Source organism: Galendromus occidentalis, unplaced genomic scaffold (genome assembly GCF_000255335.2).
Source record: "Galendromus occidentalis unplaced genomic scaffold, Mocc_1.1 scf7180000077213, whole genome shotgun sequence".
In the NCBI taxonomy this organism is placed as follows: domain Eukaryota; kingdom Metazoa; phylum Arthropoda; class Arachnida; order Mesostigmata; family Phytoseiidae; genus Galendromus; species Galendromus occidentalis.
The window spans coordinates 186348-257447 of record NW_003805201.1 but is presented as its reverse complement, the minus strand read 5'-3'; the positions used below and the strand labels follow the sequence as shown (position 1 = coordinate 257447).

Here is a 71100-nt window from a genome sequence, read left to right as displayed (position 1 = left end):
ACGCGCGACCAGCGCTCGGTGAGTTGCCCCATCCGCGAGCCATGGCTCGTTCCTGGATTTACCCTGGATCATCCACTGATATCCGATCCGGGGGGATTATCTCCGAGAATGGCTCAATTCGCCAGTTTTTCGCGCTCAACGCCCGCGGAAATTCATTTTTCGACGTCTGGGCCGAGGTTCCGCGCACGAAAACCGGCTTGGTGGCTCATTTTCGAGTTCGAAAGTCGGAAAAACACGGCGACCCATGTGGCAGCCTAAGCAGTCGTCTGTCAAGCAGCGATCTGCTGGAGGATGGGTCGCGAGGCTCTTACGTCCGAAACTGGGGAATTCTCTCCGTCGGATTCGATTCCTGCCGATGGTTAGGTATTAGGGATGATCTCTAGGCTCGGGGGTACTAGTTGGACCGCGCGAAACTTCTTCTGTTATCGAAGCGAGGGCTTCGGAGTGGAGCTGCTCCGGCAGATGTAAACAAACACACGTTCGGAGCGGATTCGGACCTTCTGCCATTCACTCATTCATTTGGACTGAATTTCAAGAAGTTCTAGTACGAGGCAGGACCAATGAGCTCCCCGACGGATTGACCGGTTGGGAAGATTCCTCCATCAGGCGAGATGCAGTCGGAAATCGCGTCTTCGCTTGGGAGTCCCTAGACTCGATCGTGGGGTCTCATGGAAGGCTCCGGATCGCTTGAGGATTTCGGGTTTGGAGCTTCACGTCGGATATCAGCTGATGTCTCGCTCGTCCTCCGCAGATGGGGAATTCCGTCAACTCCCTCCAAGTACTCACGGAAATGAATTGAGAAATTGATCCACGAGTTGTTCCTCTGCGAGAATCTTAACTCGTTTCCATCTGAGGAAACTACTCCGGAGTTCGCCTTACACCTTCCGTTTCGGAGAGAACCCCATTCTCGACCCGGGAACCTCTTCGGAAGCGTGCAGGAGTCGCAATCTTTGGCTTCTCCTGAAGCTTATCGTTCGTGAGCACGCCGAGATCATTCACTAGAGGAGGCAAATGCCGTGCGCGCAGGCGGCTCCGACTCCATCGCTAGCTCGTCAACAGTCATCGTGGACGTCGGATGGTGCTCAACGTCGAGTCAATTCTCTGAAAAATCTGGGTTTGCCGGCTCTCGTGAATACCGTGAACGGATGTACGCTCAGTGAGCCGGGCAATCGGGGCCCAACGAGCGATGGCCGGCGAGCGGGCAGTCAGTCAGTCAGTCGAGCAGTCCTAAAGTCAACTTGACACACGGATAGATTCTCACAAAGGAGTTTTCTCCGTTCGATAGTACAAAGCCATTGTGCGCGGTCTCTCTTCACAATTAGGATCGTTCGTAGCCGCCGCCGCCACCGCCGTCGTCGTCGTCATCGTTGTCGGTGGTGTTGTTGTTGGCGTTGCTGCGGGTTCTCAGAAAAGACGAAAACGTTCGACTCATCCATACTGACAGCGAGGACCTTAGTCGGTCGGTCGATCATTCATTCAGTCAGTCAGTGAGTTTTTCTGGTTTTGAGCGCCGCGCCACATCGTAGTGGATTAGCCGTCTCCACGATTCCGCTCCCGTTGCACCCTCGTCGCGAGCTTCCCGAGCAATTATATCTCGTCTGGAGTCGACCACGGTGGACTTTCGGCCCGGGTCCGGACGAGCCTCCGTAACGCTTTGAATTTCTGGTGTCGGATGTATTTTCTGAAAATTCATAGGAGAACTTCCGAGCGTGACTTTGCGACACGATAGCCCACATGGGGATCGGGACGACTACGCTCCTCGTGGTCGAGTCCTCGTCAGTCCGGAGGTTCTTGGTACTTTTCTTTCGGACGACTGCGAGTTCTCATGGATGGCGAGCTTTGACAGCTAACCTCGAAATCGTACTTGTCAGTGATTGGATCGCGCCGGAGCGGTAGAGAGTCGCGCCAATGAGCGCCGCTGTGTTCGACGTGTACGGATTCTTCGGACTCCTTCTTGGTTTTCTTGTTGGTGTGGTGCCATTGGGAAGATTCATGCGATGTAGCGTAATGTCTGCCAAGTTTCAGATGAGCGCCCGGTATCCCTCATCGAAATGAGCATAGAGACACGCATATAAACACACAGTAGACAATTTTTTCGGCTCCTTCTTCTTCATTATCATCATTCTCCCAATCGATGTAATTTATCGAAAATTTATCGCTGCCGGTGCACTCCATCGTCAGCCAGGGATAATACGAAGGCAAATTTCGCCAGTGGTCTCCTAGGCATGACAGGTACCGAATAGATGGTCGCCGAACATTCTCTCGATAAAGGGGTGACCACCGAATGGATGAATGGATGCCGGCCTGCCTGCCGGCTTGTTGGCTGATCTTTCCCTCTAGATATCGGTGCTTATCGACAAGGATGGGAGATAGCGAATTCGGATCATTCATGTGTTGACTGCGCGAATTTCCGCCGGAACGAGCGGGAGGGATGAGGTCTTTCTCCAGAACTTGGCGCCCCCGGAACTTGGCGGGAAAAAGTTCCGACTGTTCGCCTCTGGGAAGCGGCGCTCAATAACCATAGGAAGTATCACTTTCTTCTGGCGAGGCTGAAACAGCGGCAACGTCAGATCTCCGGTGGCGTTTTTGTCTTGTGTTGTTTTTTCTGGACGTCGATATTTCATCGTTTTTCCTACTGTTGAAAGGTGGCCTACCGAAATTCAGTCACGACCTGGCCAATTATCTGCTCGTTTCTTTCTACGGGGTCGGTAGCAGCAAAAACAACAACAACAATGCTGAAGACGAAGAGCATCGAGGGTGGTTCTTACCGTCTCTGTTCGCTTGAAGACCGAATAACGCGGCGATCGTCGCAGTCGGGCGCAGTCGAGCCACGAACCGGTCGTGCGCATGGGTGACGCCGGTGAGCGGAGTGTACGATACATGATCGACACATCACCGGTATTTTTTGCCGCGGATTCGATTTCTCCCGGCGGCGGAGACGATCCGATCGCCCTGGAGGCGGACCGGAGCGCAGCTCGGATGTCGTCCTTCCATGGCCGGCCCGGTGTCTTTCTCCGTCCTCCGTATTCCGGAAAACGGTCCAGTCCGCTCTGAGCTTCGTGGATACGTGCGAGACGACCTCTGAATGCTCTGAGTTTATCCGTATCAGACACAAAAATGCTCCAACTCGGCCAAATTCGTGTCTTCGAGGAGTAGACTTTGGATGACGGCGCTGCGGTGCCGCGTCGCCGGCCGCGCGAGCCGCAACCGACTACGTCTCTAATCATAATGACTTTCTTTCACGGACTGCGTTATGTCGAATTTACATGACAAAGCTCAGATCAGGCCGAATCAGCCAACAATCCGACCGGTCGGACAGCTACCAGCGAGCGAGCGAGCCGGCGAGCGGCGTGCCTCTCTTCGTAAACTTCTGAATCCAAGGACAGAACTTCAATTCACTTGAAAATGGCTCTGTGTGCAACTCGTTCTTTCTTACTCACTCCATCGCTCGCTAGCTCGCCGGCTGGCTCGCTCGCATGGATCCATGGTGCCGATGGATGGATGGAAGAGATGCTCCAGTGGAACGTCGGATGATGGCTAGATTGCTTTCTTTTTTCATCCCTTCGCCATCGACACTGAAGACCAGAAGCATTTGATTAGTCGAAGAAGGAACGAGTTCCGAGAACGATGAGCTTCTCCAGCTCTATGCCCACTTGTCACATAGATACGACAACCATTTTAGATATAGCGATAGACACGACTGCGAGCGGGAACGGTGATGGTTCATGACGTCGGGAATTCCGTACGATCCGGGGAACTCTGGGGTTAGCTTGTCCCCTCAGTGACTGAGGAGCTCCAGAGACTCTCCTTGACGACCTGATCTGGAAAACCGGAATACGGAACTCCTAAGAGCATATAGTTCATCCGGCGATCGGTTCGAGTGCGACTTTCTGTATCTAACCTCTCCGCACGAGTGTGTCATCGCAAGAGCCGAGACGGGATTCCATTCCAACACTTTCTCATTGTTCCCCATGAGTCGATGCTTCGCGTAAGAGATTAGCAGTCCGCGAGAAGTGCTCCGTGCCGCCGACGACGAAACTCGGGTTCCCCCGATGAACCGCGCGGATAGCCGAGTGGTTCTAGCAGTAGGTACTTTGTTGAGTCGTCTCGTCTATCTCGTCTATACCTTCCTACTCCTAATCGCTGCGAGGGAATCCACAGCTCTTCTATCCCAATGCTTCGCCACACGTCAACACGACGGATCATCGTGGCATGAAAACTCCCGGAAAAGATGCTTCATGAATACCGAGAGGGAAAATCATGCATGAGATCAAAGACCGTATGGAAAACCCTGGAGAGATCGCAATGACTGAACTTTTTTTTATTAATTTCCAGTCGTGCCCCGACGAAGGGCCAGACATGAAGCGCTCAGCGAGCCCCGAGTCGCTGAGCCCTCCAGGATTCGCGAGCTCTGCCGGAGGGTCTTCACCCCCGTCATCATCGGCTTCGGTTCCGACGTCGGCGACCGCAGTGAGAACTTCGGCGAGTGCCGGCACAGGACTCAGCGCCGCCTCAGGTGCTCTCGTTGTCGCCGTTCCGCTGCAGCACGAATCGGCAACAGGTTGGTAGCTTCGTTTGCCTCTTTACCTAGAACACTGGATTCTTGAGAGCCATTGTGTGATCGGATCTTCTTCGAGGACCGTTGATCGCTGGCTCGATCGATTGATCGCTCGCTGGATCTGTAAAAAGGTTGAGCTCATTCGTGAATCGCTTCGGCTTTCGTCGTCGTCGTCGCCGGCGACGTCGCAGCCGTCAACGTTGCCGTTCACGATATTTGCATGGGTGCCGCCGTCGCCGATTAGGAGGAGCACGGCTGAAATTCTTATCGACCCCGACACAATAACACTTAGACCCTTCTCGAAATGCTTAGAGAAATGAGAAAGGAAAACCTGGCACTGGCTTAGTAGGAACGGAAATCGGGTCTCTTGTCAGAGATCCCCATAAGGGATCTCCGTGGAAGATCTCCCTCGGGAGACCCCGTACGCAAAAACGTGGAACACTCGAGAAATCAGCGCCTTGTGGTACCCAGTGTTCCATTCACTCCTTGAAGCGCCTGTCGGCTCGCCACCATGAAGATAAACAAACGGATCTCGATTCCGGCTAATCTTTATCGTCGCTCTTCGTTCAGCCTTGGTTACGTGTTTATCCGCCCGACGTGCCCCCGTCTCCTCAGCCGACGAGTTTTTCAATGGCTGGATTCTCACGTCGTGATAGCGAGCTTATTCCCTTCGGATTTTCGTACACTCCGAATCGGCCGTCTCCGCGCGTTCTCTTTGCTCGTGAACGATTTCACGCTTGAACGCCGGCGCCACGCCGTAGAGTCGATCGTGCTTGCGACTTGGGTCGCGGTCGAGTTCTGAATGGTGTGGAGGGCACGAAAATCTTCATGAGCAGCGAAGATTGAAATCAACACCGTCCTGTTGTTTCGGGAAGGATTCCGGTCCGTCATCGAGCTGCCCGTGTTGGTGATTGGGATCACGACGATGACGATTAGCTGAGCGATCTAAGCGAGGCGCACCTTAGAACTCGCGTTTTTTCCCCTCTCTCTCTTTCCTCTCTATCTCTCGCTCTACTCCTGCCTGCTTGCCCGCCCGCCTGCCAAGACAGTCCGTCTGTCCGTGTGTGCTTTCCATGGATAAACCACTTGAACGCACAGGGCATGAGACAATAGCTCTTCAGTTTTAAATGAATAATAGTCCTCCTCGAAGGAGAAGAAGATAATCTCGGCGCCGATACGACTACTCGATGGATCGTTCGCTGCCTCGACAGCTCGTCGATCGGTCGATTGGTTTACCTGCTCGTCGGCCTGTCAACTACTTTACCGCTTTAATCGGTCCGTGAACTATCGAGTCGTCCATTGTGAGTTATCGATTTCGACTCCATCCCGTGGGCGACACATCCGACGATTTCGCCTCAATCCAGTCGATTAGAGCGTCTGAGGAGACGGGAATCCATATGAATCCCATCAGCAGGGGGTACCCTAGCCTCGGAGTTCGCAGGACATGTCGGTCTCCCAGCTTCCAGCCGATACCGAGAAGAAAGGAAATTCGAGCGGTGCCGATACCAATGCTCAAGATGATGATTCCATCGAAGCGTCGAAATCCAGCTGTAGGAGCCGCCCGCCGCACCACACCTTGTATTTACACTCTCGTGGGATCTCTTCCGTTGACGGCTAGGTCACTGCTTGACTAGCCGATCGAATGTATCTAGTCCATGAGACGGCGATATTCAAGGGAAGACGACGCCGAATAATTAACTGTAACACCGCTCCGCTGTCTGTCGGAGCCGTTTAGGTGCAGGAGCTTGACCATGCATGGTTGTCCGAAGCTCTCGCTGGAATCCCCATGTGGGACTCCGGAATTCGATCCCAATGAGGCCCCAGCGAATCAAGCTAAAGGTCATAAATGTCATCAAGCTCGCCAGGGGAACTCAAGCTTCTCGATTGAAGCTCCCCGAGGAAAAATCGCGCTGACAATGAATAGAATTTTTTTACCGGACGGGAAGTCGTGTGCCAAAAAAAAACAGAGGATTCATCGTCGATTATCGACGACTGTCGGACTTTCCCGCGAAGGATTGCGTACGTGTTAATGGATTGATTGGTGTGAGGATAGAATTTCAGAAGAAATCTCGAGGATTCGAAGCCGGCTCGTATTAGCTAGAAGAGCCGCGGCCCTTGAGAGCGGAAGCAGACACAGCAGAAGTCAGATGACTTTGAAGAACTCACGGAGGGGCAAACGAGAGAACTGTCCGGCTAGCGTTTGACTGTTTGCTTGTTCTAAGATCGCGCCATGAGTTCGCTGAACGAAAGCACCGCAAACTTCTGTGAATCAAAGCCGAGAAATCCCCGTACTCGGGACTCGGGATTTCGACAGAAAAACACGCTTTCGACGCTTAGGCTTTCGAGGACGCGTTGTCCCTCGCTCGGGCTCAACGAACGCCTTTCCGTCCCGGACTCTTCCTTTTCCGTTGAAAATATCCATTTGTGTATCAACGCCGGCCCAATTGGGCGAGCACGGGCAGGACTTCGCGGCTTCCTCTAAGCCGTCGGAAATGACACGGACCATTTGGTATCGAAGTGCCGAGCCGATACTAATCAGGTGTCATCGCCGATTTCATCAACGCCGAGCTCGCACGGTAATCGAATTGCGACACGGATTGCGAGCGGCTAGATTCCGTCCGTGAACGCTGGACTATCGCGCGGAAATTGCGGAGGAATCGTTCACCAATTGAATTCAAGAATGACTCGAGCTCGAGTATCACAATGGGGGTGCGTGAGTACCGCACGAGTACTGGGACCTGTTGTGATAATCTCCCTAATCTCCTCGATGCGATATTTATCCGGAGTGTTACAGCGGAGGCGAGGTGAACGACGAGGAGTCTGCTCCTCTAAGTCTGTCTGAAGGCATTGTTCGATTGAATGATCCGCTCGATCGGGAGAAGGTCGTTCGTCAGTGCTAAGCGCCCGTGTTGTCATGTGTACGAAAGCGGCGGTTAAATTATTCGACTTTGAATGCTGCTCCGAGACTGCTCGCTCCAGATATATAGTGTATGAAGCCGGTTAGAGGAATGGAGCTCAGTGACTGACGGACGGACAGGGAAGGGAGGGAGGACCGCCGCTCTGGCTAAAACATCAAATGCTTTAGACTCGAAAGCTGTTCAAGCGTTCCGCTAGTGGATGATCTGGTCGTGGTCGAGTCGATTCGAGCACACCGATGTGGGGTTGAAACCCCCGTCGAAGAACCATATGGCTAGAGGCCCTTCAGTGCCTGCCGCTGCCACGGAGACCACCACCACCACCACCAGTACTAAGACCATCGGCAAGCAGCTCGGAGAGGGTATCGGACGATGCGACCGAATGCATTTTTTCGTCGACTCTAATCCACTGTTTGCTCAATTGACTCAATCGGTGAACGGCCACATCGAGGTCCTGGGGAAGAAACAAACTACGTCCGCTCGACTGGGCGACTCGTCGTTTCGCTCACCGACCGACGGAAAATTTCTGAAGCGAGCTCATCTCCCGCGGGTTTAATTCGAGCAGGAAGATGAATTAAGACGATAATCTTGCTTGCGCAACTATCATCGATCTCAGCAAGACTGGAACAATCGCTATCCGAGGTCCGGGCAGATAAGAATACATTAAAATGAGAAAACGAAACGTAGAAAACCACCGAGCCTCTCCGAAACGCAGGCGAAAGATGATCCGATCAGCGATCCGCTCGCTTAGCTGGTTCGGTAGCTGCTCACTGGGTTTCTTCAGCAGCTTCAAGTTTATGTTTCATGAAATTCGGTTCAGGCGAAAATTTCCATCAACTTCCTCCGGCAGCTAGCGCCGGATCTCTGATTCCTCCTTTCACTCCACATTGCGCGCATTTCGATCAGATACCGGGCATTGATTGATCGCGGGGATCGCATCGAGTTTCGAGTTCGCGCCGGAGATTCGGATGGAGGGTGGAGAGGTCAGCCGCCGAATCGGACCCGAATCTTAATCAGACCGGTATAAAATTGCTTCCAGAGTCGGGAAAGGTCTATGGATTCCTTCCCGACTCCTCAATCAACCCGTGGAAAGCTTTTGAGACCGGACGCACCGGGGAGATTCATCCCACATCCACGTCCGGCTACGAGGGAGGACCGAAGTTATTAGAAACTCACAATCAATCGATTGCGGGATTCATTCTCCCGAAAGAAATTTCATGGTCAAGTTATCGATATCCGACGTGACTACTGTCGAAGCGTTCGGGGCACGCACCGCGACACGTACCGTCACCTTCTCGTCGAAACTTCACCAACGGAGCAACTCCCAACCACGTCTAGGATTCGGACTCCACACCTGTCATCGAGAGCGTACGACTTGTCGCTCTCCTCCTCTCGAATTATCGAGCATGAATGTACCAATTCCCCCATGATCGAGCGGGGATCTCCGTGCGTCTCGAGTGCAAGCCACTTAGAGGGGATTTCAGAGCGAAAAACAACTTTTCATCGGATTAGGTTTTGTGGTTGTTTGTAACCAAACCGGGTCTTCATTTAGCGGACGAAGCCGCGTTGCGAGCGACCGACCTGCTCTGTACTAAGCCGGTCGCCTTAGTACTGCTCCCCTTCTCGAAAAAGCTATTCTTCTATCCACAGCTCGCATTTCTCCTCGTCTCTCTATTCCTTTCGCGATCCAGCTAGTCCTGGTCGTCGTCGTTGCCGCCGCCGCCGCCGCGATTAGAATCACCCCGAAACCCTGGTCGTGGGTTGTGTGTCCGCGAGCGAGAGCCGCTGACTTTCGAACTGACTTTTGTATTGTGGATTGGCTCTCTCTGTTCGCGGCATTGTATCCATTTGCTCAGCGTCCGAGGGTTAGCGATAGTCAGAAGGGATGCTTTTCACTGTCGTCCAACCCACGAGATCTCGAGTCCACCTTGATCTGCTTCTAGTCTCTCTAACTCCAGCTGAGAAGATAACCAGAACTTCAGCTGAGCGAGCGTTCGGAGGACCTACTAGATTCGAGGAGGAAGGAAAGCGTCCAGCCAGGAAGTCTGACGACGACAGCCTGCTCGGCTGCCCCTTCATTTGTCGACGGATTCGTGAGAGCGTCGCGCTTCACTGGAAACGCTCAATGAGTTCGAGAGCAGGCGCGAGATTTTCCGAAAGCAGCATGTTCCGGTGAAACCGAGCATCGCCGACGACGGCGAACATGGCTCGATGGCGAAAAAAAAAATACCGCTTCTTCGAGCGGAGGAAGTCTCTCTCGAGATCGTCGTTGACGCCGCGCCGCTGTCTTAGTCGTCACTTCACTCGCTTTATGACCGACTAACTGACTGAGAGTTAATCCAGGTAATCCATTTATGGCGCCGCTTATAGTCGTCTGATGCGATGATGACACGCTTATCGGGCAGGCATGTTGACCATTGTAGCACGGCAACCACCACGATCGTATTCGGTCCGCCGGCCGGCCGACCGGGCGGGCGGTCTTTCTCGCTTTCGTTGCCTAAACGGCTTTCCACTCACCGTGCCTTTGTATCCGTTTGTCCGACCTTAAGTCGCCCGGCCGCTTGCCCGAGTTAGCGCGATGAAGAGAAACCGAGAAGAATCACTGGCGCAAACACTCACTTATGGACTCTCAAAGTCCAACTGCTAGCTGGCTCGTTCAATCGAGATAATCAAGTCGTTTCAGGATTAGGCGTTCGAGTCCATGAATGGCTGTCAGAATACACAATGCTGCACTCGATGCCTCGATGTTTTGCTGGTGCTCTTACGCTGAGCGCTGTCGTCGTCGTCGTCGTCACCGTCTCCTTGAGTGACGAACTGACAGTTGATAGCGTTCTGTCTATTGTGGAATCCGGCTGGAGTTGAAGGAGTTTCGCTGAAAAACGCGAGAACCGAGAACTCTTGCCTCTCGCCTGGACGCGCTGTACCCCAGCTGTCGGAAGCTGGAAAACCCACCGGTATGACGATTTATGGATTGCTCGTTGTCAGCGTTCCCATGCGTCGTCAGGGAATGCCGGCTCTGTTTCAGGACCCTCCTCTTCCTCCTCTTACGGACGTCGTCCGGTGATAATTAAACTTATCTGCTCGTCCAGATCCGGAGAACAAGTGCAGGCTTGCAAGGTCCACGCTGCAATCAAGCTCGAGCATCAGAAAGCAGCTCGAAGCGGTTTTTCGAAAAGTCACGATCGTTCATCGCCCATCGCTTGCCATCATCGAACCGGGTTGAGAATCGAGACAAAAAAATATTAGTGGTTCGGTTGACGGAAGAACCAGCCGTGGGAGATATTTTTTGACTCATTGAGTGCTGCTTTGTCAGTTTCTCCCCTTCCGAGAGAAGAGAAAAAGTGCGACGAAGTTCCTGACGATCAGTTTGGCGGTCTTGATCGCGCTAAGCATGTTGATGACGGAACTCAACTTGATAAACCCCCAGAAATCGACGCTCAGCGAAAGCATTGTAATCAAGGGGGAGAAGTATTATCCAACTTCATCCGATGACGATCTCACAGAAAAAAAACCAAGTACAATTGAATCTATTGCGGGCGGCGGCGGCAATGCTTGAGTGAAGTTAGATTTGAGCTGCCGCCGCCGCGCCGTCACAATGAGCCAAAGCGAGTCGGGGGAAATCTGGAATCACGCCAAACTATTTCCTTGTAGCTGCAAACTAACTCGAACTGCGAATGAAGCGACGCGTTCCGGCGGTAGGTATATCAAGCTGCGAACAAGGAGACACTTCCCGATTTGTAAGTGAGAACTTGCGCCCAGCTTTCTCAAAACAAATCAGAGACGTCTGGCCATCAGTACAGAGTGGCCATCCCGCGCCATCCCGTCGTCTCCCGTGCTTTTGGCACGACTCCGCATTGAGTTGGGACGGACGGTGGGCAGTCGGGAATGTTGCAATCCCCAACAATTAGGCGCGACCTTCTCTCTTGTGCACAACGATCTTCGGGGAGCATCGGGATCATGCGCGGGATCATCCCTGGGGCTTGCGATTGAAACGGCATGAGGGCAGTTGGGAATCGGTCATAGGGTCTCAATGGGATCAGAGCTCTCCCGAGACCTTTGCGACTCTTCCCTCCCCCCTGCAGAGCTGGCGGCCATCGCACGACGAAGCGCGGTCGCCGAGAGCCTTCGGGAAATTTTCGATTCCGGGGGAATCATCGGAACTCGGAGACGACTTCATCTTCAGCACCGACCGCAGTCATGACGCTGTCCGACAGGTTCGCAACGTATTGTGACGCCGGAGATCAAGACGCTCGTCAAAGTTCTTTTCGCTACTCCGTCATCATCCTCTCCCCTCGGTTGAGCACAAGGTCAACTCCGAAGTTTTATTCGGCTGCCGAGTGAAGAAGACATCTGTGGTCTTCGGTTTGCCAGGCCGGTCGACAATCGAATTCCTGCCTCATCATCAAAGTATTCGCATCTCGAGATCGCGGCGAGACAGTCCCCGATTTCTCCAGACCGGGGGATAACCGGAGAAGACTTAGATCGGGACCGCGGCTTTCGGAAATGCGTAATCGACGTTTACGCGAACTGGGCGCTCAGGGGTATCCATCTCGGAGTGTGACTTATCCCATGAAGGACATTTTTCGCGACGGTGCAAGATGACGAGGAATCGGGGAATCACGGTCGAGTTCAGCGTGAATCCATTTGGGGAGTGCGTAAGGCTGTCTTGGTGACGCTCTGTGTGAGAGCGAGCTCTTCTTTCCGACTCACAGTGAGTCGATCCGATCGATTGCGGCGAGTGAGCTACGATGGGCTGCAATTTGTCTGAGGGATGAGATTTTTCGTGAGATTCAAATCTCGTGCAGCTCCAATTATCGTTGTAGCTCTCGTCAGAGCTCTTTCGAACGCTCAAGCATCGGAACTCATGAATGACAACTGCTGCGGGTCCCATCGTATCGTGAACACACACGAACCTCGTTCGCAGAGGAGCCCAAACAAGTTCGAGGAAGCGGATTTCTCATTGAGTGCGTAAAGGATACGGATGGAGCTGAGACTCGCGGGCGTGATTCCCCTGAGGAAATGGAAAAATTCTTGCTTTCCGTATCAAAAGAGGGTCTACGGGATGGACAAGAGGCCGGAGTCTCGGTCTTTGAGACTTGAGCGTTCGTGATGAACAAGAAGAATTCAGAACGCGCCGAGTCAAAGTTGTGAATAAGTTGTGAGTCGAGCTGTTTATTACGTTTATCCTCCTAAACCAAATCTCCCGCTCGCTACACGACCGGATCGATGATTCGAATCGATTCCCTGAAAGACTTTTTGATGCTCATCCGCCACACCGGATGGCTTCACGGGTGTTTGACTCCGTGCGAATCCAGATGGTGCTCCTCTCTCGAGATATCGCGTCGTAATCGAGGCTCAAAACGGGATACTGGACGGCGACTCGCTCGGAGTGAGAGAGCGGGGAGAGAGGACGAGAGGACAGATACAGATCTGATTTGACTGAGTCAGGAATCACATTGAAAGCCGAGTTTCGGAGGGAATACGTGGACTTGGCCTCGCGAAAATACCTCCGTTTTCCGGTAGGCATAAGTCGATCGTCCGACTTCACGACACGGTGCGTGCATCTGCGGTTGTTGCTCTCGTTCGTTGTCGCAACGACATTGGCGCTCGTCCTTAAGCTCGTCGCATCCTTCGTCAGGGCCATCATATTCCCCGTGGTCTTCTTCGTTGAGGTATTCGAAACGCAATAGGTCTAAATAATCACCGAGACTCGAGCAAATGGCCCACTCCTTTCGGTGACGGACTTAGTCGGAATCCCATCCGTCGCTTTCTGACTTTTCCATCTAATCATCTGCGGCACGAAGCACCGCAACCACCACCGACAACAACAGCAGCAGTAATAACAACGACAACATTAAAAAAAACAACAGCGAGGGAATCGGTGAAGCCAGTTCCAGGCGACTTCCATACTTTTCCATGGCTGGACTGAGAAAAAAATATGGGGACGAGAGGTACGTTGGGCCGGTCGGTCGAGGTGTATCCGACGGGGCTTTCTTCACTTGATTCTGTGTTTCAACTTGAACTTGACCATCGCTGGCCGCCGACGCCGCCGTGCCGTCGCGGCGGCGGCCGACACCAGAACCGGCATTACCGCTGCGACTAGCAGAGCACTGCCACCATAAGTTCTTCTGGGAAAGTTGAAGTTGTTTCGACCGGTGGTGGCCTTAGACGGAGCCGTAGTTTTGGACAATTACCATCGTCGGTTTTTCGGAATTCAGCGGGTACGCGCGAGCACTAGCGAGCGAACGAACGACCGAACGAACGAGCAAGAAGAGCCGCTGTTTCCGGCGCCCGGCTGAATTCCGACCTTGGACTGAATTCGAAACTTCGCTCTTCCCCTCCTGCTAGCTTTCTGGCTCAGCCGGGAAGGCGGTCGAGCAGGAGGACTGCGGGCGTTTGAAACTTTCGAAGGTGCTGCCGTTGATCTGATCGGAATCTGCGCTGAAACGACAGCAACGTCGTCGACGACGCTCGAAAATGAAAAGCGACGGCTCAAAACGATGCAGGAAGAGGAGATGAGCAGCCATGCACCAACGACATCAGACATTGACGAATGCGTGCTGGTGGAATTGGCTTCAATGCGCTTCGATGTAACGTCGAGCTAGTGAAGCGTTCAGGGCGAGGTGACGAGCGACAAGCGAAGATTTCGCTGTTGCTTGATCTTGAACGCCGATCTTCGCCATCGTCTACCGGCTCTTCTTCATACATTCTTCGGTACTCGGAGGAAGATTTCGAGTCGGGAGAAATTACCGCGAGAGAACAACCCTCAGGACGGTCAGGAAGTCAGAGCGACGAAGTCAGAGTCACGAGCTCCACACGCAGCTGATGATGATCTCGAAACAGCTGATCTCTGGCGATCATCCGGTGTCGTGCTGTCGCTCGACCCAATACCATCCAGTTTTTCATTTTGGGTTCCGCATTCCCTAACGCAGGCGGATTAACCCCCTCCCCCAACCTCCACTCGGAGAATCAGGATCTTCGCATTCGGGGCTGCGAAAAAAGCAGAAGCTTGCTGAAGAACGGAGGAACTTGGATGAAACCGAAGAAATGGACTCTGAAACGATCATCGGCTATGCCTTCCGTGAAAACCGAGAGGTATCTCGAGAGAAAGCCAAGAATAAGTGTTGGAGCCGACGACAACGACGACGAAGTGAGCATTCTTCTGGAGGCCGTCGCGTCGACGGCGACAACGATATCAAATAGCGCGGAAGTCCGATGACAATACGTCGTCAGTAGTGCACGGCTCACGGCCACGGCCAATACCATGACGGCCCCCTAACGTTGCCGGTGCCGTCATCAGCAACATCGCCGATGCCGCCGCCGCCACCACCATCGCCTTTTACCACAACTGCCAGATCCAGCCTGCGCCAACCAGATCGCTCCTTCGGAGCTAATCCGGGGTGTGGTCCCAAGTTCCTCTCTGAAAACCCACAGACCACCGAACGACGTTCTTTTTCTCTCCTTTCCTCGATCTATTCATTGATTCCCTCATCAGAAAGCGTTCGAACAAAATCTCGATCGAAGGATTCTGAGACCGCCATTCCCTTGATGATTTTGGAAATGATGAATGAGTTGTTCTCTTTTCGTATCGCGTCCGACGCAACGAAGATAATCAGCTCAAGACCCGATGTTAGGGCCAAGGTCGCTCTGCCACGCGATCCGAGTGGGACGTCTCAACCCTTCCTTTGAATCTCGTCCCAGACTCGTGGAATCTCAAAAGAAAAAAAAAAAAGACGACAGGCTGCTGGAGCTTCCCCGCGCCGGCGCCGGGACCCACTGCTGGATCCTAGTTGTGCATCGAGCACTTTCTTTCGGTCTCGTCCATCCACCCGTACGTCCGCTTGCTCGGTCGATTGGACGCCCGGTCGGTGCTGGAGATCTGAGTCTCCTGATGACGAAGGTAATAGATCGGGACACTCCCGCCGCCGTGGCCGTCATCGCCGCCGCTGCTGCAGTCGTTCTCGACTTCTCTGTTGTTGTGGATGTGGCGTTTGCGTGGGACCAGGTGATCGGAATTGCTGTTAAACCGCTGCTGAGGCCTTGGACGCTTGGTCAGATCGCTTCCCAAATCAAACTTCTCAGGCGGAGGTTCCACCGGCGCGTCGTCTTCTGTTCGGCTTTCGTCGTCCATCCGTTCGCTCCGCCGGTCCGGAGTAGTCTTTCTGCTTACCGTCGGACAATTCTCAGTGCGTGCGAACAACGTCGTACGGACGGACACAACTTGGTCGAAACAGCCTCGTCAACTTCAAGTATTGTGTCCATCCCTTTCTGCGTCAGAGTCCGTCCGCGTGGAAGAACGTCAACGGCTGAAGAGAGCTGAAGACGAAGACGCGGACGCCAGGGTACACGAGGAGCGGTGGAGTTGCATAAGAGCAGACGGCAACTTAAGTCGTCACCTTCAAGTTCCGAGTTCCGCTCTCCCGCGACGGCAGTGCTCGTGTCGCCGCGGGACTGGAGGAACAACACGACGGAGGGAATAAATAGAGAGAGAGTCAAATAGACCACAGAAAGCTGATCCTTCAGCTCGAGTGTTGGGTGCTGGCCAAGCGGCCGCAACTTCGGCTACAAGTTAGCTCCGGCGGGCGCCAAAAAAAATCGCGGGATTCATTAAACGTTGATTCTTCTGACGTGTCGATTTTCTCTCGTTTCTATTTTTGTGGTGATTTGCTGGTTTATCGATTGTCTCTTTTTGCTTCGTTTCATCGATTAGCTGGCTGAGTTGGCATCGACCTTTTCCGCATCGAAATCGGCAATGACCGAGAGCACGGCGCGGCGTCGTCTCCAATAAAAAAAAATCTATTCGATTCTTGGATGATTATTCGTGAGAAGCCTCGACAGAAGATGCTCTCAAAAAGTCTTGCAAGGGGTGCGCAAACGAGAATCTGCTCTTGGCGATCGGTTCGCGGAAATCCATCCAATACCGGGCATTGGATCGGGATGCGGATCGCCAGCTCTTCGGTGCAGTCCAATCTTGCACCACGATGACTTTGCGTGGTGGATCTCGAACGCGTACGTATTATCAGCTCAAGCTGATCATCGGACCTCTACCAAACTTCGATCTTTCCATTTCCTAGTTGTGAGCGGCTCTTCCTCTTCGCTAAGTAGAAGGTTCGGTCTTTCGTCGACTACCACGGTTCGGCCGTCGCGTAAACCGACAGACAAGCGCTCGCGCGAGTGGATGAACGTGCGAGCAAACGGGAGGGCGTCGAAGACTAGCTCTCAATTTTCCCTATATCCTCGACAACTCTTCATGCTCCATGACGCCGAATGACAGCAGCTGCGATTGTTGACGGTACAATGAAGTCCACTCTGGACAGATGATCGCTCAGTCAGTCGCTTGGAATTCCAGTCCGTCCCGCCTTCACTTCGTCAGAGAGGGTAGTCGATCGCTTCCAATTCGAAATTTGGTGCCGACCTCACGCAATCAGTGAGTCTGACTGGCGACTTTCAATGCATTCCTGATCAGCGGTTTTCCAGAGAGCCCGAGATTTCTCGTTTTTCACAACGATAGCGAGATTCACCAGTTCGAGTAAACCGCGAAACGAACATCCGAGGCGGGGGGAAGCCCACAGTGGCAAGGAGGGTTCGAAGATGCCCGGGGTCTCGCCAAAATCACGACGTAGAAATTCCAGAGTCTCGAGATTGTGGTAATCAGTTCCCCCCACTGACCACAGCGAGTGATCGATGAGGATCTGCTCAAAGCCGAAGTGAGACGTAGCTGCATACGAGCATGATAAATTGACCGAGATCAGAAAATAAAGAGACTAGCTGTCAACTCTCGAGTCCGGTCTCTGATTCCGGATTTGAATGCGGTCGAAATAAATCTGATGAAGATTTGTCGACGTCGACCAAAGTGGATACGCAGCGAGGTAAATGAGCGGGCCATCGAGCGATACAAGTCGAATAATTTGTCAATTACGATTATTATTGATGCCAGTCCGTACTTATTCGTTGGCCGCCGCCGTTGGTGCTCTTACAAATGCCAGTTTATAAAGAGGATCTCGTTCGCTTTGCCATCATGCATCATTATCATCGACGGCATCGACTACGACAACAACATCAACATCATGGGCGTAGCAAGAGGAGGGCTAGAAGTGAATCCAACGCTCAGGAGCGGCTGCGTCAATCGCTCTCCCGAGGGGACGCGGGGTGAGGTGCTGACGATCTTGTCAAGGATTTTTTCGGGACGGCTTCAAGTAAACTTGACGCCTTGACGCCACGATCACGCTGCAACGCAAAACCTGGCGTAATAGCGGAAGGAAGTGAGCGGGAAATTTCGGCGAAAAAAAAAACTCAATATCAGAACTATTCTGGTTCGGAGCAGAAAATGAATGATTCTTTGCTACGTTCATTCATTTACGGAACGAGCGCGATCGTTCTCCACGTGCGCGTTCCCGCAGCCGAGGCCACGCCGAGTGCAGAGAGATCCCGGTCCGCGGAGACTCGTCCCGCTCGGATTCATGAGGGTCAGGCAGCGCAAGCTCGATGAAGCGAGCGTCAGCGGATCGGCGGAATTTCCTTCACATTTTGATGAAGCGTACGCGGGCGCGGGACATCAAACTTCTGTACCACGATGATGAAGATTACGATGATGACGACGGCGACTTTCTGTTGATTCTCATCCATTGTGTTTGAATTCTGTCTGAATCGACCGATCGTGATATGGCACTCGATCCGGAGTACGGGCGAGCATATTTCGCTAAGCGATCGGGCTCTTGGACTTTGTCGAACACGTGGCGGCGGGCCGCGATCATTCCTCGTTATCGCGGATCTCTTCCCGACGTATCGAAGCCATCTTCGTTTTTGGATCTCACGGTATTGGTGACGACATTTCCAGTGAGCATGATCCCGAAGGTGGGAGGAGAAGTCCAAAGTACGGGGCTGAAGAAGAGGAGGAGAACGAATCCATCCCGAAGTTCTTTCTGACGCCTTAATCTGGAAGAATGCGACGGTTGTTCTTCAGCAGTAGCAGCAGAAGAAGCAAACCCTCACGCGGAAGGATCGCACGATGGACAGGCAGCGCAAGTTGAATAAGTTGCAGAAAATTTTCCGAGACGCGCCTTCTGCGCGCCGGGTGACTGATCCAGCGATTGATCGATTGATCGATTGGATGACAGATGAATAGAACCGGATCAAGTGATTGATGCAGAAGTGGGAAGATCTGTGTATAGATAAATTGAAGCGACGGAATGGCCGGGATCATTCGGCTCGCGGAGCCGTCTGGGGAACCCAAAACCGCTGATCACGGCAGAAAGACAGCAGACGGTCAGAAGAGCAGTGGACGACGGATTTGAAGATGCTGAAAATGTTGAAATACGAGAAAAGAGGAACTCCATTCTGACGATGTCTACTAGCCCCGCTAGTACTTCGCTCGCGGTGATCAAACTCTTCGAGCGGGCAAGACGACGAGATCGACTGGAGACGAACATCAATCCCCAGCGAAAGAAAATAGATGGAAAGATTCTGAATCGAGCCGGAGGAAATGAAGAGCAAGCGAACGAGATGATGAAGGAATATGAAAGCGAACGAGACGAGGGGAAGAGAACGAAGGATTCAGTCCTCGAACAGCACCAAATCACCGCTGCACTTTTATAATACGAGCGAGCAACGAAGATTATCTTTGATGGTACCGGATGAAAACGAGTATCAGACGGAGTCGACGCTGTAACTTCTGAAAGAAGTTGACGCACAAGTATTTCGAGCAGAATGACGAGGACGAGAAAGAGCAGACGATGGGAATAAGCCGCGTCGTCCGGAGCTTCGGAAGAATCGCTTGCACCAGAGACTCGATCGGAAGATATCGTCCGTCAGTCCATTCATCCGATCACCTCTCGGTCGCACTCGATCCCGGACGGAGAGGAACCTCTTTGACACCGAGACTCTTCGGTGGACCTCGTGTCCGCAACGATGCATTCCGGGAATCGAAATGGAGAATCTTCGGTGAGCTTCCGAGTTCACGGCGTTCGAAAGTTTCCGGAAAGCTCGGGAACAGAGTCTTCGCTCAGGCATCGTGCTCGCCTCCGTCCTAATACGCGAGGGCACTTCTGCACTGTTCCCACAGCACTGTCTTTGTTTGCACTTTCTCCAGAAGTGAGCGTGCCCCACCCATCGACTTACGCACTTCATTTCCGGCTTCGGTGGCGCGTGGCTGAAAGACGCCAACGGATCAATGGATTACGGTTCTGTTCGTTCTCGTCTCTTTTTTCTGCTCTTTCTGTAGCGATTTCCTCTGCCGCAGTGAGTGCTACTCGCCTCATTTTTTCTGGAAGACATTTCTCTTCTCGATCAGAGACTTCCCCTTCTGTTCCGCTGATGGCGCTGCACCTACTATGCTCGAGCCAAGATCGCCGAATGCTCGTCATCAAATGTTCATCGAACGGCGTATGCCAGCTCACCACCCCGATCATCGTTTCGTACGATCAATGATCTTCAAATTGGCCAGGACCGGATTATTAATAGAAAACAGACGAGAGCTCGGAGAGCTCGCACCGTGCGCGCGACGTGGCTTCAGGCTAAAGGCGGTCAAGGGATGTCTCCGTGGCATCATGCGACGGCCATCGGCCAGTCCGGAGTCCGACGGAGTTTCCTTTCCTTCCCAAGCTTTCGATGCAGTTTTCTCGCTCGAGAGAAAATGAATTTCCGAATTTCTGTACCGTTTGCCCTGATGGGGGGAGGCCGAGGAAGGAGCGGACGACGAGCTCGGGTTCCAGCTCGGGATCTCGGAGTCGGTGTCGGGCTCGTCCCGACCGCGCCGACTCTTGTCTGTCAATCGTAGCGGAATGAAGTTCAACGGATTCTCTTGCTTTGTGATGGTTCCGATGACAACGACACTACATACTAGAGGATCATTGGGTAATTCTCGATGTGGTTGCTGCGTGTGAGAGAGCGAACGATATTAGTCGTATGAAGTGTGTGAGGATCATCCAGAGCGAATCAGCCAGCCAGTGAGCGAGCGAGCAGATGGCCGCGCGGAGTCGTGCTGATCTCATCTGTCATGACGCTGCTGCTGCTGCTGTTGGTGCTCCGTAGTCGTCATCGCCTTGTTTGAACTCTTCTCACACGCTTTCTGTCGGCCTTTCTGTACATTGGCACGTTGCTATCACAGTCATCATCAGCGACATCGTCTTAATCATCAACGCGTAGCTCATCAAGATCATCGAACGAGATGACATGAAAATCCAGCGGCCGGAATTCGGCGACGCGCACGCGAAGGGTGGTGGACCTTTCGGGCGATTATCCCGTTCTGCCGTCGGACGCGTTCGGACCGCGACGGCGCTTAATCTGCCGTGAGGACATTTCGTCCGGCGAGAAATTCTTCCAACGAAGGGAGGAACAAGACAACAGAGCCGATAGATATACATGGACGATAAGCGGCGAAGTTTCCGGAGAGGGCGCTCAACAAGTTGTTCTTCGTCTACCGAACGTAATCTGGGCGTGCCGGAGCTGCTGCCGTTCTCGCCGCCTCTGATGTCGATGTTGGGGCTGCTCGTCATCGACGACTTCGGTAGTTACTCGCGGAGCGCCAGCACTCGGAAAGATGGATCGGATGAAGGGTTGGTAGGCTGGCTGGCTGGCTGACTTGCTCGCTCGCGATGTGCAGAAGAAACTTCAGCAACTTCTGCATCCGAAAGCCTGCCAGCCGGACAGGCGAGCAGGTAGCAATGAAAACGACGGAATCCATGTTCATGGCTTCGTTCTTCTGTCTTCAGAAAAGCAAGCTGACTGACTGACTGCCTGGCAGCCAGGCACCTTTCGGCTCGTATGCAATTATTACGAGCCCCGATGGAATATCGATTAAGTTGGGCCGGTCGGATCTATAAACCAGGCAGGCAGGCGAGCAAGCAAGCAAACAGGTAGGCAGACAGGCAGGGTCTGACGATCGAAGGGACCACGTATCGATAAACTTCTGCAGATCGGCCAGCATCCAACGAATCAGCCTGGCTGACCGGCTCGGCTGCCCGTCGTTGACGACGTCGACGACGGATAGCCTTCCGTTCGCCATTCAAGTTCAACTTGCTCCGGCCTGCTGTAGTTCATTCCGGTTGTGTGGCTTTCGTGGCTCAAGTGCATGGATCTGATTCAGACTGGCTCGCTGGCTGTGGCCGTCTCTGTCTTTTCAACTTCCTGGGCCAGAAAAAAGATTTCGAACAACAACGCATGCTACTTAAGCGCAAGCCCTCACTTGCGTCAAATGTCTGACATACGGGCGGGCAAACGCAACACTTGGCAACAACGGAATACAATTAAGTCAACCGCAACTCAAATCTGAAGTGGGAGACTTCGTACTTCGGGTGGTTACGAACGTACTTCCACGATCGCCGTAGCGTCGAGGTGGCGATTAAAGTCCAAGTGGATGGGGTGGCGAAGTGTCACGTGCTGTCGTTGCAGTCAGAACACGAACCTGCGTTCGACCGACCGACCGTCCGTCCACCTACCTTCGGTTCGAAGATGACCGAAAGTACCTCTCCGTGTTATGTCAGTATCCTGTCTCGTGAATAATGGTGATGACAGCGATTTCTTTGACTTGGAACTAGTTGTTCAAAGAGCGGCCGACTCGACAGGCTCCTCATAACATTATTTTCATTGGAAGGTCACTCCGGACGTGAAACATCCCCAGAACGTGCTGCCCACAATCGCCAGAACGGATACGTTCTGCGCTCGTACTTCCTATCGCAATCTTTCACCCACTAATGATAGACTTGCATACTTCAGTTCCTTAAGTCTAACTAATTTAAAGCAGCGGACAGCTGTGACTCAACGAGTCTTCAAAGGGCTTTATAACAATCACTTTTCCGTGGAAACTCTGCCAAGATCGGGATGGAGTCGACGAGGAAAAAAGTAACGAACAGAATAATTAACTGGAGTAAATCTGAGCGAGAATTTGACGAGGAAAAAATATCAGGAACGAGCGGATTTGGCAAAGGAAATCAAAACTAGACCACTCGCTGCTCGACGAAGACATGACGGTATTTCGGTTCCGCATGGAGTTGGTCAGAGATCGTCGGGGGAGAACGGAGAGCAGAATTGAGTTTTCACCCTCTTGTTCGGCTCCCAGCTGGAGAATTCCGAAGCTGGATTGGCTTCCGTCGATTGCGCGAGCCCCTCAAAGTGGTCGATAATAATTCATCGAGGTCCGATGCCATGGAAGCAGGGCCGAGAAATCTGCCAGGTAAATAAACAAGAAAGGAGAGAAAAAAGAAAAAACAAGAGCGAGCAAATCAAGCGAAGCAAAACCGAGCCAACAGAAAATTTGTAACAAACTGTCCGCCACGGACGATCGCGCCATGGAGGTGGAACTTATAGTTGTCAACTTTTTTCCCCGCAAGCCCGCCGCCGCCGATGCTGACGGTGGCGGTGGTCGCGCTCGTCGTCATTGTCGCCGAGTCCGACGCCGTATCAGTTTTCGACTTGTTGTTGAATCGCTTCTCAATTGCCGCCTTCCGACTGATTCGCAGATGTCAAACAAAAGCAGCAGTAGCCGCAGATTTCCCCAGCAGCGTCTTCTGCTCGTGATTGTGCACCTTCGGCCGACCGCCTTCGGAAGCGAAGTGAGGATTTTGATTGTTGCCACTGAGTAGCCAGCCGGGTGAGGCTCCACAGACTTTTACTCCGTGGCCCTCGTTGTTGTTGTTGTTGTTGTTGTAGCCACCGCTGTATTTATTGCTTTGCGCTGAGTCGTAGCGAGAATCGCGCCGAATCAAGCAAAATTGATAATCGGTGCCTTACCTTAGATTCGGCAAAGACACTCCCATAGTCAACCGCAGCAACAAGAACAACAACAACAACGACGACGACGAGCACTTCCACTTTAGCGACGACGACAACGACAACATCAACATTGAAGACTACAACAGTGAACAAGATCAAGACCATGAGCTCTTTCGAATTCTCGTCGTTGTCGGTATCACCGTCGATCGGCTCGCAGGATCCTCGACTGGCCACATCAACACCATTAACTTCCAACGGCGACAACAAAACCAATTTCAACGACAATGTGACGTGAACAAGAGACCATCAGCCCGGGAAAAGCTGTTGATGAGCAACATTGATGATGATGACGTTGATGATGGATTCTGTGGCGAAGATGATCGCGGTGATGATAGAGAACGTTCCCGTTCCGATTCGGCTGTGACCCCGTGGGTTTTCGGATTCCACTGGGAGACAGCCTAGGGCCTAGGCCTTTGGACTAATTATTATCGAGGGGACAATCCCCGGCACGGGATTCTACAACTCTCTCCCCGAGGTGCACGAGGTCTCTCGATCGCTCGAGGAGCCGAAGTTCTCAGTACAATCGCGAATCGCGGGTTGACCGAAACGATCCGGGACCCGAAAAATTCGGCGGAGAAAACTTCGACTTGACCAGAAGCTCCGGTAGCGGCTGCCGCATCGACGGTAGAAGCCGCAGCTGAAGAAGAAAAGTTGTTTGGAACTTGATGCTGCTCTTGACGGTGAAGGTGGTGACTCATCTCTTGGCCGCTATAATTCTACGCATATCGATGTCATTATTGGTGATTGCTCCCGCTCGAGCCATTCGTACCTCTTCTCCTCGTTTTCTTCTTCTTCTGCTTCATCTTCTGCTCATCGCCGCGGCCGCCTTCATCATCATCACCATGGTCTCCGTAGTTGCCATCATCATCATCTCCGTCGTCGTCTGATCGAAGTACGGATAACAGAAAGCTGGCGGTCGAGCAAAATGGCGTTCAGGGTGTGGTCAACCTTCCAGCCAATGAGCCGAACGAAGCACATCCAATGAGCCGTACGCATGTGTGATCCGAGCGCGCGTTCCCATTCCGAGTTCCGTCGTGGATTCCGGTACTCCGAGTGCAGTCTTCATTGAGCTGGAGTCGAGGGACGACTTTATCCGGGACCAGAGGGGAATCAACCCTGACAGTCGATTCTGCCAGGAGGGTCCTCCCGATTCAACGCGGGACCCCCTCGGAGACCGGAGCGCCCGTCAAGTCCAATGGTGCCGGTCCGCATCGCAGATTCGAAACACAGTTTCGAACGCTGAGACGTTGCTCGGAGTTCTCGTTGAATTCTAACGGTGCTCCCGCTGCGCGATTTCCTCCTCAAGCGAACGCTGTGTGAAAATCACTTGACAGGCGAAGACATTACACTTTGTGTGGGAAATAATCATCTGAGCCAACTCATCTTCATAGACAACCGCTCGTCAGTCAATCAAGAACGGAGCGAACAGCATTATTTTCCCCCTCGGGAATGATATCCAGATGATGCGCTACTCAGTTGGAACTATTGTTTTCTTTTACGGTTCTCTTCCCGTAAAACTCCAGAACAGATCAACGACAATCGTTCTCCTCGCGGAATATTCCGACCGAAATCCAAGAAGCCACTAGCGCCAGAAGAAAGCATCCCGGTCCACACTGAGCAAGCCCACGAAAAACCAGGTTCTTGAGCGTCCCTTCCGGAGTCGTGATTCTCTGGACGAAGAATCTTTGGATGAGTTCGAGTTGGCCTCTCGAGCTTGGAGGTTCCGCGAACGGAGGAGTTGGAATTAGATGTGTGAAATTTCCGTCTTGGTGAGGGCACGCCGTGCACGCGGATTTGAGTGAATGCAGAAAATTCGCGCCGATATTCCGCGACGAAAATTTATGAAGACATCGTTCTTCGGGAATTCGCAAATCCTCAGAGGCGACAATCGCTGGAACCCGATGAAAACGGAGACGAAATCTCGCTCGTAAGAAACGGAAACGATGATTGAACGCACGCGTCCGACGAATTCGGCTCGGCACCGTTCGGCTCACGAATCAGCCATCACAGAAGTTGTCTTGTCTTGCTGGCTTGTCGCTCGTTCCGTCGTAGTGGAGGTGCTCGTCGTCGCCGTCACCGTCGTTTCGCGCCCTTGAAAAAATCGCCCTGACAAACTGTAAAGAAAGAGCTGGCTGCTACCCTGCTAATGACAACTGGGAGTGGTTGACTGAGTAGCTGGGTCTGCCGCAGCTCGAGTTGTTTTTTTATATTCTCATTTTGTTTTCTGTTATCCCATACTTTCGCAAACCATCGGAATCCCTCGGAGAGAGAGCGACAGCGAGAAAGCAAACACATAGAATGTGGGAGACTTAGAAGACGTGGATGTTCGAAGACTTTTTCCGTCATCCCGGATCAGAGACGGCACTTCTTATAGGAGATTAGCCGAAGTCAAATTTGATGTGGGATTAAGAGACGGCGAGCTTTCCAACAGATCGGCTTCGGAGTCAGCCTTGATAGGGAGTTCGGCATTCGTGAATGCGACCAGAGTCGAGCCAGAAAATTTGAGCGTGTAATCCGAAGAAAAGCTTGATGAGCGACCCTTGTAGGTTTGGTTCCGTTTTGGCGAGGTGGGACAAGACTCACGCACCGACCGAACGGAATCTTGGACAGCAGTCTGGAACGTAGGCGAAAACCGAGGAAAGCCCACCGGAGGAGTCTCGAGTTTCCTTTCCTCTTTGTTGAGTTTCATCAGCGCGTGCCAGAGAGGCGATCAGAGCAGAGGACTGACAGACAAAACGAGCGGGCGAACGAACACTTACACAGAATATACGCGAGTGAAGGAGTGAATCGCGCGGAGACAAAACTTCACTCAGTTCATCATGGGCTTCCTGTTTCTGGTGGCAATGGATGAATATGCCCCAGCGAAAAGGCCCTGCCACCGCCGAAGAAGTTGGCTCCTGTTAGCCTAACCGAGCCAAATCACTTCGGTTAGAAACAGTTCCTGGATATGACGCGTGTATCTTCCAGGCCAGGTGAAGAAAAGGAAGGAAGAAAAAACAAATGAGAGAAGTCAATCGGCAGATCGCCGGCCAAATGCGAAGCCATCGGAAACGGGAACGAAAACGATAAAAAGATATGCACGGCCGCTCAATTGATTCAACAGCTGTCGGAGACAAATCGAAAGCCATCGATTCCGAGCCAAGTGGTTCGAGTGTGACCACGATCTGGTATCTTGTCGTGTGCCACCACTGGGAGGTGGTCCGACGGCACCGAATTCTGGCGATGAGAGTCACCCGCGGTACATCTCGGATCTTGGTGCGGTTTCTGAAGACGCTCGAATTTCGTAGATGACGATGCTTTCTACATAATTCTAACGAAAAAATAAATCATGAACGACATTTATTGAAGCAATACGCGAAGCGGAGTGCTTTACTCGCGAACGATTTGCTCGAGGCGACCGACCTGAATTGGAGGAGGAACAGACGTTGGAGCTCTAGAAGTTTTCATCCGGCCGCCCGCCCGCCTGCCTGCCCGTCGGTCCGTCCGACCCCCGACAGGCGGAGCGACCGACCGACCGACCATCCTTCCACCAATCCATCTATCCGTCCGCGTTTGACTCTGAAGCGATTTCATTGAGTCGTCGACGTCGACATTCGGCGGTAGCGCCGGTAGGTAGATTGGCTACATATCGCTCTATTGCTCACCGGCTGAGCTGTTCGGTTGACGGTCTCGCTCGCTTCGCATTCTCGCGGGTTTCATCTTGCTCTCCTTATTCCGCATCTGCAGTTGAGGAGAAAAACGTTTTATTGAAACGCCGGTAACTACATGTAATGAAGCGTCGGAAGATCCGAGCATCGGCGAGCATCACCGGCACTTGAAGAGGTTGCGGTGATTTTTGAGCAGACGACGACGAGAAAGACATCACATCACCCATTCATTCGTTTATTCCCGGCTGACTGGTTCATTCAAGATGATCGGTAACCGCCAGAGGTTTTCATCCCGCCAGAGGCATCAAGCTGACTGACTGACTGGCTGAAAGCTCTTCTCATCATCGCTGCTGCTGCTGCTGCTGCTGCTGCTGCTGCTGCTGCCATGAGACGGGAGATATCAAAAAGACGCAGATCAACACACTTGCCGAAAGACGGACAGACGAGCAATAGCTTTTCCCCTCCTGGTCGTCGTCGTCGTCGTCGTTGTTGTCGTCGTCGTCGTCGAAGTGCTAGTAGTTTTTCTTCTTGAGAAGAACAACTCAAATTGCGCCAATTTTCAAGCGCACTCTCGTCGCTCGGAGTCGTCGTCTTCGGCGGCAACATCTTCGGATTCGGCACCAGTAGCGGCGGGCGACATCAACGGTAGCAGCAACAACGACCACGTCGTCGACAACAACAAAAGCAGTAGCAATCACATGATGGTCGACACATCGTGGCGGCTTTTGGTGAAGTAGTTTTCTCCCATTTTATTTTTTCGCCATTCGTAAAAACACATTGTCAGCAAGTGTCGTGCCGCTGCTGCTGCTCATGCCGGCCCATCGCTGCTCCTGCATCGCCGTAACTGATACGTCAAGCGATGTCTTCCGATGGCCGACGAATTCGCCATCGGTCAAATCGTGCGAACAGTCAGTCAGCCAGCCAGCTAGCCAGCCGAACCACCTACCTATCGAGCGGCTGATCTCTGACAGCCGCAGCCAAGGGCCGACTTCCAGAGCCGTGTGGATGGCACGCTCGCGGGACGACACGGATTTCGCGCCGTGGAGCCGGAATCCGAAGCTCTCTCTCGAGTTTCGGGTCGGCGGTAGTCGGGAGGTCCCGCTCATGGAGTTTGATGGCAGCGTCCCCTCACAAGATTCTCAAATCTCTTGATCGACGCGCCTTACGCTCGCCGAGAAGTCTGACTAGGGTCCGGTTAGGATACCGAGGCAAACTCTCGCCGCGCCGTTGCTTGAGACTCCAATGGAGGCGAATTTTCCTCCGGATCAGAATCGGGACGAGCTCGCCCATCAGACTGGCTCGCTGCAAGATGACATCGGGCGGCGTTGAACGGACAACTCGTCCGCTCACGTCTCGGTTTGCCCATGCTTCCGTCGTCGGACTATCTGAAGCTCTCCTCAGATCTCCTCTGACGTCTGTAGACTGGCATCGCCTCGCGTTTTGCCGGAGATCTGGGTATCATTACACGGTTTTCATTCCGTACGCCTGTTCGGAAGTCATCGATTCGTTCAACCTCACGCAACGGCGGCGCGGCTCATGCGATCTGCGCTCCGGTAGATCTGACAACTTTCTAAAGGAAGGCGGTTGATCGAAATGTCGAGAGATTATCTCGACCCGGGTCGAGAACCGCATGTCACGGATGCATGCGTCTCCATGGGTCGATAGAGGGCTCTGTTCTCTCAGTTCAGCTCGGTAAACGCAAGTTCTCAGAGGAGACCGCGTGAGAAGAAAGAACAAACGCTCACGACACCCTCGACAGGAGAGTTCGGCGGCGTGACTTCTTTGGCAGATGTCCTCTCGAAACAGACGGACACAGATTCGAGTTCAACTCCGCGAAACGGAACAGACATAATACGTACTTTACGTCCGCGGCGTTTGCGAGCGGACCGTCCAGTTCCGGACGGTTCCAGACACTCGCCGAGCAAGTTTTGAATGAGGAGACGAAGTCAGCTGCTCGCCAGCCATATTTTCAAAGTTGAAAAGTTGAATGTGGCAAAAGTCAAAAGTCGTATTGTCATATCGCTGCCGCCACCGCCGCCTTTAGAGCCGCTCTCGTGATGAGTACGATCTCCGAGAATTCATCAGATGAGATGTTGACTTGGCTCGGGGCGAGGGACGTCGGTGTCATGGACAAGACAAACCACCAGTGGTCGCTCGCGACTCGACCCCAAACCCCAGGACCCCGTCCTCGGCGCCCGCTCATATGCTTCCTCGAGAGGGTCGAGTGTTAGGAAGACAAAGGCCGCTGCGGGAAATTCAAAGCATCAAATCATCTCGATTCGTTGCTACACAGCCGTTCAAAGTTGAATTTGTGATTGCTGTTGGTTCTGTCTCACGCGCCAGTTAGAAGTAGTTCCGTGTGATTTCGACGATGACGCTTCCCGCTCGGATGAAACTTTCGTGCCTCACACTGTTTACCAGAGGTCCGACAAGACTAATCAAGAAAGTAAAATCACTTTCACTTTGAGAACCCGCCACTCCCCCTCCCCGAATGAAGTTTTTGTCGCAAAGTCCGTTGCTGATTCCTTGCTGCCCGAGATACTCCCGACAGAGCCGGATGTTCCTATGCATCTCTGAAATCAGGGAGTTACGCACGAACTGAAAACTATCGCCAACTCTCCATATTCATTCCTGCCGGTGATTGTGAGGACAATACGTATACGTGACACTCCCGTATGATATGTTCATCTTGAGATATGTTGATTTTCTCTGCTGCTCATTCAATTTTCGTGCTCTCTTCGCCCGGCCGTCGTCTTAAATTGGGACCCATAACTCGGTGGCGATTCCGAGTTCCCCGGTCCCCAGCGCCCCTGCCATCCCGGCCTACGAATTCCTCAGGATGTCCATTGTTTCCACAATATAGATACCGTTTTCGACCTCTCCGTCGAGCTCTCGTCCGAAGAGGCAACTTGAATGAGTCCTACATTCGTATATATATTGCGTTGTCATCGTTGTCGGCGGAGTTTTCTTTCTTGAGTGATTCGCCTCTCTTTGTGCGTCGACGCGTCGTTTTCGTTACCTCGCTCTCAGTGAGCGTATTTTCTTTTTTTGTTCAACTTTCCCTGTTATTGCACAGGGTCATTGTGACGCTGCGCTTATTGAAGTTGCCTCGCATGGCTGTTTACGCTCGAGCATCTTCTTGCAAGCTACCTAGGTAGCCGGACTCCGATCGAGTCGGACAACGGGGACCCTGTCTTGTTTCCCGATGTCTCGGTTCGTCTTGAGCGAGCTCTCTCCTGAAATTGTTTTCATAACCCCCGGTCGTTTTCATTTCTCCTCTCGGTATCTCTGTAACTCGCGCTTTCAAGTTCTCCAGGTGGCTCTTTTCTCTTCCTGTCTATCCTTTGTCGCGCGGCGATGCATTTCTCCGAATGGTCCTGCGTCGACCGAGACGGAATGTCGAGGGTGTTTTGCCATCAACGATGACAACAAAAGATGGAGATGGGGATGTCAACTACGATCCTTTCGGTTTCGTTTCACTTCGCAATGCAGTCCTAATTCTTATAAGACGCGAGAGTTCCTCTCTCGACGCGTGGACGAGCTCTCCCCTCTGTCACCGTGGAACAAAACGGGGAACAGACACAGGAGGAGGGAATCACCCGAAAAGCCGAAGGAGGGAAAATGAACAACAGAAAAGCAACGGTGACGTCGAGGCGCTTCCCAGACGGAGAGATATGATCCCTGTTTAATAGTCAGAAAGTAGACTTGGCCACTTCTCACTTAGTCGACTGCCCATACTTTTCTTGGTCACTTTCTAATACGATGGAAGACTATACGGTGGGAGGATTATGAGCAGCGAAAACTAGCCGCGTCCGTCGACGACGGAGGCCTTGACAGATCTCAAGCCTCCGAACTGACGAGCAGACCCACTCGGTTTTCCTCCAGCTGACGTGTGTTTAGGTTCCGTAATCTCTTTGTTCCTCTTCTTGGTATTATTCTCCCCCGTCTCACTTGCGGTCCTTCCGTTGGCCGTCGAGGGCGAGTGATGGTCGCTAGTCCTCTGACTGCTCATTGTCCTCGCGTCTAAGAAATGATCATCATCAAACTTGTCGCTCAATTCGCTCCTTTGACTTTGTGCGTCGTCACTGGTGCGATCTGCCGACGGGTTTGGACTCTGTTTGATGCCCGAGTCTACGTCTTCCGGGGTCTACGGAACTTCCACCGGAACCCTAGGCCCGGGCAGGAAGTTTTCGAACGAAGTTTGAGAGGAACAGATTTGAGACTCTCGTGAATCCCACATCCCCTTTTTTCTATCTCTCGTCTCTCGCCTCTCGTCGCCGATATAAGATTGCCACACTACGAAAATGGGATCCCGGGGGCAGCGGTACGGTAACCTGAAGATTATCCGCCCGTAGGTCTAAAACCGAGCGATTGCGCGCGGATCGGGGCGCGCAGAAGAAAAAGCGCGCACTTGTCAGCCAGGCTCTTATGGAGTCATCAAGTCCGTTGAGCCGTCTAGTAGTGGGAAACGACGGCTGAACATCTCTTGTGAGGTGTGCGCTCATGTCGGACGTGGCAAGTCGGCGGATTAATCGCTTGGATTGTTTCAAAACAATTATCGAAAACACTTCTCTGTTGAAGATCTGGTTTAACTTCTGAGTTCGCTATGGCAAGCTTCATTGTTGAGTCTCTGGGTAAGTTCCAGCTATTCCCGCCGACGGAGATTAAACCGAAACCCAAATCGTGTGGGAAGCTCAGTTCTATATGTATCAATGTTTCCGCATAACGCCGGCATGCACGTGCTCGCGCGGGAACTCCATATCCCGATACGGCATGGGGTCGTTGTCGGATGAGCGAAAGTTTTTTTCGTCGAAGTCGACGAAGTTCTCCGCGCAACCTCCTCGAATAAGTCATTCGGAAGAATTGCGAACTCGAGCCCGGAAGTGGAATTCGGCTTGGGTATTCAACAATCACGATGATCCAAGTTGCGCGAACCCTCCGTCGCTGTAACGGTGGCAAGCCGGCGGTCTCCAGGCATTATCTGTTCGTGTCGTTCCGCGTCTCAGAGGACCGATACTCCGGTTTGAATTCATGAAAGGGTTACGGAGCGTCTTTTCTCTCTGCGCGACGAGCGACCGGCGAAGGGTGTTGGAATGGATTTCAATTGGCGTCTGAATGTGTTTGATCTCCGTCAGTTTGATCGTCAAAGCGGAGACTCCCTTCTCAAGAAATATGATTGTCGCCAATTTATGGCGGGGAGCCGCTAGATAGGAACGGTAAAAAAATGCCCGGCTTGTTCAATCAGGAACAACAAGCGTCGCGGAGGAGCACGCCTTCTGACGTCGTCGTCAACGTTGGCTTTAGGATCGCGCCATTCTGAATCGGAGGCGACGGCTGCGAGCTCTCCTCATGGCTCGAATGGCTACGACAAGAATTGTTTTTGGATTCATTGTATTCGCCTCTAATTGTTCTAGCGATGAACTGTTTCGGGAATCCAACGCAGAGCTGAATTCAACCTCCTCAATTCCCTCCCGGTTCAGATCCCGAGACATTTTGATGCCAAACTCCGCCGATCCGCTTGTGGGAATTCGGAGCCGAGCGGATCTGATCCGGCAATGTTGACGGTTGACGTGATGCCATGACATTCTCTCGCTAGATTTACTATGTTTATAGTAGGTGTTTATCAATATCTGCTCGCGCGTATCCTTCCGCAACCTTCCACCCCCCAACGAAAGGGCATACGACAAGACCTTCGAAATCCTGGCGAGCTCCCTTTCGAGCTTGAGATCATCTCTCGCTACGCGAATAGCGAATCGTATGCGGGGGGCGTGGGTTCTTTCGGTATTTCTAGTTTCTTCGGATCGCCCTTCCCAGATATTTAGGCACATTTCCTCTGATGGAACACTATCTGGCCGGATGCGTATGTGCCCGGAGGGGATATTTCCCGCTGACTATCTCGTCGCATTTCGAGAAGGAGTTAAAACGGAGCTTGAAGGAGATGAGGATATCGGCTCTGCTGGGATAGGGACTAACGAGGAAGAGACAGGACCAAGTCCTCACGAAACTCGGGATTAGATATCGAGGATAGGAAAGGAGTGCGGACTGTAGTCCTTTCCGTTCTCCGTGGAAATCCTTTTCGTCTCCCTCTTTCCTCCGAGCGGACTCCCATCGGGTTTCCCCGCTTCAGTCTTTCGTATTCTTCGGTTCGTCTTTTTTCAGAAGCGTAATCCCACCCCCAAACCTCCTCCTCTGCTCTGAATCCCGCTGCTGTCGCCGCCGCCGCCACCGCTGTTTCCTCCCTGCCACCCCTCGGTGGATAATCCAGCTCTGTCCGAAGCTCCTCTGCTGGCAGGATAAAAATTTCAGTTTCATAACGTTGGACGTCGTTGAGAACTGCACAGTTTGAGCCGGCACAGAAAGGGATCATCCGGATAAAGCCCACGCGACGCCCTGGGGCTCACTCGTATAGCCGCCACCGCCCCTCGCCGCCCCCGACCCCCCTCCCCTGCCTCGCTCACCCTCACAGCCCTCCAACCTAACTCCTGCGCCAGCATTTCCCAATATCGCCCTCTTCCGACCAGCCATATTCGATTCCCTCCCCTTTCGCAATCGCCTCTCCTGTTGTCTCCCTACCCCCGTCCGGGACTCATTCCCCTAAACCGGAACCCTAACTCCGCGACCGCGGCCGAGTTTAGTGTTATGGGTGGCATGCTTCCCACGGCGCCGCGCGCGAGATTATTCTCCACGGTGTTTCAAGGAGTTTCTATCGAAGAGAACAAATGCGATTTCAACGATCCTTACCTACTACACAGCACTACTAGTCGGCAATCTCGCGACGCATATAGTTTATGGTCATGCCTGAGCGGAGATCTCGGGGCTCGCACCCAGATCGAAGAGCCATGATGCCTCATTGAGACGGTTCATCATCCGCGTAACAGATTAATCGGTTATCCAAGCGTCTTCCTGTTGAGGCTGAAATTCCCCATGGACTCCATTCCGTATATTTTCCCATGGACTGTTCCGTTTGTCGGAGAGAGCTTTTTTTACGCTTCAAGCACACGACGTACTTGAGTTCCAATTTGCGGTGTCGGTACTCCACCCGTTGCCGAGATTGCTCGCTTGGCTTTGGCTTCGAGCGAATCTGAATCACAATTGTCCGCCGACCGCAACTGTCACTGACACCGATACTCACTCCGTCAGTCAGCTGGTCTCACGAATCAGCTGTCTAGACAGCAATGGGAAGAAGAGCGGCATCTCCCGAACAAGAAGGAGTACTAAACTGTGCAGTCCTTTGTTGTGTACGCGGCTTGAGGGAGCGACCGCCGAAGGTGGGACCATCGAGTCGCTCGAGAGTGTTCTACGCTGCTCTACCGAACTCATCCCGACGACGAACAAACGCTGTTGTAAACCTCAAGGACTTCACAGCAGGATGTAGCGTTCCCATCTCGTTCTGACTCTCTCGTCGTCTTGTTCCCCTGTTTTGCACTGGCGCTCCCCCTCACTCTGGCCGGCGAATTCGCTCTGCTCTTTGATATGACTCAGATTATCCCCGAGCAGCGATGCAAAAGCTTCATTTTGAGTCAATGAGGCAGGCGCTCGCTCCACTATGAACTACGCCGCCGCTATCAGTTGCTAGCACCCGCGACTAAAACACCCTCCACCCGCCGATGCCGCCACTCGACTCGCGCTTGACAACCACGGCGGCTACGACGAGCTCCGCTGCTGCATCCACTCCTGGCATCCGCATCGTCGTCGTCCTGCTCCTGGAGCGCAACGACAAAACATGCATGAAGCCCACACCGTGAGAGGTCATCATCGGCGCCGCGATCTCCTATCAGTCAGTCAGTCAGTTGTTCACTCACTCGCTCGCTCGCCGGAGTGTCCCTACAGAAGAACGCAGCGAGCCCGGGCGAGCCCAGTTCTCCTGTTGGACCGGCACCGAATGACCTGAAGTTGTGCGGTCCGCGCGACTACGCAGGATCGTCATCAATATCAACTACGGCGCTCTTGTTGATTAGTTCTTCGCGGGCTACGTCACTCCGGCGCGGTCTCGAAATGTCGAGAGCCCAGGAGGCCAGCAGGATATCTGCTCCTCTCTCTTCCACTCTCGCACTATCCGCGCTCCTAGCCCGCTCTCCTCGTCGCTACTCACTCTGTCGTTAGATCCTGACTCATAATCCAGGGTATGATTGACAAGCGGCAGAGGAAGACAATGCTAGCGCTCCGGCCGAGCGACCGGCCGGCCGGCTGGATTATTCAACTCTTATCCTCCCGGCGGTGTTCTAAGACGAGCCGTCACTTTCGATCCAATGGATTCAGCCATCCGACCAAAGTCGGACTCTTACGTTAGAAGCCGGTCAGGCGCTTGCTGCTCGCGCCTAACGAGGTCTAAAAGCTTCGAGGGAAAGCAAGCCGGCGAGCCGAGGACATCGTCATCGACGTCGTCGTCTTTTTCCCCGTCGCGTCGTCTTGAAACTTCTCTCGGAACGACGCTTTTTCGAACAGGCGATTAAGTTACGAACAACTGCTCTGACATTCATTTCGTTTACTGTCGAAAGCAATCACGTGCGCTCGCGTTGAGAAATGCCCGCATCATTTTTAAGTAAAGCCCGTCTTAGACCCATCCTCTCGCTCACGCAGACTCTCGAACGCTGCTCTTGAATCGATGCCTCGAGTCGAGTTCCGTCGCTTCCTTGAATCCACTCATCGCGGGAATTCCTGATTTTCTTTGTCTCGGTCAGGGGAGCCGATCTCCATTTCGATGTGGTATATATTAGTCGCAGTAACTCATCGAATGCGTCCTTCCTTGCAGGAAAACCAGCCGTGCCCGTTCACTGTGTCGTCGAGCTGAGCGGGGCCGCGTGTCAAGAACTGGGACAACCGAGTCAGGAGCCCAAAGTCATCACAGATGGCTATGCGATCCTTCCGTCGAACACAACTCTCAATAATTTGGTGTCGATAGCACTAGAGAAACTCGGAATTTATGGCGAGGCCACGCCAGCGAGAGGTATGTACCCCTTCCCTGATCCAAGATCTTCCTCGCGGCTTTCAGATTTCCATCAAAGGCGGGGAGAGATACAAACTTCACTATAATGTATCCATCATCCACGACTTCGGAGCTGGACAGTGGTGGGCCAGTATTCGGGGAGCTTTGGTCACCTCGTTATATGATCCGAAATCTGATGATCGGGGTCCCATTGTTTTGTGAGGAGTTGATTCTGCTCCACTGAGTTAGCTTTTTGGATGAATTGCTCTGACAGGCAGGCGGGCTGGTGTTAAGCGAATGAGCGCACGATCTGCCGAAGCGTCCGACGACTCCAGGAACCACTCGGCTGGTCCCTCAGTCAGTCAGACAGTCAATCGTTGCGTCGGTCGTAGGGTTTCTGCTGAGGATTAAGAGAAACAACATACAGAAGCATCTAGCGATTAAGTCTAACTAAGCTCTGAGCCTACACACGATGAACAGCGGAGTGAGCCCGGGATCCGTCCAGGCGAACCTGTGTCGCTTGTTTTTATCGAAGGTTTCGTTTTGCAACGGCCCCCTCAGAGGGACCTGGAAACCTCGATGTGTCCCCAGACTTGTTGCGCTCGTGAATATTTTCAGCTTCAGTCGAGGTACATTTGTGTTAATATGAGAGTCGGTGCGTCCGGGGGATAAATAGTCGTCGATAGGCAGTCGGCTCCGAGGGTTTGCTAGGCCGACGGGTTGGCGGAGAAATCAGCGAAGACGTCGCTACCGACAACAGCGTCTACGTCCAACTCTCCGAAAACGAAGGCGAGATGCGACTTCGACTTCATCCCCCTAGGGATTACGAGATAAGGATAATCTTGTTTCGAAGACAGTGCTCCGGTTCTCGCTGCCCTGATTCAGCGTGACCCAGCAAAAACGTCGTGTGCCGTCGTGAGGGTATATCTTCGAAAGCGCGGGCAACGTTCCATATTTTGAGCCTGATGTGTAACTTCCCTGTTCTGTCTGTGAGCTACTCGTATCGCGCATCGGCCGTGGAGTTCTATCGGGGAGATGGCCGAGTGTGGACGCGAGTTCACCGCGTGTCGCCGCATCACCCTCTGGAAATTTGGGCGAGTTGAGCGACGCGAAATCCTTCGACGGGAAGCTAGCCGGCCGGCAAGCAGGCAAACCGGCGGAATGAAAGACAAACGCACCGACGCCGACGGGGCATGTCCGTCGGGACTCACGACGAGCTCCGAATTGACTCGATCGAAAACAAGCCTACATGTATCCGGCGTCAGCAGCAGCTTTTGGTTGCTGCAGTTGTCTACAGCTGGTCCGAAGTTCTGGCACGGCGTACGCGAGCACGGCAGGTTATCTACATTGTAGCGCTCACGACAAAACACCCCTCGGGGATGCAGCTTGCTGGCTCGCTTTCCGGAGCAGCTTCAAAAGCATAAGCCGAGCCACTATCGATAAAAACAAAGCTCATTGTATTTGTTGTAGACGTCGACGCTTTCGCTGCCGCCGACGCTAAGGCCATACGCAGGTGAAACAGCAGGTGCAGAGCTGTTAAGCCATCTTCAAACGGCGCTCACCAATACCAAATCAAACCCGAGCCTCGACCTAGAGGGAAAAAGATGCAATGAATCCAGGGACAGGCGCGACTCCGTCCGATTACTGCGTAGCAGAGATTCCCGAGCTGTTCGTAGGCGTGTGAGAGAATGGTAACCTTCCCGAGGCCGGCGAGCCCCGCTTCACGTTATCAGCACGAGGTTGTTGCTGGGAGCATGAGCCCCCGGATTCCTCCCACGCAGACAAGTCGCACATGAGTCCGACAATGGGCTGGACTTCTAAATACATGAAGCGGATATTGGAACTTCCGTGTGAATCATTATCCGAGCTCTGGATCCGGAGCTATCATATGAGATATCGACTATGACGTATGGGCGCTCCTCGGTCGCAAGCTCCGCGCTAGCAGACAACACCGACTACTCGTCGAGGATGGAGAGCGGAAGCTTATCCTGTGGCATGGAGCGGGCCTTCGGTTCTTTTTCGTACTTTAATCTCTCTAGCCGGAAAGGCTGTACAGCTCTACTACAGGGAGAGTGGTCCTCTGAAGCCCCTTCTCCGACGTCCCTACCCCTCTGCCCCGCCCCATCGCCCACTCGAGATTCCCCGATGAACTCCCCCTGCCTTTCAATGCAGAACTCCTAATCCGGTTGCTCTTCGCTCAGCCTACCCTAGGCCCGACGAGCGTTCTTTGTGACAGCCGATTCTACACTCTGAATGTGTTAGTGTGCCTCCTGCTTTGGTTTTCGAGTATCAGGCAGGTGAGTTGTCCGTGAGTTTACCCGGATGGGTGGTCGGGAAAGATTTTGTTGTCTCCGAGTTGGTTCGTATCGTTGGCTAGACTTCACCCCCCCCCCCCCCGAAACACTAGCTTCGATAAATGCACTCAAGTACCCCACCGAACGCGTGAGTTTAGTCGTGGGTGTCGGTGTCGTCGTCGTCGCAAGTGGCCGAGGAACCACTAGAAATTCAATTCTGATGCATGAATAAATGAATTTTGATCAGGAATTTACGGCCTTGTGAAACATTCCATGGGCGCGGATGGTCTCGCACACGTTATTTCGGTTCCATGCCGCTAACGAAGCTGCTTCCTTATGAATGCGCCATGTAGAACAAGCGGCGTGATGAGCCTGGTCGCATGCGTCTTTTCTCATACGAGGAATCGTCGCTCATGGAATTCGCCGAAGGACCATCGCCGACCGACCCCTTGCGAAGCCCCAGCAGAGTAGGCGCACGTACCCAATGGAACCCTTCGCCTCACAGGACCGTTGTTGGCCGCTCGTGCGCCCGCTTGTCTGCGTTCCCATTTCTCTCTATCCACCCCTGGGGGCCGTTTTAGTTTATTCGCAACGTGCGCGCTTCGCGCCGACCCCTTCCTCGCTCGGCTAAAAGAGGATTATCCCATGTTTGTTCCCCAGGATGGATCCCGTAGTACCCTGCGCGTGGCAAGCCGAGCTACCCTTGCCCCCATCTCCGGTGGGGCTTTGCGACATGCAGAGAGAAACTGCTGGTGGAACTGTTTGGCTGAATGCCTAGCGAGCGGACTCGCTGAGCTAGTCGAGGGCTGAGCTTGCTCTATAAAGGCTTTCTGTATAGAGGCTTTGAAGTGAATGCTTAATCCTTCCCGGTTTAGAGAATGGCGGGCCAGATATGTATGGATGAATGTACCGCAGTCAGCTGTGCGGTGTAATGCCTATGACAAGAGCTTGCGACGTTAATAGCGGTGTCCCCGTCTCAAACGATTGGTGGGCAGCAGACTCCGGAAACTCGTCCCTTTCCCCCTCCCGACCAGAAGATGATCTCCTCAACCTCGGACAGCGAATGGCGATCGGGGGGTTTCCTGACGCTCGGCGTCTGTGAGCTCCTTGCGATGCGATACCTTCGATCATCGACGCTGTATTTTCTAACAGGAGATGGTAGGCATGGACATCTGATTCGGTACGCTTGGCGTCTCGGTCGGGAGATGGAACGAGGGGAGTTCGGGAAGAAATGAGATTTCCCGAATGGCGCTGAGCATGGCCTGCAATCTCCAAACTCGGAAAACCGTCATGGCCCGTCGACGGACAAATCGATGAATAACAATGAACGGAGACGACGTGTTCGGTGAAGAAATCCAATGGAACTCTTCACTATTCCTTGGGTGACGTTGACAGCTAATTACTACATTTTCTCAATCTTATATTTGCTCTGGTCGTCCGTTGTCGTTCGTATAAGCAGGCAGGAGATTTCCATGGAAGAAAACGACATATCGCAGGTGGGGCCCGAATGAAATTCGGAGAGATCGAAAAAGCTCAGCACCGACGACCGTGAAGGGCGAGGGGTACGACGACGACGAGTACGAGGAATACTACTCTACTGTCAGCCGGCCAGACAGTCAGTCAGGCAGGCAGGCAGGCGGGCAAGCAGCAAGTCAGACAGGCGGCAGGAGAGATGGACGGACTGATCGGTTGTCATTCGGAAAAGTTTCATAATTTCTCCGAAAGAAACGCCAGAGTATTGTTCGTCTTTTTCCCTTCTTCATCTCCAAGTGATGATGAGCGTCAAAGAAGAAGCAGGCCGACTCGAAGGTTCAGGCGGGAGAAATCAGTGAGGGCTGGAAGGGGGACGGGGAGAAGGGAATACGAGGGAGCAGAAGGCAGCCTTCCTTTACACCACCGTTAAAGATAATACCTCATAGAAGAGTCGTTCTCTTTCTCCCACGCACACCTCAATTCCTCCTCTCAAAAATCCTGATTTTGATCCTTCTTCCGCGAAACAGCAAATCGGCACAATTGTGATTCGCATCGAAGAACTGAGCACCTCTCGCTTTCTTTTGCCTCATGTCCTCTTAGCATCTCTCACTTCTTTCCCCCAACGCTACCCCCCCCCCCCAGAGCCATTGAGCTCCGCAGTCCCCCCGGGCGCGGGAGCAGACCGGCATGGTCGGGACGGGTTGATGCCAGTGAGAAGCCATCGAGAAATCTTGCGAGGATAAAGTGCAATGGCAACACGATTTCAGCGACGAGGTTAGACGCTCCGTCGTCCTCCTCCTTCTCCCGCCTGATTCAGGGATGCGCTTTCGCGCCGCATTTGTGTTTTCGCAAATTCCGAGTCACAGCGGCGACGGGAGCGCAGCGAGAACAAATGATGCGCGAGGATTAAGAATTATGCTCTGTCAGCGAATTCCTGCTTCTGAGACAATGCATATTCGGCGGCTGCGGAAGCAAATCTGATGAAGACGACTGTTATCGGTATCTCTTGGGTTATTGGCTGAACATCTTGGATGATTCGGAAATGCGACGATGAGCCTGATCCCGCTCCTACGGTGTTGCGGGGAAGAGGAATTCCCCGCGCCGTGAGACATCCGGCATATTCTCGGCGGGCTTTTTCATTCGCGGCGAATTCCCCAGATTTTTCATCGACGATCGCGCCGGGACTGTTCATGATCTCGAGTCGATTTGAATGAAATCGCAGTTCGAGAATTCCCGGAGGGAACCCGCAAAACGCACAGTCACTCCGTCAGTGACAAAAATGAGATCAGTTCGAAATGATCCCAGTGAGAGAACGTAACGCGCGAATTCTCCGAAATCATTTGCTGGAGGTAGCAATCGAGTCCGGGCTTGTTATGCAGATTTAACGAAGTGTTGCTTCTCTCTGTTAGTGATTGTGCGCGGATTTTTTCTCTCGCTCGCTCTCTAGAACACGACATTCACACCAGCTGGACGGTGTCTGCGAACGTCTCTGACAAGCGAATCAGAGTATTTTCCTATTACCGGCTCACTTTGCAGAGTGCCGCGAGACCGCGAGCACACGTGTTTTATCCTTGTGAGCTACCCACGAAAAACCGCACAAAACATTTGCAGAAATCACCAACACTTTGCGGCGGTTGCGGTGGAGTCGGGGTTTCCGAGAATCGGAACTGCTCGAGAGATGTAGCAACACAAGCGATGCGGACGGGCTCGGGGTTCCAACAGCATGATCTTGGAAGTGATTCTGGAACTTGATCACGTTAATTTTGGCCAATCATCGGAACCTTCCCCGCAGGATCCGCGAATGCGTTCGTTCGGAGCATTTGACGAGTTGAACCAATCGATAGATTTCATCGAGCCGCACCGAATCGAATCGGAAAAGCGTTATTGAACTACGCATCGAGATCGGACGCCGCGCCGCCGAAGAAAAAGCGAAAAATTCGTACCCGAGCACTTCGGTGTTCCCAGGAGCAGCGAGCGAAGGAGCTCGCGAGCCAACGAACGAGCTCGCTTCAGAAGTCGACATCCGAAATGTTCGAATAGTATCGCGTCAAGCGGATCGGGGATCATCCGGTCCGCTTCGGCCTACTATGGAAGGGAATTAACGTAAGCAGGATTGACAACGTTAGAACAAAATGAAGAAACCTTGGAAGAAATGCGCTTCTTGCCGCCCGCCGCCGCTGCTGCTTTCGTTCGTTCGTTCGTTCGGTTGGTCGGGCGGTCTTTCGGTCGAACGCTGAAGATACACCGCGACGGCCGCTCGCCCGCTCGCTGCCGCTATCTCCGCGGATTTGCTTAATCTGCAACGGATTTAGTCGCGGAGCGCGGGCCAGAATCACGTCACAGGAGATGAAATTCTCTCGTTCTTATTCATGCAGAAATTTCATACAGAGAATGATTCCATCGAACTGTGGGTTTTCGCTTGCGCGGATCGGTCTCCGGTTCCCGCGTATGCATCACTTCGAAGTGGATCGTAAGTCTCCATGCGATATCGGCTCAACTGTCCAGAAGTAGAAGATTATTTACTCGGAACCGAACGCCAGTAGAAGTCTGACGAACTTCTGGTGTATTCAAATGAGCACCAAATCTGAAATTATTCGAGTGCGCGTAGGCGTGAGGGCCCGGCCCAACAAACGCCCGTTTCGGGAACGTCTCCAGGAGAGTTTCCGTGGAAAAACGCATTCCGCAATCCCGTTGCGTTATGCCTAAGTAGTGGGGATTGTTCCTTAATCTTCCGGACCCCATTTTTGAATGTTTTCTGGAGCCATTTTTCCGTAAATGAGTCTTGAGATCATACGGTAGCCGTAACATCGATCCGGATATCGGGACGCCGAGCCGATCGAACGAGTCGGGCATGATTTAAAGCGATTAGAACGTGCTTCCCGGACTTAATCCGCTCAGAATCCGAGGAGACCGTCTGACGCAAAGCACACGTCGTGATTATTGAACTGAATTCGGTAACTCGAACGCAACTTTTCTGTTCCAGGCGCACTACAGATCAAGAACTGGAAGCCTCTCGGACTGGAACAAATAACCGAGAACCTAAATAGCGCAACAGTCGGAGAGATCCTCTCAGATCTTGGCCAACTGGTTACTCTGAGAATAACTTTACTAAGGTGAGTGATTGGACCGAATCTGGCGGGTTTGACGCGGAATTGAATTCGAAATCTATATCCATCTATCAGATCAGTAGGATTAAATACGAGATCCGACAGATTTTTCCGTATCGAGGCCCGTGCGGTGCCAGGATCGATACCGGTATATTTCCGTCCAGGAATTACGCATGACGAATGATTATTATTCATTATCCCGAGAACTTTTTCTTGCGTGTCATTAGTCTGACTTGGGCAGAGATGCCGAGCACTCGACAGAAGGAATTCTTCACAAGCCCACGCGATTTTCTCACGAGAGTCGATAAATATGAAATCCAACTTCACAATCTGAGAGGTGTTATTTACCGGAAGGAGATTGGGTCGCGCTTCGAATCGGGGGAAGCATCGCTCATTTCAAAACGCAGCAGGATCGATTCCATGGACTTCCAAAAGTCTAATGTTCTTCGTAATTGCAGCTTGCCATCGATGGAGAATGAGCGACCTGAAGAGTCGGCGATTGCGTGCCAAACTGTGAAAAGGGTGAGTTGTGCCAAAGTGGTCCACTACGTGTTTCGTATGTTTTTCTCGCTGCCCCCTCCGTATCGGACCGCTCGTCCGAGAGGCCAGAGACGACGTGTTTGTTTTTGGGTTTTGGGTTCACGGCGAATCGTCTGGTTGACAAAGACAGGCACTGCTGTCGGCGCTCGCAAACGATGAAGTATGGCGCTCGGGTCGCAAAGGGGTCAGAGAAGATCCTAGCAAAACGAATGAGCGACCTCAAGTTTTGAGCGAGCTTTTTGAAGGATTAATCGGTCCACATTGCGTGAATCTGTGCCGAACTTTCACCGGGACGGAGAAGAGTGCTCGAGGAGGAGAATCCAGAGGAGCCTCCTCGTCGAGGACAACAACGGCGACGGCGACAGCCAGGAGTAGGTATTGCCGAATCTGCTCCCTCCCATCTTCGTAAAGCAAGGAAAATGTGGGTGTATCGGGATCGGTGACGGCAGCCATGGTGACGGCACGGGGCAGTGGAGCGAGTGGAGCCGGCTTGAAAAAGTTTCGAGCGTAGTCAGTCCCGTTTATACTTCTTCATAGTCCTCTTCGTTTGGTACGGTATAGCCGTCGTTTGTCGTCGTCGTCGCCGTCGTCGTTGTCTTTCTCTTCTCGGTAGAGATATGGCTTACAGGTACTTAGTAACTAAGCCTCCTTAACATGGTTGGCGATCATAATTATCTACACGGCACAGGGAAAGAAATATTGCTATCAACGAAGACGAAGCCGCTGCCGCCGCTCTCCCTTCACCCACCGTCTCGTGTTCTCCTTCTTCTGCGTTGCTCCTGGCTCTTCTTCATATAATCTTTAATCCGCAAAAAATGATGAAGAACAGGACGACAACGCAGCGGCGGCAGGCAAGCAGATTGGCGGACCAACGGGCGGGCTTAATAGTCTTGATTAGCTTCACGGACCTCCTGGAAGTCCTGACCAACCGACTCGGTAGCTGGCGCTGAATCTCTCTTGTTAAATTCTGAGCCGGGTTGCTATCGACGCAGCCGGGGGAGCGGCTCCTTTCTCGTCTGGCTGCCCCTCCTGAGCCCCTCGCTTGTATCAGCCTGTGGCGTGGTCCATGTGCCGTGAGCCGGGAGTCTCCATATTATTTTATCCTCATCTCACTCCTGTCATCATCTTCGCCATAATCGTCTCGCTCGTCCTCGGTCGGTCGCGATGGCTGGACTCGACGCAGGTACAAGGGCTTTGCTTTGAGCTCCCAGCGAACTCTCTCGCGCCTCCTCCCGTGGAAACCGCATCCCCAGGATATGGATGATATCCTCGATTCCTCCAGATCTTGCGGATGGGAATCCCGTGTGCATATGCGGGGTGCTGCCTCTCGATATCACGGAATATCCGCGCAACTTGTGCCAAAGACTCAGAGGGGAACGAATGCGCTTTCCACGCTATTTCGGATGTCGAAGAATTCTCGAATAATATCGAATGATTACCCCGTGTACCTATTTCTGCTTCATCCGAATGCCAAATCGTATCTCCAAGCTACGTCCTGTGGTGGTGAACTCACCCAGCTAGTAACGGCATTGGTGGCTCTGGCGGCGATGATCAGGGCCATTTGGGCCGGACGCTGCTCACTAATCGCCCGCTGGATAATTTGCTGATTATCTCGAGCATACGCTCGCTCGTGCCAAAAGCGGATATTGGAAGGGATCTGTGGCTGCTTTCCCGCGATCAGACGGGATCCAGGCGTTCGGAGCGCGTCTTGCGCGTGTCGCGAATCATGCCTCTTCCAGAAGAAACGTCTGATCTGCCACGTGATCTTCGGGAGCGTCGTGTCGCAGTCGGCGAACGCGACGACGGGGATAATGAAACGGCACGCTTCAAAGCGGGCTTCGCGGAAGGACTGGAACAGAGACGGGTGGTGGCGGTTTAAGCATGCTAATAAATTTTTTCTTCACTTCATACATTAAGCTGATCAAGGAGAAGACTTACCGAGGAGATCCGTTCGTCGGCTCGGCCGCCCGCCGACCGCTCGTCGGGCAAAAATCGGCGACTCAGTCAAGCAGCTTCGTCTTTAGCGTTCTCATCTCGTGCGTGTGTGATAGAGAGGGAGATCGTGTTTTTTTCTCATATTTTTTTTGTATCGAGAAGGAAAAAGAGGTTCTTGAAATAAAACCATCCGAAGGCTAGCGAGATAGAATGGCGGTAGCGGGGGCAAGACTGACTGAGAGGGATCGACGATGAAAGCCGCCGTAATGAATTTAGCTTCGTCAAAGATCCGCTTTGAGCTCTAAGGTCTTTGAAACTCCTTGAGGCCCAGCGGAGAAAAATGAGGACCAATTTGCGTACGATTCAAATGCTACACTCGAAAGGAGAACAAGCTGTCAGGGATTAATCAGTTTTCTGTTTCCATTCTCCCTCCAGGAGGAATTAGCTTTACCCGAGGAAACGGCAAGCGAAGACCTGAAGGAATCGTCAGCTCGAGATCTCAGCTCCAAAGACCTGATGATACTCAATCAGCTGCTCAACAAGCAACAGCACCAACAGCAGCTACAGCTCCAACAGCAGCAGCAGCAGCAGCAGCAATCGCCTTTGCAGCAGCAGCAGCAGCAACATCAACAGCAGCAGAAATCTCGACATTCGACGGATCGTTTCGCGAACCAGCTCCTCATGAACGCTGCGGCGCTTCAGAACCACATGCAGATCACGGAGGGCATGCCGGTTTCGTTCGGAAAAGCAGCTGAACTCTTCAGTAAGTCTCATTGTCCTTGGTTCCGAGTGAAGTTCCAAGAGAGCTCTCACTTCTACGTGTGAGGGTCGGAGATTTCTAAGGAGGTCTCCTCTTTTTCAGACAAAACGACAATCACAGAAAATGGTGTTTCTGATTCGATGTATCAGACACTTCTACAATCTTTCTCTTCAACCACGGATAAACGAACACCTTGCGGCTCCGCAATGTTTTCACCGGAACGACGCGATGAGATATTGAGAACGTTCATCGAGAACGCTCCCAAGCTCTCGCAGGGTCCAGGAGCAGCTCTGTCTGCTCACCTTGTGTCGCGGAAACGGCCAAACGAAAACGAAGTGCTCGACTTCAGTACCACACCAAAACTAAGCAATAATCTAGCGTCGCTAGCAAACAGCAACACGACCAACGGAGTGACCAAGTTCGACGACGAGAAACTCCACGCCAACAAGCCGAGGGTAAGTGTTGTGCCCAAGTGCTCCCGGGGTTGCGGGCCGTAATCCGGGGATACGGCTCCAGCCGAAAGCCGGAGCGCAGTCAGCCCGCTCGGAAACCGTCACGCACGGCTTGCCGGTCTCTGGGCTGTCTCGCGCTTCCAGCTCCATGCATACTCCTCCCCCCACCATGCTGATTCGATGTGATCTTCCTTCCTCAGGTTCGGACCACTTTCGATCCAGAGACGGAGGTGCCACAGTTGCACGCGTGGTTCCAGAAGGACCAACACCCCACACGGGCCCAGATTCAGGACTATGTTGAACAGCTGAACGCCGCTCGTCTCGCTCTAAATCGGGACAAGCTGCTCAATGTTAACAATGTGGTGTATTGGTTCAAGAATGCGCGAGCCGCTTACAAGCGTCGCCGTCTCCAGGAATCATCTGCCAACCATCTAGCGTCCGTCTCGAGCTTGGACAAGCTCGCATCGGCACACTCCCCGAATTCGATGCGAGGTGACATGGACAGCGAACACGAGGCCAGCGTTTCCCCTCCCCCGGCCAGCAACGGCAACAATAAGCTGGTGCCGATGTCGCATACGAGTCTGAACGCCGCGTTGCAGGCCGACGAGGCGGCAACGCCTCTCCTGGACAAGTGGAAGGAGTTCGAGTACCAGCGACGGCTAGCCGAAGCTCAACGTTGGCAGCACCTGGCGGCAGTGATGCGCGCCCAGCAGGCCCAGGTCGCTCACCAGACCCTCGACCTGAGCGTGAAACCCGTCAAGGTACAAAGTTGTTCTAGCGAGGCCGAAAACGACAGCGCCGACTCGTCGAAGGAGGGCTGCCACGCTCGTAATGAAAGCGATGCCAGCGACGACGACGACAACGATGCCTGGGAGAACCGAATAGCCAACGCCCAGGCCTCGAGTCTCGCGTTGTACGGTGCCGGAATGTACAGTAATGTCGCGATGCCAGTAGTGCCATTCCAGTCGTCGGGGGGGATTAACGTCAATCCCAACGCACAGCTTGAGGCTAGCGGCCGTAAGCGGAACCGCACTTTCATTGATCCCGTGTCCGAAGTGCCGAGGCTGGAGCGATGGTTCAGCGATGTGACCACCCATCCGCATCACGCTCAGATCGAGGAGTTTACGGCCGAGCTCAATTCGATGGAATACCGCCAGAAATTTCCCAAACTCGAGCCCCGGAACGTGCAGTTCTGGTTCAAAAACCGCCGGGCTAAGTACAAGAGGATCGAGAAATCCGCCAATTCCTCCATGGAGACGACAGTCACGTCCTAAAAGCCTTCCGGAAGCCGCCCCTCCCGCCACAGCAGCAGGATCAGTGAGCACCTCGTTTCCTTCTCCTCGTCGGCCTCCTCCCTTCCGCGGTCGCGTCCTCGGTGAAACAGACGTCGGCCGAGCTGGGAGGCGATTCGATCAATTCGAGAGCGAGTGAACTAGGCCAGTGAAGTGCCCACTAGCCGGGGGAATCGGTCCGCTTGAAACTTTGCCGACACTCGCCGCCGTAAGCCTCGACTCCAGCATCGAAAAATCGTTGACGGGATCCCCATTCTTTGTAGTGCATCGCAAGCCGCCATTTCCGGGACTATGGAGAAATTGGAGTCGCCGAGAGTCCTCCCCGTTCGCTTGAATTCGCTTGAGCATCGGAGACGACGTTGCGAAGTAAAACAAGAATGGTCTCCTCTTTTCTTCTCTTCGACGAGATGGACTTCCCTCGAACGAGACTCCCAGGTGTCTCCTTTTGGTGATCTAGTCATGCATTCCAAGCTGTGTGAGACGATTTACTGCTTTTCGCCCCACACGCATCCGACGGAAGACGGGGCAAGCGACCTCCAGATTCCGTTGCTTTTATCGGAAGGACACCGATTCCTGATTTCCTTTTTGAAATCGGCTCTTCTATTGCTGCGTCTCGACCTCGACGGCCAGGGCGAGGACTAAAGCTCACCTCGAGGAACGATAAGAAGAACAACCTCCTACGGGAACTCTACCACCTCCAACGATCACGACCAGATTCCGCCACCAGCTCAATTCGATACTTTCGACTCTCGCATTTATCTATGATTCACTGTCGAGATCCAATTGTTGACCTGTGCGGCCAGGTGTAATATCTAGGTACTGCATCTTCAGTCGGGGAGAAAGAACGGCCTTGTACGGCCGAAGTCGGTCCGATCGACCTCGAGCTCCTCGGTGGAAGAGTCGTTCGTTTACGATCATCATGCCTACAATAGTGATGTACCCACGGACGTAAGCGATCCTCTCTGGAGACAGGGTCGAGGATGACCGGTAACGGAAGGAGAGTCCGTATTTTGCTCAGTCTGAGCGAGAGGTCTACAGCTTTAAGCCGACAAGAGTCGCCACTACACCCAATCGAATCGTCAGATGAGCCCGCTTCGAGCACAACACCATATTCTCGCATGGTTTCCGAAATTCACCCGAATGAGATCAACGCAACGAAAATGAATATGGGGTCGTCTGTACCATTATCAATCATATTGTTGATCTCACGAACCGAGTTCATTGACTCTCCTCCTCGAATTCCCCCTGACGGCTATCGGTTCGAACGATTTACTCTCGCGAGCCGTGGGTTCCTGTTGAATTAATTCAATTTCTCGAATAGTTCTCATTAAAGACTGCCTCTCCTTCCAAGAGTCGATCTCTCCTTCATTTCCTTCGATGGTGTCTGATTCGAGCTCGATCTGTGTCTTCGCAATCGGGTGTAAGAGTGCGCTGTCTGTATTTAGAAGCAGCTAGATTACTGGCTACGGGAGTGACCTCCCGCATTCTGTACATAGGATATAAAAAGCGATAATGAAAATAACGATGAGCTCGTATGAAGTGAAGCCAGGATAATCTTCGACGGGAAAGAGACTAGACGTTGCTGTCGACTCGCCATCGAGAACAAAGCACTCCCTGACGATGTAGCTCCGATTGAACCAGCTCTCACCTGTACGGCAGGGAGAGTGGGCGTAAGGAATTCTTGATTACGAAATCGACGACGACAATTATTGTTATTATCATTATCGCAACTGATAAAACTATTACTAGGAATACTTCGCATTAGAATATTATCATTATATTAGCGACCATGATGATCAAAAAATAGTGTCGCTCCAGTCGCTATAGTCGACTCATTCCAACGCTCTCCGTGTGGAGGCGATGTACGGATTCAGAGGATGGGAGCGCCCATCAGCAAATGGCACCAAAGCACCGACACGAGTGGTGACAGTGAAGCAATACTTTTTTCTAGAAAGTCTATGGAAAGAAAAACGACGCTTTAAACTATTCTCTTCCCCCCTGAGTCATCCAGCTCCTTCAAAGATCCTTGAAAAGCGACGATGGAGGGGAGATGGACCCTGGATGTATTTCTTCCGGCATATTGATTATTCGGAATAACAACTCAAGGCTTCGTACGCTTCAATCGTACACAAAATACACACATTCATCACAGTGATACACCAAATACCGACAACAGTAATAATAAGTACCCGCACTCCTTGAACCCCAAAAATATTAGAACACTACGACCGCTAGAGGGCGGTCCTGTTTTTTTGCCGACTCATCTTCCAGTATTATCTAAAGCTCAGTTCGTCTCCATGCCCAGCTATTTCGCCATGAATTCAAGTATTGTGATGTCTCAACACGTTTATTAGGGTACAATGGCGATCGCCATTGTGATTGATCTATAAGTAATTATTAAAACTCTGGGGACTGTCGATAAGGCTTACTGACGCATCGGGCAATACAAACGTAGATTTTCTGAGACCATCAGTGTTATTCGACCGTTCTGATCCCGAAATGCCTAACGCACCGAGGAGTTCTCAGGAAATGCAACAAAGATCAGAAGCACCGTATCGTCAGCGCTCTCAGACTTTTCCCGATGACGGTCGGATAAATTCGCCAATCCTAATTTAGAACAAGCCTCGAGAAATGAATGGGAGAAGAGCCACCATCCCCTTTCGGACGAGGCGTCACAGTTTCGGTTAATTATTCAGGTTGGGATAACAGAATAAAGCAGGTGATGTTATTGTTCAGTTAAAAATGGTTGAGTTGCTTTGGAGCACTACTTTATTTATTGAATTATTTATTTTTCATTGACAACGATGAGTTCTCGCTTTGGCCCAAGCCTCATTGTGTCCCGTTACCGTCAGTACCGCTGTTTTTTCTCGCAAACTTCCCCCAACGGATTTCTCGATAACGAACAAATTCACCAGCCGCCTAATCAATTATGAAAATACTACCGTTGTAAGCATTTTGACTAGTGCTATGGGAAAAAAACCGGAACTCCTGAGAAAGGCGAAGATGTAACTCAATCGATGCAGAAACACATATATGGTTACTCAAAGACAAGCAGATAAATATACATACTTACCTAGCGAATGGATGCGCGAGCAATCCTGTATGTACACCTGTGCTTACGCCAGGCGTGCGGAAGACTTCTGTCAGGAATCGAACAATCCTCGGAAAGCAATAACTTCGATTTTTCCTACCTGCTACGCTACTCAAGGTCACGTCATCAACCGGTACTTGATATAAGAAATCATGATGGGACAGGAGCTCAGGTCTTAAGGGATGCTTTCTCGAGAATCCCGGAAGATTGAACGAAACCCATAGACACTTGTAATTTAGGCAATTAGACGAACTAGGACTCCGATCGTGTACGTAGATACAGAGGATCGTGACAATATCAGCTCGGGAGCATCGTGGACAAAGCATCCGAACGGAGACAGGAGACGAACGAAAAATTCATGCGAGATCCTCTGCAGCCGAATTTGGGACTCCAGGACATTCGGGAGTCGGGAATCACTCAGAGCGGTTCTATTCCGGAGCTTTCCGTTCGTGCGCAATGTCTGTGGTTTTTCCGACGCTTTGTCCTCGAGATAACGAAGACATCAATCACTTCGCGAGGCGCAGCCAATCAGCAATAATGATCAACGCGGAGAGGAAACGTTCCAGATTTTCTCTGCTTATCGTTCCGACACACCGTAAGCCCTGCGGTGACTGGACTAGTATGTAATAAGAAATGCTAGAATATTGTTTTGTATTTTTCAGTAGGTTACAACCGACAAGAGAACGAATGATGTGTCGAAAAGCAAAATGTGCCCGAACAAATCAATCAACAAACTGAAACAGACAGTCCGAATTAAGGAAGGACGAAAAATGACGGCAACCATCATGACAGGGAAAAAACACCAGCAACCACAGAATGAACGCAGAAAACCCTGGAAATAAGAAGATAATAAAGTCCGTCATGCTACAGGGATATTGTTGAGAAACGAAGTGTTTTCCTTTCCTCTTATCGTCAAGCGTGCAGTCCGAAACTTGGGGTAAATCTAGATGAGTTCATGAGCCAATGGATTACGCTCTCGGTATGATACATTAGGGAAACTCCGCTCTTGAAGCTGCTGCGATGCGCTCACAGATACGGATATGCTTCACGCTAAGTTTTGATATACAATAAGAAGTCTACAGACGCAATGTCGTCGACACCGCGAATTCACCGTCGTCGCTTCGCCGCGTCGACGTCAGGCTATTCCGAAATTCGGTACCACCAGATACCGTGAAGCGTGGAGAATGATGGTATGTAATCTGGTATCACTAGAAGCTTCGATCGCACATTGCACACACAGAACATTTGGTCTGATCATCGTCTTCTTACGATTAGTTTATTTGGACTGTTTTGCCATAAGCCGCGGCTTTTCAGGAAGGTCACAGCAGCAGCCATCACGACGATTGATGGACCCTTCGAAGCACTAAGGTCGCCGCCGCACATTGGAGAACTTCTCCGATTCTACATTCGTACATCTCAGTTACCTCACAGCAAGATACAGTTTATATTACAAGGTGAACGAGTTTCGCCGCTGTCAGGGCTGGAATCCAGATGTTTTCCAGCTGAACACCTCGATGGCTATCTCGATCACCACTCTTTGGGGAACTTATTCGTCAGAGTTATAATCGGAGCATTCTTGGCCGTAAACAGGGGCAGCAGGAACGTTACGGATCGACTGTTGTGATAGTTCGTTATTCCTTGAACGGGTTCCTCGTGATACTTAGCGGTGATATGCGGGTGACCGACGTGTTTCGGATGGTGCTCTTTGACGTATACTACATCTTTATAGGCTACTTTCCCCGGGACGTGGGAGAGATGGGCCGACGGGGGAGGTATATGCACTGTTTTCGGTCCGTAATGTGCTGAATGGGCGTGAGCATAAGAATGAGCATCTGTCGGGTGCGGAGCGTGAGCGTAAGCTCCTTCAGAAGCCATGGCCCACTTGGAGAACTCGACGTCATCGTTATGGTATCGAGAGGCGAAGACAGGAGCACAGAGTGCGAATACGATGGCACAGAGACGCAGCATGATTCCTGGAAAATTCGTCGATGGTCAGAGAGATTTTCCCACAGAGACCGCGAGATGAGGGTCATTGCAGCGGATCTTTCGGGCTCTTCGCGAAGCCCGATCATCCGCAAGAATCCGGCCATCCGAGCTTATCGCTCGAGGCGGTCAACGACGCTTGTTGTTTTCTTTCTATTCCCGAACTTCAGTCTGATCACTAATTACTGTTCAGTCCAAAGGGTTCCTAGCGATCGTTCACCGCTAGTTCCGAAGGTCGTTCCACCGTCGTTCACATCGACTGTCCAACACCGTGCGAGCGAGAAGAATATCTCTTATTCTTAAGGGTTTCTGTGATGACGAGTTATTCTCGTAATATCCTCGAGATTAATTCATCCGATCGATATCCTTGGACAATGCGATCCGGTGTGAGCGCTCTCAAGATTCGTCGACCCCGAGACAGGCCAACCAAGCCCGGTAGCCGATCAGCTCCGAACCGAATGTTGTCAAGTATCACCGACAATCGTGGTTACTTGGAAACTGGGTCCGGGAATGGCATTGGGCGCTCGTTCCATCTAATTCCAGAAGCACTTTCTGTCTCGAAGTTCGTCTGGAGCCAAGTGACCGCTTTGACTGTTTCAGAGTGGCTCGTTGATTTTCTGATCCGCTCCGAAAACTTTCTGGTTCGGTGAGGCTCGTGCCAAATTCAGATGGAGCTCCTGCTTGAAGAGATCAAAAACTATTGCGTCTCAGTCAGAACATCGCACTCGTCGTCCTGTCTCCTTCCGCGAAGTCGGTTTTGTCTCCGACCGGTGATATTCGAGGTACAAAGAACTAACTGAGTGAGACGCAGGTCGCCTGACTCATGCACTTCTGCTTCTTGACAAAGGACCATTATTGATATGAGCGACTCTTCCGGGGTTCTCTCTTATCCTGCGGCGGTCTCTGTGCGCGATTGCGTCGGTAACCGCTGCAAGAGGTGGTGATACCTCGCGGTGACGGAGAATGAATTATCTGATCGTTCTGACGCGTGTGGATCTCGTCGGCTTCTGGCTAACCATGCGAACGCGTGACGGCTTCGGATCCGTTTGGCACGGGACTCTTGTTGCGGGTAGTGAAAGCGGTTGCCCCGCAAAACGTCGAGACACCGTCACTTGGATTCGATTCAAAATCGATTGCCAAAAGTTCCCAGATCGGGTGAATCACGGCTCTTTCTAGGATGCGGAAGCGCGCTAGAAAAGGGGCATCGCTCACTTACCTGTCTGAGGTACACACAGCGACTTACAGCCGACTGTCGGCGCAATGCAGGGGCTTTTGCGCCGCGGGCCGGCTAGCGACTCCGGGCCCACCAGCGGGGAAGGGTGTTTATCGTGCGAGCCCAAGGTCCGAGGCTGCCAAATTTTATACCGGCAAATAGAAAACGAAAGTAAATCGGGAGAAAAAAACGACAAATACGTGTTCGTTACTCATGGGTAAGGACCTGAAACTCTACACAGATGACCTTACGCTGGTCAGCTATCCAGAAAACAGTCAATGATGGTTTTTCGACGGAACAGAAAATTAAATCCAGAACTCGAGCTGCAGCTGTGGTGAGCGTTTGGGAATTTTCAGTTCCAGAGGCTCCACTGGGGAAATCCCGCTCCCTTGAAACGTCCGTATTCCCGAGCTCTCGGCTGAGCGCGGGTTCGCTCGACCCGCTCTTCTCCTCCCTAATGGTGGTCCTCCGCATTCACGCAGCTGACAAGATCTCTTATTCATTTTGTCCTGCATCCGATCGTTAATCCGCCTGCCGAATACATATAGTGAGCAGTCAGATCGCAATCCAAAGCTCAGAATTCGCTGTGAACACTTCCCAGAAAACGGAGAACACGGAAGGCATCCCTGAAGCCACAGCCTCATTGCAATGAGCGCGTGAACTTTGTGCGATAAGCTACCGAGATGCGACCGAGAAGCTTTTTTCCCTTTCAAAAACTTTCCTTCATTTATAAACATTTTAAAAACTCTTTCCTCTCCGAGGTGTTCCTCGCAGCCGCTCGGACAATTAACCTCCGACGTATCAGCAGCAACTGCCCAGTCCCGGCAAGCCATTCGGATCGAGGGAATTTCAGTTTTCAGCTCCTAAAAATGGAAATGACGAATTAAACTGCGTTCTTAAATAGGCAGAAAATTAGAACGATCTTATAATAGAACCCCGAAACTAAATATTCCGACGCGAATCACTGCGCGACGTTCACCTCCGGGGATTTCATCCTGAGGGTGAGGTTCGCTTCCGAAGAAGTCGAAGATCGCGTTCGTCTGCTCTGCTGGGGGCGCAAACCGCGAGATAGTGCGTTGACACAGCAGACCGCCTTCGATTTGGAATCGCAGAGGAACGGATTCGAGAGAAGAAGTGAACGTAGAACTCCGCATGTACACATATCTGTCTTCCTGGCCGGCCGACCGATCGGCCGTCTGTGTTCCTTCCTACCAGTAAGAACAAGCCAAGGAACAAACGAACGAACGAACGTATGCATGTTATCAGTCCAAACAGCCAGTAGGAACGAAATGGCCAATCTGGGCTCAATTCCACGGCAAGCAGCTCCGAAAAGAAGACAAATAAGATGGCCGAAATGTAACCTCACTCATGTGCTGTATGATAAGCGGACGAAGGGAAAAAAACTACGACCAGTCCCCCTTCGATGCCCCCGTGCGGCGCCCTTACCACTCGGTGCATCGCCGCGAGCCCTGCCCCCGCGGTCCGCTCGCGCTCAGATCGCTCTTTCTTACCACGACCAGCAGCAGCAGCAGCAGCACTACTACTACCGCCCAAAAAGTAATTCTATTATCAATGTCGTTTCAGATAAACCCTTCCTCGGCCGCTATGCGGTCGGCTGTCCAAAAAGCTCTTCTGGGTCACGATGAGATAGAGAACGCGATGTATGGTACTGCTTTCCTCCTCCGGCAGGATGGCGCTCGAGATGAGGGTAAAAACGCTCAAGTGTTCCAGTGGATCTCGAATGGCTTCGGAGATAGTGGAGTCATAAACAGTGTCTGCCCATCCGCCAGCCCGGACAGAAACGAACATTGTCACATGGACGCGCTCCACACTTTTTCACATGCGCTTCACGCATTCAATGATTTCTGGATAGGGACGACTAACGAACGAAACAACGAGCGAGCGGGGAATTCGAGTCTTCGGTCGGGCCCGGAACGTCCCTGCGAAGGAGACGAATGGTCGACACGAGGTTGGGAGCGAGCGAGGAAGCGGGCGAGCGGTTCTGCGGGTTCGAACCATACTCGGGAGCAGTTCGACAGGGCGATTCTTCGATTCCTCCGCCGAACTCATTTTTGACTTCCGTAGCGATTCGTCCGGGCACGAGATCTCGTTGTAAAACTTTCGGAACGTGGATGAAGTTGAGGCGAATCAACGGACGGGCGATAATCTGTGAGCCGCCCTCTCTCGCAGGGATCCTACGTATCGGAATGTGTTTGAGGACAAGGATTCCGTGGGGGAATCGACGAGAAGAATCTGGGTTATTGTGGTAAGGCAGCCTCGTTCGGTGCTATACGACCTGGCCCATTCTTATTTGTTGTGGACGCGATTGCGTTTACAAGATAACGATCGTGTACAAGGTGAAACTATCTTCTGTGGCCGACAACGCAAATGGTATTGGATAATCAGGGCGTTATACGCGGAAAATCGCTGGAGAAACATTCGTCAGCTTTCTCTGCCCATCGACGGGTTAGGGTTCTCAGATATACAAGCGGAGCTAGACACATCGATGATTCAGTCTTGAGCCGTCCTCCGTTCTCCTTTCGGACGAGTCCGAGAGGACAGACGGTTTCACCATGAGATTACGCGCAGCTCTATGCTAGCACCTGATTTTTACGCATGGTCCCATCGATCTCATCTAGAAGTTCGAGCAGAGAGCTTTTAAGCTCTTGGAGGAATCCGTGAGGAGCGCTCCTCATGCAAATCGCCGACGCTTTATGACGAGAAAGAGGACAAGGAAAGGATCTGTTGAGTCTTCTTCGCTCGACCAATTTGCGGTCCATTGAGGGAATGGTTGAAAATTACCATGATCCTCACATGCTGAAACAGATGTCGTCTTCTGTTCTCCTCCCTCCATTCATGAGCAGTCGAATACGAAGATAAGCCCCCGTGATTGAAGCCATTCTCGGTCTGGTCTGCGCTCGAGTTCGGACGTTGTATTTCTTGGCCGGTCGTAGAGCAAGACTCCCTCTGGTCAGCTAGCTTACCTCAGAGAGACTCCGGTCGAAGTCTCCTCAATGGGCAGATATGATTGATAGGTTCCCTGATAGAGCAGAACAATTCGGGATGGAGTCGAGTTCTTTCCTCGAGTGGAACAGACAGCGACACGTCCCTCCCATGGCTAGTCCAGAGATCTCTGGGCTGTTCCGATACATATCTGGGAAGTTCCCGTCGCGTTTTCGCCGAAACCAGTTCGCTTCCAGTAAAACAAACAAGGAGAGTCTGAAGAGTCCGGGAAGAAATGACCGGGCTCCGAAACTCTGCGTCTCCTTGAGCCGTTCCGATCCGTTTCTGAGAATCGAAGGCAGGGAGAACAAAATCTCCCCAGCCTTCTTCGACGAGCAGCGCGAGCGAGATTCTCACTAACAATAAGAAAGTACGGCATATTCACACCGAGAGGGTTGTTGCCATCGGAGTCTCGTGTGCCTCAAGCAAATTTGAGAAGGTGTTCGACAGCCCCCCAGCCAGACTGTCAGGCAATAAACGGTGGCCGATATGGAGCCCAATGTCTCTTATAGAGTTCGCCGAATTCCGCGTCTCGCTCAGTCAGGAAGATTCTATCGTCGAGCTTTTGAGACTTTTACGAGAGGAAAAGCAAACGAGACGAGAAGGACGACTGCGACAACGACGACTTCGCGGGAGCGGCACAGGAGCGCCAACACGAGCCGGAGGATGCGGAGATAGACGAAAGTGAAGGTGGAGGAGAAAGCAACTACGTGTTCCTTGCTTCGCACAAATGCGCGGCCAAACGAACAACGAAACCGCGGAGGCCTACACAGATATGAAGTTTTTATCAAACGTTTCATTCCGAATGGCGAGCACCACAACGAACACGGAGACAGGGATGGAAAAGGCGCAGGAAGAGATCGAGCCGCACCAACAGCAGGAGTTGAGGAGAACGATTGCGAGAGAGTTGACTACGGAACCAAGAACTCCTGATCAGACGACGACGTCACCGTCGCCGCGACGCCTCAGGTCTTCCTCGGAGGATGAGAGTCTGACAACAGAGAGATACCTTCGAAACTCGGCGAACAAACGCGCCAACCCGCTTCGGCATCAATGTCCTCTCAGCCGATTCCGAGGCGAATATCGCGGAGCGCGTAGGGTTTTCACGGGATGGCATGCCGCGCAGATATCGCGGCCAAATGAAGGTTCCAAGTGATCAGCGAGCCTTGGGCAACTCGTCGGAGATTTGCGCAGAAGTGCGAACAAGTAACTCCATCTGCTCCGAAGCGAATCCCATTCCGCGGGGAGCTCTATCGAATGAACAACCTTTCCCCCCGCATCGTTTAATTTTTCCCTGACGAGTTCATTTTGATTTAACTTGGTGTCGTCGCTGGTCCCCTACCTCCTTCTTCATCGAACCTGTGAATTTCGTTCGGGAAGTCGGGTCTCCGCGCTTTACGAGCAAAGGAGTAAACTTTCCAACGATCGGAAGTCTCTGAACAGCTCTCGAAAATGGCTGAGAGCCGGCTGGTAGGACAAGAGGAGCTGCTTTTGTTGTGAGCTTGAAAAACGATTTTCAGTGGAACGCATTTCGAAGGTGCTCCTCGCAGCGGCATGGGCTTTCTTGGTTGGTTGTTAATCGCTGCGTCTCTAGCCCGGGGCTAAGCTAAGCCCGCGATAACGCTACGCGCGCGCCTCCCCACTCGCGCGACACGGGCCCGCAAGTCGCGCGCCAACGACACTGCGATGATTGTAAATAACTTGCCATCTTCTCGTTTATTTTTTTCTCTCGTCCAAAGCAGCGTAGATGCCGCGCAGAAAAGAGAAACTCACTGAGGGTCGTAACACGAGTTCCGAGGGAAGGGTGATAAACGCTTTATACATATTCAAGATGCTTGAAGCGCCACAAACAAGCCCCGAGTTGCTCCCTCGGTCGCTGGTCGATGGAGAATCTAGCCCGTATTCCGTCAAGACCCCGACTAGGATTCCCGAAGACTCCGTTACGCGAATGAAGAAAGACATCGGAGTGACATGCGTCGGATCGCGCAGAAAATGAGGTATCCAGACGAATCTTATTGATTCGAACGCCATGCCTTCTGGTCTGGGTATCAACCGTGCTCATCACGATTCCATTTCGCCGCCCACACACGCATCCACCAATTCAGTCAGTCAGCCGTTTCGACGTTGGGACGGCCTCTCTCCGACCTGCTTCGGCCAATCCGAGAAGAGGGTCGGACTCCACGGAGTCGCGAGGCACTCCGAGGGAAAGGTCCCCGAAAGGGAAGGCAGCGAATCATCCTCGGATAAGCTCTCGTTAGCCGCATAAACTGCTTCTCGCGAAATATGCTTCCCTTGTTCTAGAATTCAAAATTCTCGTTCGATGCGGGACTGCCTCAGAATCACACGATTTTGGTATTTTTCCACCCCTTGCTCTACCGTTCCCTTCCAAGCGTCCAAGTCCTCAGGTTGCAGACTCCACGCAGACTCCGAATCTCTTCATCAGAGGCGGGATGAAACAAATGGCCCATTCTCTGAGTGTCGCATCGTCCGAGTCATCTGGCGCGGGAGTCGGGAGAACATTATTCCAGTAGGTGACATTGGTCAGCGTCATCTCGCATCCCCGCGAACGCATAAAGGAACACGGATGAGAACGGAGAGCCTTCCGCGATGCTTAGAAATTCCCGAGCATGCACCACTCCTCACGCGGAACTTCACAAACTAGACGACAGCCGTGGATAGGGAACCGACGTGCTCCGGGATGAATGAGGAAGCGAAGCTTCATTCCGGCATCGGACCCGCGGTCACTGGTTGACGAAGAGATCTTGTGGGATTTCAGACGACTCAAATATCTTATGCATCACACGAAGGCGGGAAACCTCTTTCGAAGGCGAAAGGATCTCCAGATGCTGAATAGTCGGATCCTCTCGTTTGTGCCTCAGATCTCCCTCGCTTGCTTTATTCTATCCTGATAATCTAATGCTTTCGCGATATCGGGGAAATTCCTCTTCGTGGCTTTAAATAATTCTGATTTGTAGGCCACTCGGTTCGCAAAATCTCATGACAACTTTTCCGAAGACGCAGCTCTCCCTCTCTCGCGAGCTCGGTGGTTTCCGGCTTTCCCTGGCAGGACGCTCCCTACGGCCTCATGGGCGGAGCGCGTAGAAAACATCGACTCCACCGAAAAAGCCGAGCTCGAGCGGGGCATCCCCGAAGAGACTCCTGGCAGTTGAGGCGCTCGAGCACGACTTGCCACCGCTCACCGAAAGATATCGTTCGAGACTTGAAACAGGCATGGTAGGCAGTTCGAAATGAGCCTTTAGCGTTTTGATCAGTGGGGAGACTGGCCCGAGCGTGATCATGGAAAATGATGTATGAGGATTCAAAACTTGGCGCCGTGTCCGTCCTAGCAGCGACCCCGAACTCCCTCGTGTCGATGTTCAGGGGACGGCAGCAGCCGCCTCATTCGGAGTAAGAGAGAGCGTAATAATAATTTTTTCCGACGAGTTTTCTCCGATCATCTGTTGTGAGTACATTCATGATCACTTATCCGGTTGGTCGAGACCTTCGTGTGGATAGCAGGAGTCTTGACGGAGACTTCGTGCATCCCATCATCATGCGTGATGAAAATCGGCGCTCTGCTATCATCTGGAGCTTCATCAGAGTTCCGGAGAGCGGAGTTTTCACCATATTTCCCTGCCGTTGTTTTCGGCCCCCAATATCCACCGTCACCTCGTTGGGTATCTGGGAACAGTTCCCTAGGCTGCACTGCTCTGGATGACTTCCCTGGCTGAAAAGTCGGCTTCCCATAATCGTGGACAGTGACCGGTGCGCTTCTACGTGAGTGAGCGCAGAGTACTGTATTCTTCTCGAGAGTTGAGAATATCGTCCTCTCAGCGTCGTCAATGGTACAATCCCCTCCCCTCCCGTTCTCGTAAGAGGACACTGCTCTTTGCGGAATCAGAGAGGCTCGATCCGATGAGTCGTATACGAGAAGAATTTCCCCCTCACTGCGCGGGAGATCTTCTCATCGAGAACAGGCTCGAAGTAGCGGTGTCGAAACCGCAGAAACCAGGCTTTTTCTTCTACCATGGACTACTTCTAGTCCGGTGTGCCGGGGGTGAGAACATGCCACCGGACCCGCTTAGAATGTAGACGCTCGTACGCTCCACGCGCGGATAGGAAAACTGACTTGGCGCCGCGCGGAGAACTGTTTCGTATCGCTGACAGTCCTCGCCGGATCAGGCTCTGATTCTTCGGTCGATTGACGATTAGTCATCAAACGACGGGCAACTTCGGAATTCTGTAGGATGACCCATGGGGGCCAATCGAAGGCTCTTCAGGTCCTCTACAAGATGCGAACGGAGGATGAGCTCGAAGTGCGTGCGGAAATCCTTTCTGATAGGAGCCACAAGCCCAATAATCAGGCACCGAGGACAATAATATAAATGTGGTACAACACATTCATATTGAAGTTCTGCTAGGTAGCAACGCGGGGACTAGCTTCCAGCCATTATATGGTCAAGCGGGATCTTCGGGAGATTCACTCAGAGTCACCCTCTCTCGATTTTCCTCTCCGAGACCAGAACGCCGGTCAATGGCTTCTGGAGATCACCATAGGGTTGAGACTCCATTTTAGGAGCTCTGGTGCCGGTCGGCGTGACACAACCCTACCACAATCAGTGAGATCTCATCCTGCTCGAGCCGGTTCGTAAATCAAATTTGGTGGTGCCATTCTCGGATTCTACGGCCTCAGCCGATGAGTGACAAGCACACGTCGCGGTCGCTCGTCGTGATTCGGAACTCCCTGGGCTCAATCCGTTCCCGAGCGGTCGAAATTAGTTCTTGAACTCCGATTTCTTCTCACTGGATAGACTCCCTCTCTGCCACGGAGGCCATCACTTCTCTGACCAGAGTGCTCAACCACCAATTTTAAGAGGGAATCGGGTTCCCTGCAAACGATCTCCCCGGAGTTTCCCATCGCTAAGCCAAACAAGCGAGTAGTTTCTTGGTTACTCCCAGGAGTGAGGTGTGGGAGTTGCAGGCGTATGGCGAAATCCAAAAAAGGAGTAGAAGGATTCAAATCAGGCTGGTTTAAAAAGCTGCGGTGAGTTTTTCTCGAGTGGTGTGTATGATCCTCCCGATCTCACAAGCCGATGAGTGCGATTTGGAAAGAGGGTCCTGTGCAAAACCTTCCGACTTCTCTATAATGGGAGCTGAATGCAGGAGATGCGCCAAAATACGAGCGTGGATAGGTATATTGCTGGGAGGTATAATGGCAATTTAGGTAAATATAGATTGGCATGGCATGTGAAAGAACTTCGAATGGACCTATTCCCTCCCGCAGAACTCGGCTATTCCAAAGGGCTGGAGTCAGTGGTGAAGTCGTCATGGCGGAAAAAGGAGTTCAGGATTTCTTTCAAAAGGTCAGCTATCTACTTTGGGCTCCCGAAGCGGGAGATTGTGGTGAATCGGAGTCTCTGCGACTAAATCCTTATTATTCGCGACAGGCGCTGGCATGTCTCGAGGAACACAAGTCGGATAAGCCAGCTGAGCCTTTCAAAAGTCTGTACAAAGCAAGTGAGCACTTCTCCAATGCCCTGAACAACCTCAAGAATCGAGGAGACAAAAGCGAGGCCGCACTTCTAGCCCAAGCTCAAATCTTGTATGAAATGGGTGAGTTGCGAATCTAATTCTCACGGATATCCATTTTGAATGACTCCTTTATCGATTGTTCGTAAGCGCTTCGGTGACACTATTCCGCGTCTCGATTTTGCGAGAGATATCGAAAACTATTATCGCTCCAGGTCAGATCGAAGCATCCACCGAGGAAGCTGGTGGGGGTCAGAGGCTCCTCAAGGAAGCTCTGGACGCGCTTCCGACCTCCCCAGATGAAGTGACCGTGAAACGCGACATTTTGAAACTTTCAATTTTGAATCAGCTGGCCATCATAGACTCAACGAGGTGAGCTCTCGTGACTTCGAGAAAAATATCTCGTAGAAGTCCTTCTTGAAGAAAATCTCAGTGGGATCCCGTGAGAGACTGTAATCATTCAAAAAATCGAATGCGCGTTCCCCTCTTTTCCAGAAATCAGTTGGAGGAAGCCCTGGAGAAGTTGAAAAAAGCGGAGAATTTGTACACTGCGTTGACGGCGAAGTGGAGCACACCCGAAGCGCTCGACGCGGAAGAACACCACTTGGAGTATCTCCTTGGCAGTAAAGAGAAAATCCCAAGACTCTCAAAGTACTCGATCCTGATCGAAGAAGAAGGTGTGTACGAGCTCCGCAATAATCATCGAAAGCTCACGGGAGCTGAAGACCCGCCCGTCTTGCCATGGAATCATTTATTTTTTTCCACAGGAACAAAAACCAAGTACTACATGGCACAATGCTATCAGCACCTGGACGACACGGAGAGATCTGCTATTTATTGTCACCTCACTTTGAAGAAGCAGCTGAGAAACCGCGAGTTTCTGTCGTTCTTCGATCCCGTCGATTGGGCCGTAAGCGCTGCAACTTTGAGTCAGTTCTTCTTGTACAGGTGAGCGCAAGGTCGGATAGCCCTCGTGACGACGAGTCCCATCAGTATAAATGTCGTAATCGGCTTTGACCGATATTCGCCTACAGAGACCGGGCCCCAATCTTCTGAGACATTTCTCGTTCACAGAGATAACTTCAATCTCGCCTTGCACTTGCTCGCTTGTTCGCAACACATGCTGAGCGAGACGAAGGCCGAAACAACCCCCGAAGATATGGAGAGGCTCCAATGGCGGAGTGCCGATGTGGCTCGCTGCTGGATTAAATATTGTGTCTACCTTTTGGAAGTTTCGAAGGTTTGAAGGTTTTCTAGCTTTCACTCGGCGGGGAGCACGGGCTCTCGATTCCCAGACCAACCGGTGGATTCTTCCAGGATTTAAAGAACAAGGCGGATGACGGGAAAACCGTGGAATACCCACCCGTACAGCCGCTCCCCGCGAAGATGATCGAGCACGGAGAGGTCGAAGAGATCGAGAAACGAGTGAATAACAACGTAGTGAAGACTTTCGAAGACGCGCGGAAGGTAAGGATCTCAATCCTGCATCTGAAAATTTCTCGGGGTCGACCTCTCCAAGGAGCCGCGTCTACGAGAGAAATACTCAATGAATACGCGTCGCAGGTGTTCCTCGAGGGTCAGGCAAAAGTCAGCGAAGCGACCTCATACTACAGCTTGCAAGACCGGGCGTCAGACTACGTTCTCGTTGCTCAGGACTCGTCGAAACTCTACAGAGACTTGGCGGCTTTCGAAGACCAAATAGATCGAAAATGCAAAATGCACAAAAGGTACGTACACACCCTCCAAAGTGTGCTTCTCCCCGCAGAGGGAAAGAATCAAATATACTTCGAAACCACCTGAGAAGCTGCTCGAACCAAAAATGTCTAATCATTCTGCCAGTCTCGAATGTTGAAATATTCTCGAATCGAAATATGCACAATATGCATATTTTACTATTTCAGGCGTATAGACCTCCTTGAAGAGATGGTGAAAATTCTAAACCCAAAATATTATTCGGGCGAGCTCCAACAGTTGCACTTCGAGTTGGCTGAGGTGAGTGATTAAACACGGCGAAGCATGAACATGGGCATCATTGCTATGCGATTCGGACTCGATGATCCGATTCTCCGGTCAGCATCAGACATTATATATGCTACGGAAACTTATGTCCGCTTTTCAATGTGATCCAGGTTTATACAGAGATGATGGAACTGAAGTACGCCTCCCTGCCGAAGGGCATGCTCAAACCTACCGATGGTCCTGTGAACAAGATCAACCTATTGACCAGAAAAGCTATATAGTGAGTCCAACGAATTTATGTCTGATGTCTCTCCTTCCTCGCTGCTCAGTTAACCCGGATAGGCGACCGTTGTCGAAGACGCAAGGAGCCGACTGACGTAGGAATTTTTTGCAGCCACTTCAAGCAGTTTCTGAATCTTATCGAGACATTCGTTGTGAAAGATAGCGCCGGAGCAGATAAAATCGCGAAGTATGAGGAGTCTTACGTAAGGCCAGCTCTCGTCGCGACTTTCTCGATCGGTAGACTCGAGTCAAAGTTCATCGTCGGCCACCCACGCGAGCAATTGGAGAACCTCGAGAAGGGCAAGAAACATTTCGATTATGTGAGTGGGGGGAGGAGATCAGAAGCTCGGGGCGGGCACTGGAACTGGAAAGGAGCCGGGAGTGATTCGATTCCAGGATCTTCATGCGAGTTCTCTCGGAAATTCACTGAATATTTCTTGTTCGGGTTTGGTTACAGGTCGACGCCTACATCAAAAAATACCCGGAACATGCCAAATTCGTCGAAGGCGAACTTGAGGTCATGCGCGAATTGATGGAACTGCTACCGCAAGCAATCCAGAACGTTATCAGCAGCACATTGCACTGAGTTCCACGGCTCAACCGGACTTGCGTGCACGTTCTATACATATCTGTTAAGCGGGGGATTCGTCGGGTTTTTGCATCGCCGAATTCGTAATTCCTCGGACGGAGTCCATCGGATTGACATAATTTGACGCTCTTAATGTGAGGCGGAACAAGTGTCAAGGCAGAACCCTCGATTCATTTTCTCAGGAAAAATAAAATCGATTCGACACGAAAACTTTCGTTCGTCCATACCGAAAACGCCACAGCATAAACTGCCGAAAGCCATTGACCACCGAGTCATTCTTTGAACTTTAGCCCTATTCGGTTCCGGCGTGTCAATCGACTTCCTGAGGCAGCCTGGCTACGTCTCAGAGTTTAGCTCTTTCGTCTCACGAGCTGGAGATCGCTCGCCTCAATCGGGTCGGCTGCTCGGCCGGCCGGCCATTAGTACACCCTTCGCTTCTTTCGCGCCCGGGCATAAAGCGAAAGTTCCACTGAGGAAGACACGTGGCTCCACGGTCACGTGCTCTCGGAAGCACTACGGAATTCACTGTTTCGGTCCTCAACTGAAATTAATACTTCTGATGATTATCCATTCTAGCTACTACGCTGACTCAGCTGCGACTTGCACCGCCGAGGCTTCACCTAGAGGAAAGGTTGCCTGGAAGAATCCCCCAGGAATCCAGAACCATGAATCGACGGACATCATCATCGGAACGACAACAGCGACGGAGAGGCTTCGACAACGAGGGCGCACAGAGAAGCGCAAGGTTAGAAATACCGAAAGGAGGGGACCAAGTTCCTTCGTATCCTGGAGCGAACGAGTGGAGACTATGCTCTGTGCTCTCGCTTCAAGCTTTTGCCAGCCTGTGAACCAGGGACCATCGTGGAGGCAGAAGCAGCCGCAGCGACCGAACTGGTCCTCGAGGGCGACGAAATCGCTATGTATTTTCTTCTCCGCTTGTTTCACCCTCTCCGAAACAGTGCAAAGCGCCGAATTCCGGACTAGAAAAGGGTCATGACTGGCGAAATAGTTATTTCGGAATTTCTGAAGGGCTCCACTCGGAATCGCAATCCGCATCAAAATCATTTGGACCTGAACTGTTCCGGGGGGGGGGGGGTGACTGAGCGCCTTAGAGGCTCGATAAGCTCTCCTCAAGAGAACAAATAGACAGCAAGAACAACTTTTTCTGTTGATGAGGCGCTCCAGTCAATCCAGCTTTCGGGAAGAGACGGCAAGGACGTTTGGGATCCGGAAGGTGGATCCATGCGCCGCTTACCTAGAAGCGCAGGGAGGGGGAACGGGATGTCATCACGAATTCCAGAGATATCCTATTCGGAAATCAGACATACGAGCCTCCTAAAAAGCTTGAGCGTAGCAGGAATCCAGTCCGCGTGAAGACGTTCATTTCCGACGTCACTTCGCTTCTCTCAGCGCTTGCCGATTCGGTGACGCGATGGTCCAGAGCTTCGATTCCGCACCTCGAGCCAAGGGATCGTTCCTTCTTGATTTTTTCCAAACAGCGTCGAGCTGGAGTTCTCGCCCCATTATGAACGCCTGCCAGGGTCCCGCTTACCCCGGTTCCTCAGCACTCAAATCTCAGGTCGCCGGATTTCGGGATTCTCCGAAGCAGCAATTGTCAAGTATATCAAGAAAACACGAAATTACTCAAAGAGCTGCTGTGTGAGAAAACTCGATGAGCTCAACGTATATCCGGAAAGACTCAAGATCCTCAGCCCGATGTGTACAACATTTGCCAAATGGAGAAACCGATTGCGAGAGGGTGCAACGGTGTTGTGCCTTCGTTCCTCGTCTGCGGGCGCAGTAGAGCACACGAGGAAAGCGAGAGGAATGGAGCCATGAAGGGCGGCTCGCAATGTTGGTCGGTCAGCTGGCCGCGCCAAAAAGGCAGAAAGAGTGGGGGAACGTGAGCGAGTCAACATGCTCATCTGGCTGCCAGTTATCCGCCCACTCGCCCTAGCGACGTTGAAGAGCGAAGGAGCGACCCCTCCAGTCGGCAGCCCTCGCGCCAAGTGCACCAAGCGACCTACGTACCGACCGATCATCCGACCGGGAGAATGGGGCACCCGTCCTTCGTTTCTCCGTGTGGAGCAGGAGGGACACCAAATACCTACCACCGCTCTCGCAACCCGTTCCCCTGGAACACGAATCCGGGACCCACCTTCTCGGTCCTTTGGAATTTTTCTTCGAGATAGCACGCAACGGCTATGGAGGCGATTATGGCGGGAATTAATGAATCGGCATTTTGGAGTCAGGCTGCGTTAATGGGCTGTAACCATATCGATGATCATGTCGAGTAGCTCCGGGCTCGTAAATTGACTCCCGCAACGCTTTTCATGAATCACTGATCGTTTTCCCTGCATGCGGCGGATTGAGACGAAGCAAAGAACGGAAAAGTTCATTCTCTAGCCACGGAAATCGCGTGCGGTACGGACGCTGCTTTTCCCCCGAAGCCCCGCGCAACTTCTCGGTTTATACTGCCAAAATCCTTCCACGAGGCATTTCCTGTTACCTCAACACTACTACTTGGCATATCCCGCGTCGGCGGAGTTTTTTTTTCCAACAGTTGGAGAGCTCTGAATGCGGCTCAATCAATCTGCAGAGGCGGCCCCCCTCCCGAGTCGGGGACATCATATGCGGATCTATGTATCTTTGACATCTCTCTTCGACTGGATGGGGAAAATCTTGCGTTGGTCGAGAGACTTTGATCCATTGAGTTCGAAAATCATCCTAAAATGAATTTATGTGCTCACCTTAATGGCATCGATCCGAGTCAAGTGTTCGAAGTCGACCATTACCCGTCTATATCCACAAACCATACCCGACACGATTACGATACGTGCGAGTAGCCTAACATTAAGAAATACAAAACGCTCATGACATCATGGGAGAACATTTATTTGCATGATGCGGTCTCGGGATGCGTAATTGTCTGGGAAATAATTAAATTCTTTCTCCTGCGAAATAATTCATCGCCCGGCAAGCGTCGAGTCTGCGTCGCTGCGACGAACACGACGCGATCCACAGGTTGGCGAGCTCTCGGCGCCACGTGCGACGGACTCGCTCGGAAAGAAAGCGAAAGGCTCCGCGTTCTAGGGACCCGTGTTCAGACGCGAAAGAGACAAAAAGAGCGGGAGCTATACACCCACGGAGCGCGCTGAAGAGCGAAGGAGGACCTCTGGACAGACGGTCGAAAACTTTCGCTCCAAGTGCACCAAGCAACCTACCGAGAGAATGGAGCACCCGTCCTTCGTTTCTCCATGTGGAGCAGGAGGGACACCAAACACCCACTCTCGCACCTCATCTGTCTGGAATGCCGCTCGGCTTCTGAACGGCGACTCGTGTTGTGATTCCGGTATTTATTTCGTGATTGAGAACGGTATCTCGAGCCGTTCCTCCCGCTATTCGAGGGAATACGCCCTGGAACCTGTTCGGATTCAGCGCTTCGCGTAAACGGCGTTGTGACCAGCCATCTCTTCGTGTCCCGGAGCGAAAAGTCACGACGGACTCGGTTCACTTTGGCTCCTCACTCTGACATTCTCCACTGATTCAAGTTGATTTGCGGTATTTTTCCGCGTTGCGTCGATTCGGCGGGACATGCGAAGAATCAGAGCGGCTCCCCGGGGCATCTCTTATGAGCCTAGAGCCGACCTGATTTTACGCGAAGCAGTGAGAGGAACTGTCGCAGTCTATAGTCACTCATATCGACCCGGGAGGATGCAAGGTCGGATGCCACGCCCGAGGCGCGAGCTGTGCCAGGCAGTCGATTCCCGAATATAATTCCCAATCGGGCGAGTTTGTTGGATCGATAGCTCAAATATTTATCTTGGGATCGGCCCTGCTGAAAACTCCCTGTCGATCCATATGTCCCTCGCACCCAGATCGACCTGAGCCCACTCGGAGGTCACAGAATTCAATTGGCTCCGCGGACTCCGAGCCTCTGGGCCTAGTTGTCGGACCCCGGAGGTCGCGGGGGCTCGTGACATGATCTGGTCCCGACAGGGAGTCCGGAAAATCGCAAATCTCAACATCATCAGTAAAACTATTCTCGTTCCTCAAAACCCAGAGCCTAGGAGGCTGAGCAGAGTTGCAGGGAATATTCAAAATGTACAACAGCAAGATTCCTGATTTCGTGACCTGGAGGTACGAGAACCGCGTTTAGCTGATAGCTTCGCTCCTACCCGAGATGGCTTCAATCTCATCTTGGCAGGTTCCTTCGGAAGCTCCAAGCCTGAAGCTTGATGAGACCCGGGCTTCGGCAAAATCTTCTTTCCGGTTTCTTTGTGTTCACGAGAAGCATCCACTACCGACATTTTTCTCAAGTCGATCGGCGATATCACCTTGAGTTCTCCAATGTTCGAGAACTTGCCACCTTTCGATACCTGGTCAGAGTTTTTGCAATTCCTAAAACCTCTTTTTCCTACAGGAAATTTCAGTTCCATCATTTTCCCGGGGGTTTCATTTCTCGATGGCATCCTATCGAACTCGGTTCGTCTCGGAGCGCAAAAATCACTTGACGATGGTGTCATTCTTGCCTGCGGCCTCAGCCCCGTGTTTGCTTTCTCTAGAGGCACCCGCAGGATTGATTCAAGCGGAGCCTGCGGAACAATGCCGCGTTCATGTATCGACCTTTGCATGGCTTTCCGGAGGAATTATATGCATTGTTCTCAAACTCCACCTTCGGTTTGTATTTCAAGATCGGTGCCGGGCTGTTTTCCAGGGAAGCTGCTCCAGACCGCGGAGTGCGAGGATGCATCTTCTTGGACTGGAAAGCATATTTGAGGAATGTTCAGGCTAGGGGAAACTTCCTTCCATGAACTTCCCATCTGGTGCAATATACACTACGAGCATATACCAGCATGGTGAGTTTCCGATTGACCGCTTGTCCTGGAAATCAAAGCAGAAGCGTACGTTCAGAATGCGAGAAAAAAGTCTCCAAACTTCGCCCCCGAAGTACCCAGAACGCTATGCGACAGACCAGATGGGTCGACCTCGTTTCATGAATGCGAAATATAAAGCAGATGTAAGAAAAAAAACTATAGTAGAAGCCACTTTTCATTATCTCACTTTGATCGTCTTCAGCGTGATACGCATCGATCAGGGTTGAGTTCTCGGTGCTTTCATCGCATACTTCGATCGGAGAGCAAGTCAGGAACTCTGCAAAGTTCCCGTCATTCTTGTCGGTGAGAGTGCATTCATCGAGGGAAATAATTCTCATGAGGATATCATTCAAGAATTCAAGACCAAGACGCAGCCTCACCTTCATCTTGCATCGAGGGGTTGATCTCCATCCTTTCAGGCTCCCCGCTGCCTCCGTTGAGCTGAATAATGGATCCAGAGAGCACTATATCCTTGTTGATGGGGGACCGAGAGTCCGTCCGAGTCGGCAATCAGAGTTTCCGCCAATTTGCCTCGACTAGAATTGAACTCCCCGATACGCCGTTAGACTATCGCCGGCTTCCCTCGGTTCGCGATGGGGGCAACCGGTGGCAGACAATGGGGCACAGATATTTTTCTGGTACGAAGGCGTGGGATCAGGATACGCAGAGGAAAATATAGATTAACCGGGTTATGGATATTGGGAACTTCGTTTCTTCATTTGGGCAGCCTTGATAGCTTATGGAATTCGAAATTCACAGCAGCCACCCGAAACGACACAGTCGTGAGCGGACTTCTAGTCTGGAATGCGAAACTTCTAGCTCGCGCTTTCATCCGAAAAACTTCTGCACACGACATCGCAAGACACGATTCAGGGGACCGTTCGTTCTCGGAACTGCGTTTGTTTGG

General features: G+C 52.2%; 2 protein-coding genes across 2 annotated transcripts; both read left to right on the top strand.

The window, feature by feature from the left end:
* Window positions 1–19399: 19399 nt before the first annotated feature.
* LOC108864055 (uncharacterized) lies at window positions 19400–47649 on the top strand. The gene is made up of 8 exons (XM_029111055.1): window positions 19400–19413; window positions 23205–23566; window positions 35641–35835; window positions 42565–42694; window positions 43147–43210; window positions 45599–45895; window positions 46010–46378; window positions 46576–47649. Exons 1-8 carry the CDS (start codon window positions 19400–19402, stop codon window positions 47647–47649), a joined length of 2505 nt encoding a protein of 834 aa, XP_028966888.1.
* Window positions 47650–61942: 14293 nt separating this feature from the next.
* On the top strand, window positions 61943–65526 carry LOC100907655 (KIF1-binding protein homolog). Its single transcript, XM_003741874.1, has 13 exons — window positions 61943–62001; window positions 62242–62320; window positions 62405–62570; window positions 62702–62858; window positions 62982–63163; window positions 63254–63434; window positions 63561–63726; window positions 63804–63953; window positions 64050–64213; window positions 64388–64478; window positions 64616–64725; window positions 64840–65047; window positions 65185–65526. The coding sequence occupies exons 1-13, from the start codon at window positions 61943–61945 to the stop codon at window positions 65311–65313; spliced, it is 1842 nt and encodes a 613-aa protein (XP_003741922.1). The 3' UTR covers window positions 65314–65526.
* The last annotated feature ends 5574 nt before the right edge of the window (window positions 65527–71100 follow it).

What these genes read in the sequence shown, in the direction of transcription:
- LOC100907655 (XM_003741874.1), top strand. Translation starts at nt 61,943, where the DNA reads ATGGCGAAATCCAAAAAAGGAGTAGAAGGATTCAAATCAGGCTGGTTT. An exon ending in GCCATCATAGACTCAACGAG is followed by an intron (nt 62,859 to 62,981) that starts GTGAGCTCTCGT and finishes CCTCTTTTCCAG; the next exon opens with AAATCAGTTGGAGGAAGCCC. An exon ending in ACCTTTTGGAAGTTTCGAAG is followed by an intron (nt 63,727 to 63,803) that starts GTTTGAAGGTTT and finishes GGATTCTTCCAG; the next exon opens with GATTTAAAGAACAAGGCGGA.
- LOC108864055 (XM_029111055.1), top strand. An exon ending in CTGTGGCGAAGATGATCGCG is followed by an intron (nt 23,567 to 35,640) that starts GTGATGATAGAG and finishes CCTTCCTTGCAG; the next exon opens with GAAAACCAGCCGTGCCCGTT. An exon ending in CGTGCCAAACTGTGAAAAGG is followed by an intron (nt 43,211 to 45,598) that starts GTGAGTTGTGCC and finishes TTCTCCCTCCAG; the next exon opens with GAGGAATTAGCTTTACCCGA.